The sequence below is a fragment of the Sceloporus occidentalis genome, unplaced genomic scaffold, assembly GCF_023333645.1.
Source record: "Sceloporus occidentalis isolate IW3139 unplaced genomic scaffold, rSceOcc1.0.p SCAF_2, whole genome shotgun sequence".
Lineage (NCBI taxonomy): Eukaryota > Metazoa > Chordata > Lepidosauria > Squamata > Phrynosomatidae > Sceloporus > Sceloporus occidentalis.
The window spans coordinates 194183527-194255615 of record NW_028316982.1 but is presented as its reverse complement, the minus strand read 5'-3'; the positions used below and the strand labels follow the sequence as shown (position 1 = coordinate 194255615).

At 41.8% G+C, this 72089-nt stretch overlaps 1 protein-coding gene across 2 annotated transcripts; it reads left to right on the top strand.

The window, feature by feature from the left end:
• The first annotated feature begins 43229 nt into the window (after positions 1–43229).
• On the top strand, positions 43230–66935 carry LOC149319504 (uncharacterized). 2 transcript variants are annotated; one of them, XR_016280208.1, is made up of 4 exons: positions 43230–43992; positions 44849–45040; positions 57211–57437; positions 65907–66935. XR_016280208.1 is itself a non-coding variant. In XM_089511840.1 (3 exons), the coding sequence occupies exons 1-3, from the start codon at positions 43900–43902 to the stop codon at positions 65916–65918; spliced, it is 297 nt and encodes a 98-aa protein (XP_089367966.1). In that variant the 5' UTR covers positions 43230–43899; the 3' UTR covers positions 65919–66935. The 2 variants fall into 2 exon arrangements, 1 of the variants encoding a protein (XP_089367966.1); XM_089511840.1 differs by lacking the exon at positions 57211–57437.
• Positions 66936–72089: the final 5154 nt, after the last annotated feature.

Here is a 72089-nt window from a genome sequence, read left to right as displayed (position 1 = left end):
ATTTCTGCGCCTCTCTGTGTTAGAACCCCTCTAATCCCTGCCTTGCTTGTGTCCCAAATCACTTTATGTAGTGTCTCTTTCCTGGAATTTTCATTGAAAAAATTCTTCAAAGTTTGTTTTGTTTATTTAGAAAGCTTTGTAGTAATGAATCATTTAATTTCCATGAAAAATTTTTAACTTTAAATTGTAATTGTATAGATATTAAATTGTGATCTGATATCAATCTTGGTGAGATTGTCATTTCCTTTAAACTTGGTAGCAGTAAACTAGAAATCCAGAACATATCTATCCGAGAGGTTGATTTGTGCGATTCTGACAAGAAAATATGACCATCTAAGGAAGGATTAATTTTTCTCCATACATCTGTCAAGTCAAATTCATTTGTCAGTTCAAAAAAGGAGGTGGGAAGTTTACCTTGATGTTTCTTTATTGTTTTCTTAGAGGCTCTATTTCTGCTTGGGTCGACTACTCCATTGAAATCTCCTACAATTATAAATTTTCATATTCAAGTTCTCTTAATTTTTCACCAATTTTTTTGAAAAAAATTTGTTTTCCATCCAAGGGCGCGTAGACACCCAATAGCAGAATTTTTTCCCTTTCAACCTGTAGTTCAATTGCTAAAAAATGGCCTTCTTCATCTTGTCTTTGAAGTTCAGAGGAACCTGCTTCTATTGTTAATCAATTTGTCCGTCTCTATGGCTTTCATCAACTTAACCATCCATTCTTCGATGATTGGTACTTCTGCTGTTTTCCATTTCTGCACCAGCAGAAGTCTAGCTGTGGAAACCATGTATAGGATAATTCTTAAATATTTGTTTCTGTCTTTTATATGTATTACGTCAATCATGTTAAGTAGATACCTCTCAGGAGTAAATTCATAATGACTATTAAGAATTTGTTGTATTATGTTATATAGACTTCTCCAGAATTGCTCAAATACTGGGCATGTCCACCACATATGAAATCAAGAGAAGAACCTCTTCTCTGAAAAGGATTACTATCTCTTTTTGGGAACGAGATGACAGAACTGGGCAAGGCCAAAGCTACCTTCTCCCTCTCTCCTTCTCTATATTCTCTCCTTCTATATATTCTGTCTGTCACCCAGATCTTCTTTGATTAAGTTGTTCCCCCAAATTAATACCCTAATTAACCCTGGAGCCTTTATTCTCCAGTGCTCCCGAAATAATATAAAAACAAATTTCAAGTCTTTACTATATTCTCATAAACTATACCTTCCCAGTGGGTTTCTATGGTCTAGCTTGCCTGGTGCTTTTGGGGGCCATTTTAGAGCATAATAAATAAAGGCAGACTAGTACATGCAAATTGACAATGGCATTTCAGCTCCTTATGTGTTGCATTCCAACCAAAATGATCTACTGAAGAAACACTCTCTCTAGCTGAGGAATCACACTCACTGTTGTCCTGAAGCTCCCTGAAGAGACTACACATATCTATTCAGTTGTATTGATTTTTATCTGTCAGAGCTTGGAAATGCTGCTTTTTTTTTACATCTCCCATAGCTGGATGGGGGATTATAGGAGCTGTAGTCCACAACTTTTCCAAGTTCTAATTCCCTCTCTCTCTCCCCTTCTCTCCAGTACATACTGTATCAGGATCAACTAACACACAAAGAAAATAAAATCCAGTGTCCTTGGTTGGAAGCTGGACTTTAGGTGGAAAGATCTGGGTTCCTGTCTTTGATACAACTTAGCGCTCCTTTTCTTGGCCCGTTCAGGACCGCAGTAGCAGGTGCCCTTGGGACCATGGCATCTGGTTGCTGCAATTTTGCAGCAGTTCAGCGACTGGGGTGGGAGCTACTCCGTCTGCTTCACCCCCGAGTTAATTGCACCCCTGCTGTTTAACTGCTCAAATTCGTACTGAGGCCATAAAACCATTCAGAACAAATTTCAAATTGATATTCTTGCCAGTTAGTTCATTTATAAATGAACCATCTGAAAATTTTCACACCTGACTCAAAAAAGTGGCAAATTTCTCAGTTCATAAATAAAAATTTAAAGCGGTGTGGTGGAGAAAACCAAAGTCGATATGTTTACAAAACTGCAATGAATGTACATCTCTACTCTACCTAATGAATAATCTCAACATCAAAATGTCTCCACATTTAGAGGTTCCATTCTGGGATTATTTGAGTGAAATCTTTAACTGAAGTGAAATGATTTTTGAAAGATGACAAAATGTTGAAACACAAATTACAATGTTATAAATGCCTACGTTTTGCATTTGGATATCAGTCCTAAGGGAGAGTTCCTTTTAAAAAATTTTTTTTTCCTTAAATATTAAGAGAAATATTTTGTATCAGAACTTCTTTACACTTTATTGTGCTTGTTTAGTGTATAACTGAGAAGTGGAAGGGAGATTCAGATTTGGAGAATTTGTAAAAAAAACAAACCACCTTATGCTGGAGAATTTTCCTGCTGAAATCCATTTCTCCTTTTGCATTGCTCTTTTGAATACACCATTTCTGTATACAATGGATACTTTGTCATGGCAATCAACATCATGTCAGAGTTTACCCCTGAATGACAGTGGCATGGGGGGAGGGAGGGAGAAACCACATCAGTAAGGAGGAAGATTACATTATGTATGATATGAGTGTGGAAGGGCAGATTACATCATAGAAGCTATAGCGATCTGAATTCTCCAAGTGACAGTCTTTATGTAGACAGAATGGCATCATTCATGCATAAGAGGGAGATATTAACAGGCTTGGGGGAACAAAAATGCTTTAGGAAAAAAAACAATATGGACCTGGAAACAGTTTCATGAGAATTGAGTATTTTTTCTGAGTATCTCAGTATCTGAGAAAATGCAAAATGCAGTATCTTGGAAACACATGAGTACTGGCTGGCCAGCTAGAATCCTTCACAGTAGCCCTCTACACTGAAATATTTTATTACAGAGCTTACTTGTCATTTGGCATTTACTGGTGAATGCCAAAAGGAAATTATTGCCATGTCTCGTTTATAAGTACTATGTTTACAACTACATCAGATATCCACCAGTAATAGTGACTGGTAAACCTGTGACATTAAAATAAACAGAAAAAGTTAATTTTGATGAGCATAAAAATGGGAGCCAAGACTGAACACCTGGAAATGAAGAAAATATAGTGTGCCTCCCCTAACCCCAAGCTTGCCACTCATGGATTTGTGCATCTGTGCCATCAAGTCCCATTGATTTCAATGGTCATACGGGTATGCAGCCCTGGTGGAGCGACTGTGCACAGATACGCCTCCATTGAATACTGCAGGATGTGAGGTCCTGTGGTTTTTGCCAACCGCAGGGAGGGCCCACTGTAATCTAAATAAAAGCTAAATGGAAACCAAACCAAAATCTGTGCAATTAGTTCTGTGTTCTCCAAGGGCCCTCCCAAGAAACAGCAAATTGTTTTTGAAATTAGCGTAACATTCCCTACAGAAAGGGTTTTGTTAAGTCAAAAATACTGCTATACGCAAACCTAAAAGAGCTCTTTCAATCTTGGCCAATGTAAACATTACAAAACACAGTTCATATATAATTTGTATGCATCAGTCAATGCATCTCCATTTACTTTTTTATTATCTTTTTTTTTTTTTTTTTTTGGCTTGTTGTCACTTGTTCACCTGGATGGATCTTCCATTATGAGGCACTGTTTATACTTTATAGTGATATCTGAACTGTTGACCAAAGTTTGGCTAAAGATAGTTTAAATTATGAATCACGATTTTGTTCCTTTCTGATTCTCTCATGATTACCATATATGGGTGACTGGAGGGGAAACTTTAGCAGTAAGGCCTTTTGCCAAATCAGCCATCATTAGCTAAAACAACCAAAATTCTCCAGGCTCATTTGCACATGGGACTGGGAATGACTTGCACACTTCTGTCTCTATTATGCAAGCCTGAAGATTAATTGAGATTAATATAATATAGATTTGGATGATCCATGGAAAGCAGAAGGTGGTTGTTGGAACAGCTAGATAGAATGTGCAGTTTTTCTTGAGAGAGTACAACTGTTCAGTAGCATTCAAAAGCAAGTGAAAACCACTGTGAATAACAGAAAAGACTATATAACGACATTCATAAACCTGGGAGGTCCACTTCTGTCAAAAGAAACTGAATGCTGCTGAGAGCTTTGTGTATTTCTTAAATGGACAAAAAGAAGGCAGTGAATATAACTCATTACAAGTTCTTCAGTGACAATTATCAATTGATTGACAAAAATGAACCCTAAAAAAGAACAGACAGAACTTCGATGCCACTATACAGCACCATACAATTAGCAGAGTGTATAGGCTGTGTACACTCTGTGTACAGAGTGTGTAGGCTGTGTAAATTTCACTGCTGCTGAAAAATGCATGCAAATCATGAACATTATTGCCAGAGGACAATGGTTGACCCTTTAAGAGGATGGACATGGCTTACATATGAAACTATGCCTCCAGTTCTCAAATTAATAATTAGTAAATAGTTAACCAACTGAATATGAAAATAGTGACTGGAATATTGATACAGTGATTTATTTAGCATGTCAGATGATAATGATGTCAGAGTTAGCAATCTTTGTGTGCCTATATTAATGAGCTGGTAGTTTTCATTATCACTCTAGTTGCTAGTTTTCAAATTACTTTATGGTTCCATCCTGTTTTTTGGTTTACCACCCCCTTTCTGACCCTGCATCCCTCTAGCCCAAAGGCCTTACTAGGGTTGGTATCATCCAGTACAGTAACTCATTGTGTCATTCCTCATTGGCTTCCTCCCATACCACATCATACAGAATCCTTGATAATGTTTTTGCACTAAAATTGCTCATAAATCTTAATTCCTGTAAATCACTGAATGTAATGACAATAATTGTGTTATAAATAACTAGCAAAATTAAAATTATACATTGGTTACAAGATCATAAACACAGTCTAAATGTATTTACATGTACATTTGCATGTGGTTAAACTGAAAATTTGATAAGATGTGATGTTTTTAAAGAAAATTTTAAAATAATATTTTTTAAAAATTTTCCAAAAAAAATTCTGAGGCTTCTCTCTCCCTTTTCTAACCTGCAACCATTTTCTCTTTTCTTTCTCTCCTTAATTGCATCACGTATTTAAACATGCACATTTTTTTAAAAAAAGTAAAGCTACTTTTGTATCTCTTACAAAGAAGATTAAGTTCTTTTTTCACTGGTAGAAACTGTGTGTGTGGCCATGAGACTGGTTGTTGTTCAGCCTTTGTCTTGCCAATTTCATTACTTTGCTTGTGAGATCCGCATTTTCAAACAAGTAAGTAGTGGACAAAGAAAGAAAAAAAGTTTTATTAGTGGTATCAAGACAAGCCTTTGATTCTTACAACAACAACAACAATAACAGCAATGACAACAATGATAATAATAATTTATAAAAATTATTTATATAGTGCTGTAAAATTTTATACAGCGGTTTAGGACCAGGAGATAAAAAAACATAAAACCTATCAGCATACCGTCTAGAAATCAAAGAATGTTTAGAATTTCATTACATATTTATAAAATTAGATTTTATTTTATTATACTGATGCAACAAAATATATGGACATTTTATTGAAAGTTCTCACTTTCACTGTATAAACGCATTTTCTGGAAAAGCAGATAAGCTTGTGTGACTCTGGCCCGGTACATACCTTCCCATTCAGGCTGGGCTGCAGGCATCCAGTTTGCCTGTGGAGGGACACTGCAGATGCCAAACTACGCGGTGTCCCTCTGCCCCAAAAAGAACCCAGAAAAAACGGGTTCTTCTTGGGACGCTGCACACATGTCATGAGTGCGCAAATGTAAGTGACATGCAGCAACGTCTATATGTTCAGCATCGCTTACGTCAAAATGGCGGTCCCCTCTACTTTACTTTATTATTGAATAAAAAACCATGGGATTAGGTTGTGAGTTTCACTGACATAGCAAAGGTGAAAATGGACTCAAACATAAAGGTTTTTCTGTTGATGTCTCTCATATTTTGTATTTTCTATATTTGCAGTGGGCCCACCATATTTGCCAAGGTGTAGCCAAGGGTCTGATTTGGGGAATTTATTATTATTGTTATTAGCTCAATATTGCAAGAGGGGGCTTGCTACGACGGCCCTGCAGAATCTCCTCTCATTGTGTATTCCGAGAAGACCAGGAAACCTCAATAAATGGAGCTGAGACAGATATAATAACTGATGTTCAATTTATTGAAATAGGGGAAAACACACTCAATGCACTTACACACACACACATACAAGGCTCAGGAAAATCAGGGATTAGTGTGGAATACGATTTCAGGCTTCACTAGGGTGATACTTACCAGAATGTAGACTCCCTCCGGGAATCGAATGGGATGCATGGTAGTGGGGCAATTCTGTTCCGCAACGTGGTTTGAACAGAGCTGCCAGCATCCAAAGCAGAGGTCTGACTGGCGTGAAGTATAGAGACCTTCCAAATGGTGCACCGACTAGCAAAAGTCAGGGCTTTTTATAGGGCAAAATCTTGCCTCTGGCAAAGGTGTTTAATTACTTTCTTTTCACCTGGATGTCCCTGTCTGATTGTCTTAGTGGTCTTAAGTTGCTCGGACAACAGACCCAGGGAGGGGGTAAGAATCTCAGGGAAGGCAAACATTGCTCCTCTTGGGCAATATGATAATCCCATTTGCGACTACCTAGACTATCTAGAATGACAATGGGTGTGCCTTTAGGAGTGGTGTGTACATGTCCCCTCGCTTTGCTCTTAATGGCGGACAGGTAACTAGAGTTCATCTAGGGGTCATAAGGGCTATCATTTATACCCAAATTTATATGAAGCAGCATGGGTGACAAAGGTTAGGGGTGCAGGACCCTCATGAAAGTGGGGGGGGGGGGGAAGCAAATAAAAATAAGTATTTTTTTACCTGCAAGAACACCTCTCATGGAATCTCTAGATTCTCTAGAGCAACCCTATGGTCAATTTCCATCAGATGTTGACCGTAGAATTGTGCTTGATGACCTAAAAATGTCTAGAAAAGTGTTCTCTCTATGAATCTCTAGGTCCTCCAGCAGGACTTTATGGTGGACGTTGACATATAATCTCTTTGTGGGAACTAGAGATTCTTAGATAGAACATATTAATCAAATCCATGAACAATCAAATCTGCAAAAGTCAAAGCTGCAAATGTGAAGAGTAGACTGTATTCAATTTTCATGTCACCAAACCTATAAAAAGTCCCACAGGCTGAGGAACAGAGTCCTACTTGGAACTGCTGCAGGATCCCAAACATCTTAATGTAGCTTCGATCTGGTTCTGTTAAGAAAGAACACTTAAGTCAACATATTGGGCTGGTTTTGAACAGGGAGAACTGGTCTGATTCTGAGCAGATTATTGAGGCAATTGTCACATTTTACAGACTGACTTGTAACTTTTCTTGAGTGGTGACTGGTACATTTATAATCTCTGATATCTCATTACTGAAAGATCTTTTAGTGTATTCATTCCTTTGATTGTAAACCTCTTTGATCTATTGGAAAAGCGGTCTATAAATAAACAATTTATTATACTAATTACTACCTACTTCCTTATATTTCCTTCCGTCTTTATTGCTAATTTTATTCTATTTTTTTTAAAAAAAACAACACACAGATTAACCCTTAACATTTTATAACTCTTAACTACTGACTCTATTCTGTACACAATTTTATATAGGTTCATATAACTTGGATTTCACAACAGTTTGAAAAAATTGCTGCATTCTATTTTATTATAACATCTTTTCCCAACCTGAACATCAGAGGGCGTGTCTTCTTAGAAGCCTACGCTCTTCCCAAGAGATTTGTTGGGAGTGTCAATTAGAAAATGGAAGGAAAGATTATATTATTGTATGAAGCCTCTTCTTTCAGATGGTTGAAGTTAAAGTAGTGTTAAGAGTGCAAATGTGTTAACTTAATTAAACTTTTTGCCTAAGGTAATTTTGCAGTTTCATGCCTGTGCCTGTAAATCTGAAAGATGATTCAACACTCATCATGCTCATTTGCATGGGACTGTGTCTCTTGAGGAAGGTATTCAGTCATTCAGTAAGCAATACTGAGTAATAAAATCACTGTGTACACCCACCTACAGAAGGGAAACCAAAATGTGATTTTTCACAAGATCTGACATGAAATATGCAACTACAAACAATGCAACAGAGTCCTAGGAATAATCCACACTTGTAAAATAGTAAAGGTCTAGTTTGCAATATTGTGCCCTGGCTTCATTCTGTTAGTGCCACACCTACTCACAATACACCAGATTCAAATTGTATGAATAGCCACACATTTCTCTTGCACAAATTCAAATTGATACAAAGTAGCAGCATTTTATTTCTCATTCACAGCATGTATAAACCTTATCAACCAATAGCCTATGTTGTTTTTCTATCAATGTAATCGCCTAACTTACTATCATTGGATGGCTGCCTCCATGTAATCTCCTTCCCTACTTTGCATCCCAGAAAGTGATCTTGAAAAACCAAGGGAAATTTAAATGCACAAACACACACACATGTATACGTCAAAGGGACCATAACTAAATGAACTCCCTTAACAATTCAACACATATTAAGCCATCATTCACCCACTTACACCAAGAAAGAAGTGGGTATGGGCGTGGAGAAAGGTGGAAGAGAGGAGAGAGGGTGAAGGGAAACATCACACTTCATCTGGGTCACAAACCCTTTTCTAAAAGTGCACTTTGCCTTTTCTTCTCCCTCACTTTCTTCCCTCTTTTCTCTTTAGGGATTTAGTTGCTAGGGCTGATGGGGAAGGAAGCCCCTTTCAACAAAGAGACAGCATATTGATCTCCCACCACTACAGATATTGATCTCCCACCACTACAGAGTCCACCCTCATTGGTATTATTATCACTGGCTAAAACTTAAGAGAAGAAATAATTTCACTCTGGGGTTCAGTCCTTCCATCCCTACAAAACTTAGTACCGAAAGTGGGTGTTTAGACCCTTCAAATCTAACTAGAATTCTCCCAAACCACAGGTTAGATAGCAACCTCCTCCAGGGTTCAGTAAGAGCAGAACCTCTTCATCCAACAAGCAAAGTAGGAGAGCAAACTAATAATTCTGACTTGGAGCAGCTCTCAGTGGGGCACATCTCCAACACTTCTGTGCATCACTGGGAGTAGACATTTCCCAATGATTGGGTGTGCAAAACTGTGAGAGATAGGCCCATTACAGACGGGCCTAAAAGTGCACACTCCGCGCATGCTAGGGTTACAAAGGAGCATCCTTTCTGGATGCCCCCAACCCTAGGATGCGCGGAGCACGCACAAAATGGCGGCAGCCGTTCCACACGGCCACCGCCATTACTACATCACAACCACGCCGCCTCTAAATGGGGCGGCGCGGTTGTGACATAGTGGGGCCGCGCGGGGGCGCCTAGTGCGCCCTTTCCGCGGCCCCGGAAGGAGCTCCGTTTCGGAGCTCCTTCCAGGTTTGCGTTGCTGGACGCAGCCTTTAGATGGCTGCACCCAGCAACACAGAAGAGAAAGGGGACAAGCGGCCCCTTTCTCCTCCTCTCCGCCGCTGCGGAGTGTCCTTGGGGCTTGAAGCCCCAAGGACACCCCTTTCCAAGCCTCGGGGAAGTGGCCTTTTGCCGCTTCCCCGTGGCCTGGAAAGCAGCGGATCGGGGCCTCAGTGGCTGCCGCTCTAGCCACTGAGGCCCTGATCCGGTGGGGAAAGGGTCGGGTGCAGGCCGTCGCTTTTCGGCGGTCTGTAACATGCCACAGTTACAACATATACTTCATTCAAAAGCCTTGTATTTCTTTGTTCAGTCTCAAAGACCCAGTTCTCAGCAGAAGTACCAGCAGATGCTTTGGGCCATAGACCAGCTAGTCCAAATAAGAGCTATAGAGCCAGTGTCTACTCACCAGAGATTTTGGGATCATACCCCATGGTCTTCTTGGCTCCAAAAAACAAAAACAAAACAGAACAAAACAAAAAATCAAGGACTGTAGGGCTATTCTGAACCTTCACAGGGTCAATCAGTTTATACAGAAGTGGTAGTTCCTCATGAAAACTCTCCAGTCTATTTTGTAAGAGGTCCAAGAAGGGAATTATTTGGCATCTCTCAATCTCCAGGAGGCAGATCTGCATGTCCTAATATACCCACAGGAAGTACTTTAGGTTTGCTTACATTTAGGACCTACCATTTGGTCTGTTGGCTTCCCCTCAGATATTTATGAAAGTGTTGGTTGCCTTGCTAGTGCATCTGAAGGTTTGTGGGATGCATCTTTACCGGTACCTGGATGACCTATTCACCCTCCCTGGAAATAGTAGAGAGGATGTGCAGGCCACTATGGATTGTTTGGAGTTTCATGGATTTTTTATTAACAAAGAAAAGAGTTATCTGGCTCCAGTTCAGAAGACCCAGCACCTGAGAGCCATCTTACAACAGAGTGACTCAGCACAGAGTTTTTCTTCCAGAAAAAAGGAGGGAAAACTCCAGTCCTTTATCAGGGTACTGTTGAATCATCCAACTCAGAACTGACGTCAGTCAAATTTCTGGGGTTGATGGTGGACTGCATAGACTCAATCCCTTATGCCAGATTCCATTTGAGGGAGTTACAGTGCTCCCTTCTGCCCTTTCAGGACAAGATCGCAGAGAGGCATTTAGTGAGTCTAAAACTTCCTCCAGCAGTAAAGTATTCTCTGGTTTGGTCCAAGGCTCTCAGGGTGGGGATGTCCCTCTGGGAGCTAAGAAGAGTAATGGTTACCACCGATGCCAACCTCAGGGATGTGGGGGGGGGTGCACTGTAATGGTCAGATGGCACAGGGCTTGTGGTTACCCAGTGATAGGATACACAGGGTCAACTGACTGGAACAATGGGCAGTGCGTCTAACACTCCTCAGACTGCAGTCAGAAGTCCTGGGCACCTATGTGTTGGTCTGGACAGACAACACGTCTACCAAAGTCCACATAAATGAATAAGGCGGACTCAATCTTGACCCCTCATGAATGAGGTGACTTGCAGTTGGAGGGAGCTTTGCCTTCAGATTAAAGGCAACAGGAGAATGTTGTTTGCTCCCAGGGAAGTTACTATATAACCAAATTCCAATTGTTACATGACACTATAACTTTACTGTATTCAATATATAGGTCATAAAGAGAAGGGATCATGAAGAATTAAAAAGCCCCAAAATAACACCATTGTAACACCAGATCAAGAGTTGAGACTGACATGAAAAAAATGTGAAAGCCAACCAAGTTAGTTGTGTTTTCCAAGGAACTTCATATTCCTCAAAAGCCCACTTTTTACATTAAAAAATTGAACATTATGGAAATGAAACATCTCATTAGTTGTGTCCCTTCTTAATTTATATTTTAAAAATTTCTCAGAGGATGCTTTCAAAATGTTGGCCCACGCACTCATCTTTTGCATCTCACAAGGGATGGCAAATGCAACCTTAGTTTGCCTATTAACATACCATCAGCAATATTTACTATGATTTTGCCTTCAGGAAGACAAAATGGATTATTTGCATTTTTCATTTGCATAGGGCAGGGATGGGAATAATATAACCCTTCAGATGTTTTGGGACTACAACTTCCAGAATTCCTCACCACTGTCTATGTTAGATAATGAAACAGTCATTGTGAAGTCGAAGGCTTTCACGGCCAGCATCCATAGTTTTTTTGTGGGTTTTTCTCTGAAGATGCCAGTCACAGATGCAGACGAAACGTCAGGAATAAATTCTTCCAGAACACTGCCAAATAGCTTGAAAAAACCACAAAAAACTATGAAACAAGCATTGTTTTCCAGCCTTATCTTGTTAGACCTGGGACAGAGGATTCTATGCCATTTGTCAGCTATTCTTTATCTGTTTGGAGTTCCCAGTTGTCAACCTCTGGTCTTCTAGGCTCCCAACGCATGATTGATGGTATAGTTCAGACTGACAGAATTAACATCAATACTCCACTTAAGCACTCTTAAGTGTTAGAATCTCAGCATATTTAATATGGGAGAATGAATGGGCTCTGTATTATTCTTTTAGTCTATTTTAATAAACATAGCAATAAATATACAAATACACACTGCTCTCAGGGAGGAACATCACCTTTTCATTGTGTAGGCACAATACTTATCAGTTGACTTTATATTGCATGTAAGGCATTACACATCCTACATCATATTAGCATCTCATATATTGTGTTGTCTTCTAATCTGCATTTGGTAAGGAAGGCTTCATCAGATTCTTTCATATTCGTCTCAGCCCCATTCACTAGGAGGCATTATATTTTAGTCTCACACTTGTAAGGAATTGAACAATTATATCCTCTGCTTACTTCCTAGCACACATCTCTACTTAAGTGTAACATCTATGGAGGAACATGAGAGATAATATCCCTGGGCAGTGCTATGTTAATTTTTAAAGAGAAACAGCTGGGTTGAATTATATTCATAAATTTTAATCTATTAGCACAGTATGAACAAAGACAATGGTTTCATGGCACACTACATGTATTAATAAAATAATCCTCATTACTGAACATCTAACAAATGGAATCTTCTCAGAGTGAGTTTTGAACCTGGGGAAGCTGACTTTTGGAAAGCAGATTTATTGCTTCCACACATCAACACTAACTGACCATTGTGAAAACCTGAAAGACCTATATCATCTCACCTAGATCTTTGAAAATTTAGAGCAAGAGCCATGATTTCCATCTTTCTAGATCCTGTTACATTCTGTCCCATTTCCACAGCTGTATAAATATGCTTTATGTTTGAGGCCTTAATACCACTTGGTACTGCATCTGAAGAAGTGAGTTTATACCCATGAAGGCTCATGTTGAAATAAAATAAAGTTTATTTTAACACATTTTTCATACAACCAGAATGAAGGCTACACACATGATCACCAACACAAAAACCAAATCGATTGTGTAACCAGAAGTAAAAGATGTGAAGCTCCATACTGGTGGCCAAGACTAAATCAGGCACCAACAGTGGCACAGACCACAAATTACTCATATCAAAAATACTGTAAGAATAAAATACAAGAAGAAAACAAAACCAGCCATCATACCAAAATATGATTCAAACAATATCTCAACAGAATTTTATTGACAATATAATGAACAGATTTGTGCTAAAAAGCATAATAGACCAAGAATCAGATGAATTATGATCTGAAGCCAAAGCCATAATAAAAGAAGAATGCAGACAGACACTTTCAATAGATGGGAAAAAAGAGAAATCATAGATGACAGATAAAATACTACAAGCAATAAAGGAAAGAAGAGGGATATAGGAAGAAACTGAGAACCATGAACGCAACAGTACAATGGCTAATACATAAAGATAAAGAAAACTATTACAGCAACCAGTGCAGAGAAATAGAAGACAACTACAAAAAGGGAAGAACAAGAGAAAGGAATAATCTAAGATATGCGGATGACACCATAATACTAGCAGAAAACCTCAAAGACCTGGAACAACTATGAAGGAAGATCAAGAAAGTGCAAAGGCAGCCTTACTGTTGAACATAAAGAAAACAAAAATAATGACCATGGAGAACCTACACAAATTCAACCTATACATTGAGGAAATAGAAATAGTAAAAGAATTCTCATACCTTGGATCAAACATCGACAGGAACAAGGACTGCAGCCAGGAAATCAGAAAAAGATTAACAATGGGGAGGGTGGCTATGAAAGAACTAGAAAAGATCCTAAAATGCAATTTTTATATCTTTGTATAAAAGGCATACAAAGTTAGAATCATACAAGCCATTGTAATCCCTATTATCATGTATGGATGTAAGAGCTGGACAGTTAAGAAAGAAGATAGGAAGAAAATCAATTCACTAAGACATGGCACTGGAGAAGAGTGCTGAGAGTTCTGTGGACAGTAAAAAAAAAAAGAAAAAGAAAAAGACAAACAAATGGGTCCTAGAACAGATCAAGCCAGAAATCTCCATGAAAACCAAAATGATGAAACTTATGCTGTCATATTTTAGATATATCTTAAGAAGAGAGGACTCATTAGAACAAAAAACAATGCTGAGAAAGGTGGAGGAAAGTAGAAAGAGAGGAAGGCTGCATGTTAGATGGATGGGCTCTATTAAGGAGGTCACGGGTTTGAGGAACTGCAGGAACTAAGCAGAGCAGTTGAGGACAGGGAGTCTTGGAGATGTTTCATCTACAGGGTCACCATGGGCTGAGATTGACTCAAGGGCAGTTGACAACAACAAAAAACATTTTCCCGTCTCTCCTTTCCTCCATTTTACACACCCTATGAATGTGCTATTAAAAATAAATATTGTTAAAATTATTACTGAAAAATTAACAAATTGTGAATTATTTCTAAACTCTCTTTCAAAGCAGGTACTGAGTACAAACTGTACTGATTGGTCCAGACCTTTTATAAGAACGTACTTGAGAATATGCTATTAATTTACAACTGACAGGTTTGTTGTGAGAAATGTCTGTGCATTCAGGAAGGGAATTTGGGGCAGAGGTCTGGAGGCCCATTCAGCAAAATGGGCAGAAGGGGCCCCAGAGACTGCAGGTTTCACTTAATACATTTCAAAGTGAAACAATACACATTGCCACCTAAACTGGGACTCCAGAATTTAATGCTACCTAGTAACCTAACAGTCTTGAGCAACATCTATGATCATGAAGAGAGTGTGTGTTCTGTAATGTAGAGAACTATCCTCAACGAACTATGCTTGGCTTAAAGGTCTTCCCAGTACAAAGTTTTGGGACCAGCCTCAATACAAAGCTTAATACCAGCCTTTCCATTCATCCCCACCTCACGGGTGTTGTCCAATGATATCAGTGTTATCACAGTGCGAAGTATCTCCTGACATCCCTCAACAATGTGATGCTCCTAAGGGATTGTGTGTACCAGGCAGATGAAGAACCCTGGAAGCATGTGCATGGAGATGAAGGATGCTGCCAAATTATGTGAAGCCTTTCTCACCATTTTTTTAGGTGACTTTAAGCAGCTCTCAGCCTGATTAATAACAGAATGATGCTCATCTGGGAAATATTTTAAATTGGTGAGTGCTGTCTTAGCCCTCTGTTGAAAGCATAGAAACAGGGTCCTTAATGAAGAAAGAGAGAGTCAGGGGAAAGATTGGGAGGCAAAGAACAACTCATCTCTGCTTTCAAATTTTCATCTGTAATAAATCTTACTTAAATTTTTTCCTGGATTGTTTGGCTTCAAGGAACAGAGGCAGAAAGGAGTGTGTGAGAGAGCTTTTAAAGTATCTTAATTGCTAAAATTTCTTTTGTTCTTCTAATTGCCAACCGCAGCTTCAGGGTCTGAATTACAAACAATCAGAGTTTTAAGATTTTTCAACATTGATTTATTTTCTAGAAGTGATAGATATCTAATTGCTTTTAGCTCCTTTTCATGGTTATTCATTATTATTTATTACTTTATACAGCATCCTAAAGAAGGCTGATTTTTATACAGAAAGAACAAAGGCAAGCAGATGGCAAACTAGATTTGATAGACCAGCCTGTTGCAGGAAATGGGATCACTACTGGAAAGGAAGTGAAGAATGAATGTTATTGGCAGCAAAACATCCTTTTTACAGTTATTGGAAAGACTTCCTCTTTGTCACCCAGGAGCTATGTGCCCACTCTATTGCTGCAGAATCTGTATAAGAAAATCAAAATATAAGACAGGATTTGCTGGTTCTTCTAGTCTGACAGCAAAAACAACCATACAGATATTCTTGGAAAACTCAAAAATAGCATCATACAGTGGAATCTGCCAGCTCTGATTCCTAACCATCAGCATCAGGTAATGAACATACTCTTTTTAAGACAGAGTTCCATTCTTATTAAAAATCAGAAGGCTAGACTAACCCAGTCTTTGTAAACAGCAATATCAACTGACCTGATCTGCACTTCCTGGATTAATGTGTGCATTCAGACTTAAGTGAGCCTACTGCTTTGACACTTCACCACCCTGAATTTTTCTTTATATAAAGAACTTGGAGGAAAATATATCAGTTATCACAGGTAATTCTATCCATGTCTTTGTGCTTCTCTGGATCACTACCTCTGACGTGTTTCAGGAGAGTCCAGGTTTTGATTTGGGTTTTGATTTTGAGTTCTCCCACCTTGATCTGGGGAATCCTAAATCTTTCTGAATTAACCAATTTTTAGTTCTAGTTCTTTTTAGGCTGAATGCTTCCAAACAGAGATGTTGAAGGATTCATATTCAACCCTTTGGCTATTTTCCTGCAAAGGTTCTCAGGGCTCTATTTTATCCTCTTTTCATCTTTAAACTCTACAACTGAAAAGAGATGGCATGTAGGTCTTTGGAAGAAAAGTAGAGTATTATTTGAAAAGCTTGTTTGAAAACAAACAGCTGTATCATCTGCCACAAAGATGTAAGTATAGTGTGTCCTTGGGTCCTGAAAGATGTGTGTCAATATGTTTAAGAATATCAGAAATAGTAGTGTATGTGGTACAGATCCCATATCTGTGGGACCAGTACCAACAGTTTCATCTACCCGCATCTGAAAAAAAATTATCTCTAGGTATTTTCTAGTTCCTCCAGAGCAGTTCTATGGTAGGCTTCCAACAGAAGTTGACTATAGATTCACACTGGACTACCTAGAAATGCCTGAGAGGTGTTCTTTCAAAGAACATCTAAGTCTTCCAGTACATCTCTGTTATCAAATTCCACCAGAACCCATTCATTTCAATAGAGTTCATTATTATTTGCAGTTTTTTGTTTCCACGGTAAGTCCAGGAATGTATCCTCCATGACTGGGGTAGTGGTGGTAATACTGTAATTTCAAAGAGTAAAAATAAAGGGAAATTGGAAGTAAATTGGAAAGGTAAGGCAAAAGATGGGCAATTTTGTGCCTTTCTGGCTTTTTTTTTATTGTTTGCTTCTTCTTGATACAGACATACTTCACTTAGGTCCTGTCTGCACAAGCTAACAGGTCATTTCCCCCTGTTCTGGAGTTGTCCTATTTGGACAATGCAGGTTCCAAATCCTGATTCTGATGTGAGAAATCTAGATGACATCCAACATGTTCTGCACCAGAACCAGGTTATAACACCCTTAAAATGGTTTATAAACACTTACCTGTTACTCCGGATCTTCCAGAAAGATCCAGACTCCTCTGTTCCTCTGCTACAGGTGCTGTCTGCATAGGCCTCCCACTGAGTCACCCAGTTCATCCACAGCCACAGTGGGTCACATGATCTCAGGTAAGAATGAGGTACCGAGCCCCCATTGATCATCACTGGGTGCCTCATTCTGACTTCAGAAGTGAGCAATCCATGTTGGTGGTGGATGCAGTGGGTGGCTCAGTGGGACACCCATGCAGACAGCCACTGCAACATGGGAATGGAGGGCCAGGTAATGGGGATAAGTTGGGGCAACTGTGCGGCTAGCATACTCTGGTCTGTCCCCAGAGTATCCTGGCCCATGCAGACTGATCCTATGTGAAGCCTTAGATAACTTTTACAAAACTTTTTTTGGCACACATGAAGAAGATTCTTCTCACTCATCTCATTTAACAGAAGCGAAAAGCTTTTCAGTATTACTAACTCACTTACTAGATTTGAAGCTTTAGTGATGAAGCAGCTCCCTGTGTGTAGCAATGAATAGGACAGGCAATTTAAACCCTGTCTGCTTGGGCCAGGATATTCCAGGGGCAGCCAGAGTATCCTGGCCTCAGAGCTACCCTGACCTTCTCCCATTACCTGCCCTCCCATTTCTGCACCATAGTGATTGTTTTTTATGGATATGTCACTGGGTTGCCCAGAGTGCCCACTGCTACCATGGCTATCTCATGATCATATGGCTGGGTGCCTTGTTCCGATCTCAGCGTAAGAGACCCATGATGGCAGTGGGTGCTCTGGACAGCTCAGCAGGACACCCATGCACATTGCCACCCTGGTACAGAACTAGAGGCTTCTGGATCCTTCTGAAAAAGATATGCTTTTAAAATTAGGTTTAAGGTTGTAATACCCTGGTTCTGGTGCTGAATGTATGTCATCCAGACTGCTTGTATCATAACCAGGGTTCAGGCCATGTGCCATCCAAACAGAACAATATCAGAACAGAATGAAATGGGCCTTTTGTCCCTTGCAGACAGGCCCTTACTCTTTAAGTTGTTAACATAGGTTTACTAGAACTAAAACTCATGTACGTATTTGCAGTATAAAGCCGTTTAGTTCTGCCCATGGAGGGGGGAGGAGTGGATGTAGGGAATTTCCAAAGACTCTTCCCAAATCAATAGAGTTTAGCAATATGTGTTGAGTGACTCAACCTGAATCATTCACAAATAGATTCAGAGAACTGAGGTAATGTAAATTGCTAATTTAAATTGAGAAAGTACATGATAGAAGAAAAAAAGGCAAAGAGCCATCCTTGCATCTTAGAAGATGTCTTCAAGTGGTCTATAGAAGGTTCAAAATGTTTACTTTTGCCAGAAAAAGGTTCAAGATGTGGGTTGCTCCATTTCATATGTGCATATTTTTATTTTTTGAATTTTATTCCTTTTTGTGCTGTAGAAACCTATTCTTATTCCATCCATGCTATCTCTGTCCCTCATATAATATTTTCTTTTAATCCAGGAACAAATATACTTTCTTCACTGAGACAGACCTGTATTCTGCTCTTCCTTTCTCTGCCTTTATAACTCATATTCTATATTCAGATGTTCTTGGCTCTGCTTTTTTTCAAATTGTGAGCAAAAACTCATGGATCTTACAGTAGTCAATCTGTCTGCAGATTATGATAGAACTCATATTTTCTGGTCCAAGGATTCAGCTACTGCTGCTGAAACTAAACGGACCATTATCTTTTATCCATGCATCCTTGTTAGGTGTCATTGATAAATCACCCATTTTTTAAAGCTCTCCTGCATAACAACACCAAATTCTATCTCTCTCTCTCTCTTTTTTTTTTTTTTTTTGTGGGAAGGAGTATGTTAGAGCCATAAAAGAAAAAGTAGGTGGCAGCATAATGATTATTCATGATAGAGGAGACCAATATACAGACAGGGAACATACTTTTTAAATAATAATAATAATAATAATAATAATAATAATAATAATAATTGAGAATATAAAAAATCTTTGTGCATATGCATGGCTGCTTCCTCATTTCCCCTCTTCTTCTCCCTATTAGTTAGGTCAAAGAGAGGAAGTGGGGAAGTCGGGTAGTCACACTTTCTGGTCCTAGCCCTTGCAGCAGCAAAGTTTGAGTTAATGCATTCCTATTCCTGATCTCTGCATGAAGCAATGATATCACTGTGAACAGGCAGCTGTGGGATGAATTATACGAAAAGAAATGTTGCTCAAAATGGCAAACTTGCCAATTGTCCCAATTTGGTAGGTACAGTGTCAATTAATCCTCTGCCCTCTCACTTTTTCAGCTAGTATTAAAATGTCCTAGTGCCTCTTTTCTCCTCCCACTTTCCCTCTTGTTAATAGCTAACTTCCAATGCTCTGAACAGAATTCAAAGTGCAAAAGTAATTTGCATTCAGTTAACTCAATGTGTGGAAGAGCGGAAGTGAGAGGTCTGAATCTTGCCCTTCCCAGTAGACTCAGGCAAAAGCAAACTGCTGCAGCCTCTCCTAGCTTGTATGTTCTTCCTCATTAGTAACTTTTGTCATATTAACCACACTCTAATGTTGCTTAGCCATGTGTCCTGGTTTTCATATATAAACTGTTGGAGAATATAAACTAGTAATCTCTGGAATTATGCAGATCTGCTAGGCACTGTTTCCTTGAAATAAAGAAATAATTGTACAGGTCCTTAGAACCTTAGAGATAATTTTTTTTGTCTGTTCTCCACATTAGATAGCCTGAGAATCACTAGCTTGGAGAGTATATCAAGCCTTCTGTTGCTTTCTGGTTTATTTTCCACCAGTTTTCAATTCGATAACCTAATAAATTTAAGTAGCCCCCTTAAAGCTCATTGTAAATTACCACAGATTCTTTATGGTACTTTGTCAGTGAAAGTTTGCAAATGTGTGGTAGCAGCAAGTAAAGCATAGAGAAGTCTTCAACAACCCATCTTCTCATTTTCATGCTCATTGAGAGGGTGAGAGTGTAGCAGGAATGTAGCCATTCATTAAAAGGTGTGTGTGTGCGTGCCCTTTCTCACAAATGCCCAATGGTAGGTATCCCCAGTGGAGAAGTCAGTGTGGCAGGGAATGAGTTCTCACTTCTCCTTGGCATCCCAGTATGGCAGGGGTAGGCAACCTGCGGCCCGTGGGCCAGATGCGGCCCAGTGAGGCCTTGGGACCAGCCCCAGCCTGGTCCTGCCGCCGATTGCCGCCGGGGCCTTTGGCGTCTCGCGCGCAGGGGCAAGGAGGGCAATTGTCTAAAGAAGCCTCAGAAACATGCATTTATATTAACATTTTTTAAAAAATCAGCAAATTTTTTCGCATGTCCTCCATTTTTCATTTAAAAAGTGCCCTCCATTTGAAAATTTTGTCCTACATTTGTCCTGGTTTATGTATTTATTTAATTTTTAAACAATTATTTAATTATTTATTTTTTGGCTTCGGCCCCCCAGTTGTCTGAGGGACAGCAACCCGGCCTCCGGCTCAAAAGGGTTGCCTACCCCTGCAGTATGGGGTTTCTCAACCAGGGTTCCATGCGAGGTTGCTAAGGGATTTTTTCAGGAGATCATGATTGAGAGGATTTGGGGGTGGGGGGGTGGGGGGCGGGTTGGGCTGTATATATGATGGCCAGAATCCTTTATGTACAACTTTGCTACATGACCATGTTAGTTATGTAGCTATGTAGTAAATCCCAACCCAAGCCCCCCAAATCCTACTTACAATCAGCAGTCTGTTTTCTTGTTGATCAAAAAGTACCTGCCTAACATTCCCATGCCTGCATGGGATAGGCAGAAACAGGGTCCCTGTCATAACTCCCCTTTGTGAAATTTATCGCCTACACAAGGAGGGTGAGAACGTCAGTCAGCCACCTCATGAGCAAAAGGGGAACATGCTCCCATTGATCACAGCAGCTGCTGATCAGTAAATGGGGAATGGGAGAATCTCATGTTCCCTATGTATCCCATAATTAAAGGGATATATAGGCCCGGTACATACCTTCCATGTTGTCCAGGCTGGCAGCAGTCTTTTTTTCTTCTGCAGGGAAGCTGCATCCACCAAACCGCACAGCTTCCCTGCGGAGGAAAAAGAACCCGCAAAAAGCGGGTTCTTTTAAAGCCGCAGGGGTGGCGTAACCAGTGTGCAACTGGCACCCTAGTTACATAAGCGCCATGTGGCAACGTGTGGACATCATGTTGTGCTTATGTAACAATGGCAGCACCCGTGTATAAAGGGCGCCACCATTGTTACGGTGCTGCGCTGTACTAGGGTTAGGGACCGTGTGGTTGCTGCATGGTCCCTTAACCCTAGTACGGCGCCAGCACAGCACATTAGCGCCTGTCATTGAGATCGTGAATATGAAGCAGTCACGAATATGTAATACTTGGTTGTGCACTTGTAACTTTATCCAATACGATTCTGAGCAAAAATTTATTGAGACCTGAAAATTATTTCAAGGCAAAAAGACTGAGAAATTTTGCTCAAATGAATGCACAAGGGAGCTTAAAAAACAAAGAAACAAACCACGTATACTATACACATAAAACCTAGCAACACACCAAAAAAATGTTCAAATGTTTGTAAAGGCTCTAATTTCAAATAAGGTTTTTGCTGATTTTCCAGAGAGAAGTGGAAGAACAGAATGAACATTAACAATTTGTTCTTTGGCTTTTGTTAATTCATGTAAATATATGGCTATTTTCTCTTGTTCATGGAAATTGGAAAACAGATGAGAATGGGGGGAGAGGGAGTTTGGCCAGTTGTCTGCTCTAGTTTTAATTAATTAGCATTCATGCTTGATATGATAACCTCTGAAGGCTACATTAATTCATTCCCAGGTATACGGCTATAGGCATCACAAGCTTCTGTTTTCTAAACACTTTAAAAATCCTTCCAATTTGGAATGATCTGTGCAGCCTCAGTGCTTTTTAACTTCTCACATTTGCCAGTTGTCTGTACCTTAGTGGTATAGTAAGGTAGTTTGAAGCAAAACTCCCAGGCGTGGTGATTATTTATCTTATGTGTCTGTAGGTTTGCTATGTTGAAAATGAGCTTCTACTTGTGGAATTCCACACAGAGGAAGCTCAGAAAGGTGAGTGAGAAAGGTTAGGTCCGATGAGAAAACAATCTTTTACAGCTGGGAAAGGCTGCAACCCTCAGAAGGCTGCCAAGCACAAAAGTTTTGCTACAGCAGAAAGAAAAGCAGCTTTCATTATACTGGAACAGGGTCTTTTTGATTCTTAAAAAAAGCAGAAGGCAAGGTGTTTTTTTGTTTTTTGAGGGCCAAGCTAGACACGATGAAGGAGCTTTGTAGATGAGATCTCTTGGATGTCTTTAACTTTTTCTTTTTTAAAATAAATTAAATTTAATGTAGTTCAAATTTTGATCAAAAGGCTATCAAAAGCTTTCATTACATCGATACAAGAGACCAATGCATTGTTTCAGAGAAGGCAGAAGGGCCATACACTCCAACATTTGAGGGATGAAAATCACAACCAAGCAATATCAGAGCATGGTTAAGAGATGGCAAGGGTTATTAATGAGGAAGAACAGACAAGCTAGGAGAAGCTGCAGTAATTTGATATTGCTTAAACACACAAGGAAGGACAACATTTCCCCCTCCTCTCCTCTCCCCACTACTGAGTTACAGTAATTGAGTAGAAACTACTTTTGCACTTTAAACTCGATTTGCACAAAGAGAAGTAAGCCAAGTACAAAGGGGGAAAATTGGGAGGAAGAGAGAAAAACTTAGGAGTTTATCACACGCGGGAAATCCCATGTAAAATGGGGATTTAAATTGGAAAGAAACCTACAAAAGCGGGTTGATTTTCACATGATGGACACTATGCCTGACTCCACTCCCAAACTGATTACTCTGATGATAGTGCAGTATTTGCAAATGTTTTTTGAAAAGATTTTACAAAACTAGCGGCTGGAGTTTTCTATGATAGTTAGGAATGCATAACCAAGAGTTACACACTTGTGAATGGTATGTATTCATGATACCTACAATGGCCCCTAGTTTAGGGACACATAGGGACCATCAAAGTCCTACAATCTTCACTTACTGTGTAGCAGCCACTGTGATCAATGGGAGTCTGTTCCCCTCTTGATCAAGAAACAGCTGATTAATGGTCCCACCCACCCTTTCATAAGCAATATCTGGAATAAGGGGGAATTATGATAAGGTTCCTGCTTCTTTCTGTCACACTGGAGATCACTCATGGTAGGGGAGCAGCATCCACATTGATTGCAATGGCTGCCTCCCAGTAAGTGGGGATTTGGGATGTCGAGTCAGGCCAGATTCACTGCATAGAACCATAACTATGGTGCTTACGCATATGGATCTCCCATACAGGATTCTAGCCATTGTGTTGTAGCAATTAATTTCTACTCCTGTTTTTTCCAAAATGATTTTATTCTGTAGTATGTTGTAGTTTTAGAAAATGTTTTAATTATTATGTTAGCATGCAAACCACCTTCAGATAGTTTTATGGTCCTTAAAGATGATGCATAAAAACTTTAAATAAGGAAGGAAATAAATCCAGTTGAAAGTCCTAGACAGAACAGACCTACTGGGATAATTGCTGAATGATAAATTAACAGTTATATAAATCTCATTGGCCAGACAAGTTTACTCTAGTTGGGACTAGCAGTTAGATTTGAGAGAGGGATGGAGATCACATGGCTCTTCAAGTATTGCTGCTCTGCAGCTCCCATCATTCCTCATACTCAGGATACTAGGACTTATAGTCTAACATCATGACTGCATGATTTCTATTTCTGATTCAGGCCAAGGAAGTGAACAAATCTACATCACCTTTGAGAGCACATTCAGTTTCTTTGAAGGACCTTTACTTCAATCAGCCAAGAAAATGTGGGCAACTGTTACCCAGAGGACTTTTTTTCATGCACATGCACACCCCGGAAATACACCCATCTCTCTACATTCACTGTGGTTAGAGATACAGGACCCCCATGAATGTGGAAAAACTGCAAATAACAAAACACTATGTTTTTACTTGAGAGAACATCTCTCAAGGAATCTCTAAATCCTCCAGTGCAACTCTGTGGTCAACATCTGCCAGACACTGACCATAGAATTGCATTGGAGGAACTACAAATGTCTAGTGGAGTGTTCTCTCTAGGAATCTCTAGGTCCTTCAGTGCAACATTTGGTAAAAGTTGACCATAGAGTTGCACTGGAGGATCTAGATATTCCTAGAGAGAACCCATTAATAATCAAATCCACAAAAGTCAAAGCTAAAAATATGGAAGGACGAGTGTACTGTGGAATGACCTGTTGGAAAATATTAAAGAATTGGATAAGCTGTCTGTGCTTAATACAGCACTAAAGACCTGCCTGTTCCTGCAAGTTTATCCAGATGATTTTCAAATTATGAATTGATTGTGTTTTTTTAAAAAACAAACAAACATATATTGGTATTATGAGTTCTTTTAACTGTGTTGTGCGTTTAATTTGTTGTTGTTCCCTGCCTGAATCCATAGGGAGAAGCAGATAAGAAATGGATGGATGGATGAAGATGCCTCCATGGGCCTGGTCCTAGACTGAAAACCTTGCTTACTTGGACCCCATACAGACAGGCCAAAATAAAGCTGCTTCGGGTCACTTTGTAGGTATGCTGTTTAAATGATGCATGCATACTAAGAGTCCAGAAGTTGCGCCAAAGCTGCGCTCCAGTCCTTAGGACTGGATCGTGGCTTTAGCACGGCTTCCGGACTCTTAGTACGCATGCATCATTTAAACAGCATACCTCCAAAGTGACCTGAAGCAGCTTTATTTTGGCCTGTCTGTATGGGGCCTTTGTCACTTCCTCTTTCCTTTCCATTCTTTCTTAAGGAAGACATCCCTCCTCTCTAGATAATTACCGGGGCTGTTGGGGAATGTAGTTGCAAGGTTCCTTAGACCCATCATTGAGAAACTGGAGCGTGTCCAAAGGAGGGCGACAAAAATGGTGAAAGGTCTAGAAACCATGCCCTATGAGGAACGACTTAGGGAGCTGGGAATGTTTAGCCTGGAGAAAGGAAGGTTAAGAGGTGATATGATAGCCCTGTTTAAATATTTGAAAGGATGTCATGTTGAAGAGGGAGCAAGCTTGTTTTCTGCTGCTCCAGAGAACAGGACCCGGAACAATGGATGCAAGCTACAGGAAAAGAGATTCCACCTCAACATTAGGAGGAACTTCCTGACAGTAAGGGCTGTTCGACAGTGGAATGCACTCCCTCGGAGGGTGATAGAGTCTCCTTCCTTGGAGGTCTTTAAACAGAGGCTGGATGGACATCTGTCAGGGATGCTTTGATTTGGATTTCCTGCATGGCAGGGGATTGGACTGGATGGCCCTGGTGGTCTCTTCCAACTCTACGATTCTATGATTCTATGATCATGTAGGGAAGAAGACATTAATTTTTATTTCCCCCCTCCCTCAGAATTTTCCTGTTTGAAATAGCAAACATACAAGCTATTATTTCCCCTATAGAGATAGCCTAATAAGATACTTATATGAACAGGAAAACATAGCTATCATAGAAGAATATATAGCTGTCATAAGGTCTTGTAAGGACAGAGGAAATGACTCTGACATTTTAACTTCAAAAGGGTGAAGTAAGAGGCTGTTGTGGTATGCCTCTAAGAATTATGATAATAATAATAATGATAGCTTTACATGAGATTAAGGAGGGAACATCATGTGTTATATAAAGGACATACAGGACCTTTAAATAAAGTAGAAATGTTTAATAGTAACATTTTCCTGCTCCCTCTCCTTTTGTTTATGGAAGCCAAAACCTTGGGACATATCTGTATGTGACATAGCCTGTTGAAAAGCAAACTGCTATACTATGTGTATAGTTATATAAATCTTGTAATTGATGTATGTATTATCTTATACTATATTATAGAAATGATATAAATATTACAAAGACACTGCAAAAACCACATATAGATGAAGGGTAAGCATTTATTTATACCAGTAAAAGAAGATATACAGAAAAAGATAGTAAATTTATGAATCAATAAGTAGGGGTCTTCAGAAGTCTTTTTAGATTTAGTCTTTACGTTGTCTAACTGTTATAATTTGTCTTAACTATATGTGTTTAATGTATTTTTGTATTTTATTTGTATTGATTGATTGTCCTTTAAAAATGTAATAAAAATATTTTTTAAAAAAAGAAAAAAGTAAAGAAAAGCAAACAGCAATAGCAAAGGGATCATAGATAGAGCAGGAGAAACAGCCCAAGAGGTATAATAAGACACCAATGAGTGACACTTTACTGAAACCAGTGCCACCCTTGCCCATGTCCTACACTATCTGACAAACTGTTCTTTCTCCTCATGTCCTCACTGGCCTTTTAAAAAATAAAACTCTCTGGTAAGAGGCTCATATCTACCTGTCACAGGTAGTGATACCATGTTTTTGTTGCCTGGCAACATCACATGCACCACATCCCATTGATCACTTGGCAACTAAAACAGCTTACTTTCCCACCCATCTCTCACTGTGGCTTGTCCAAATACTGGCAGAGGAAGAAGATGAGGAAACAGGAAGCTGCCTGCCTGCTGGCTGACTTAATGTCTGACTGACAGACCAGCCTGTGCCACAACTACATGTCATCCCACAGTAGGGTTGTCACATCAGGAGGAACACAAACTGCCCATCTGAAGATGCCAGCCACAGATGCTGGTGAAATGTCAGGAATAAACTCTTCTAGAACATGGCCACATAGCTCCCAAAACCCACAAAAAACTATGGATGCTGGCCATGAAAGCCTAAAGCTTGGTAAAGTTTTTTTTTAATTATTATTATTATTATTATTATTATTATTATTATTATTATTATTTATAGAAGTCACTCCAGCCAGCATGGTCAGTGGGCATGCTGGTTGGGGTATCTCTGGGAATTTTAATCCCAAAGAATAATACTTCCAAGCTGGTAGTATTCAAAGATAGGTGCACAGAGGAAAAAGAGATTTGCACTACAGTTGTATGTACTCACTTGAATTTATTCCTGTATGTTGTCCTTGATTCATGGCAACCCTCTGAATGAGACTTCTCCAAGACTCGCCCACTCTGGCAGGTCCTGCAGGCTCAGACCTGTAGCATCCCTGATTGGGTCCATCCATCCATCTGGCATGATGTTTTACTCTCTTTCCACTACCTTCTAACATTCCTAGCATTATTGTTTTTTCTAATGAATCATGCCTTCTCATGATGTGGCCAAAGTACAACAGCCTCATTTTCGTTATCTTGACTTCCAGTGAGAGTTCAGGCTTGATCTGTTCAAGGACCCATTTGTTTGTATTTTCTCTGTCCATGGTATTCTCAGAACTCTACTCCACATCTGAAGAGCTGGTTTTCTTTTTTAAGCGCTTTCTTCACTGCCTAGCTCTCACATCCATACATGTTGACAGCGACTACAGTGGCTTGGACTATTCTAACTTTAGTGCTCAGTTGTATATCTTTGCACTTTAGGATCTTCTGTAGTTTTGTCATGGCTGCCCTTCCCATTCCTAGTTTTCTTCTGATTCTTCTTGACTGCAGTCTCCTTTCTGATCAATGTTTGATCAGAAATATGGGGAATCTTCAATCATTATAGGAGCTTATCCCATTAACAAATAAGCTCCCCAACTTTGAAAAAGCGCTGGCTGAGTGAGGCTTCGATACGGGATGCATCCAGGGGGCAGCATCCCAGCTAGATAGGTGGCGATTTGGGTATGATAACATCTGGGGGCATCCTGGATCCTGAATTCAAGCCGGAAGAGGTAAGGCAGTTTATTTGTTAATGGGATAAGCTCAGTTTCTTCATTATCTAGGTTGAATGCATGTAGATCCTCCATGGTCATTATTTTTGTTTTCTTTATGTTCAGCAGCAAACCTGCCTTTGTACTTTCTTTCTTGATCTTTCTTATAAGGTTTTAGCCTGAGGAGGGAAACTAAGGGTCTGGAGTTACTATTCTTCTGAAATAAATAATTTAAACCCACTGTTTTTATGTTCAGGAATCCTGAGTACCATAACTTAGGAATCCGGTGCCATTTTCTGTTCTGCTGCCAGCAGCAAAATGTCTTGAGTCATTCCCTTTAATAAGACTCTTTCTCCTCCCCAAATGGATGATTCAAAAATACCATGTACCTTAACTGAGGAAGCAGGTACCACATGCTACTCTGTATCAGGCAGCAAAATGTCTTAAGTCACTTTTCATATTTTTTTTTCTCTCTCTCTCAAATGGGTGTTCATGTAAGTAGTAAGTTTGCCAACTCTCAGGGCAGTTGCTGAAGTTTCAAAGAAATTCTATTTTTCTCTGTGTCTCTGGACAGGGAGACAAAACTCAGATCAAGTGGTACTGCAGAAGAAGAAGGAAGCTTGATTTTGTGGGTCTGTGGGCTTGTTTATACCAGCTCATTTACACCAGCCAAAGGTGGAGTATTCTGGTCCCAGAGTGGCCATGGATTTCCCCCATTACCTCTGCACTCTGTACTGATGCCAGGCAACGTCTACACACAAGTCCCCAATATGCTGTTCGGCACCACCACTGCTAGTGTGTGTTGCTGCCTCTGAGGTCAGAAATGAGTTGACCAGTGTCGATCACATGGCTCAGCACCTTGTTGTGACTTCAGAGAGAGCAATTCATACCACCACAACCACCACCACCACCAGGCAACACAGTAGGATGCATGTGTAAACAACTTGCCGACATTGCTACAGAGTGCTGGATTCTCCTGCAAAATCCAGAGCAAAAGGTAAATTATTTTATGCTGGTTTAAAAAAAGAAAAGGGCAGATTTGTTGTGAAACTGGACTTACATTGTAAGGACTTGAATTGGGGACAGGTTGCAGTGAGAGCAGAAGGAAACAACTTCATTTGACCTATGTAGACATGTCCTTAATGTGAGGAGGCTTTAAAGCCTGAGAACCCATCTCCACCCATTCCTAACTGGCGCCAGAGCTGTCTGGCTCAGTGCCATGGTGTTTCTGTGTGTTGCCAGGAGCTTATGCAAAGAGAGAGGTGGTGGATGGGTCCATTGTGTCACTTGGAGCAAGGCAGGGAATACAGCATTTGCAACACAATTTACAGGCTTTTTTGTTGTATACATCCAAGCAAGACATGTGCAGGGCTTGTGAGGAAAGAAAATCTGAGGGTTGGTGGAAATCCCTGGGAGTAGCACCACAGGGCCTGGAGAAACTCCTCACATGTCAAGTGAGCTGCAGATAAGGTCATATGTCATGAGTGCCCTTGCAGTAATGCTAGCCATTGCTCAAGCTACTAGATACATTTTGCCACCTACCTAGTAATCAAAAAGCTCTTTTCCCACCTCCAGCACTGGGTTGCTATATTACCAAATTAGCCCTCATGCCTGTTTCAACAATCTGTTGATCCAGAAGCATTTCCTTTCTGCTTCATGACCTTTGCCTGTTTCATGTCAGTGACATCTCAAGGTCTCAGGGTTTGATCATGAAATCTCAGGGAATGGGATGATGCCAACTAGACAACCCTAGAAATAGAGCAGTATGCTTTTTACATTTGGGATCCAATACACTGAATCTCCTGAATGGCCATAGTAGTGTTGTTTCAAAAGTGTTCAACATGGTGACCTGGCTTTTTGGTTGATCAAGAGATTGGTACTACTATTGTACCATCTCCATTGTGCAGAGGAGATTATTTTAAAAGAATGATGTGTGCGTACACACAGGTTGTTCATGTGTTATTCTCCTTTCTGTTAAATTCAGCTTTCCCAGATGTGGATTTTGAATGCATTTTTCCAGAACTTCATCTGCAATTAGAAACAGTTCCACAGGGAGAGAGGTGCAGGCTGCATTCATAGATATTCCTTTGCTGTTGAAAATAAACATGAAGCTTTGCAAATATTTCCCCTGCCAAAACAATTTAAGCATTTCACTGTCACACAGCAGGCAATCCAGAGGGAGAGAATGCACTGAAAGGGATAGCCCATAGGGACTCAGAAGGTTTCCCCACCCCCAGTGCACCAGGCAATTAATTCATTTCCTTTTGCCGTGATAAAAAATGTAGTTCAAGGTATTACATTTTCATAAACTGAGATTTTTATTTATTATAAATGAGCTTATCCCTTTGCAACTACATAGTAATTAGATTGCCTGTGGTGCTGATGAATGGCCAAGATAGATTCAGTGGAAGCATGCAACAGTAAACTATGTGGAAAATGTGGAGCTGTGTGCACTCTGGCAAAACAATCCAAGTGGGGATGCATTTCCTCCTTTAAAAAAGAGAATTAGTCAAGCTGTGTCATCTGGAGAGAAATAAACTGATCTAGATTCTGTTTTAAATGCATGGGGTCCATACGTAAGACCTTTTCTTTTAAACTCATAAATAAATGCGCAAGGGTCATTCTTGATAGGCTCTATCATATATGAAGAAGAAAACGTCAAAACTTCTCCTAACTGTTTTTTTAAAATCCCTCCCCCACTGGTTGGATTAACAAATAAGAGAGAAACGGCTTGTCCACACAGACCAAAAGGCCCATTTCTTCTTTGTTCTGGTGTCATCCTGTTTGGACGATTCACATTTCAAACTCTAGTTCTGGTGCAAAGAGTCTGGATGACTTCCGGCATGTTCCAAAAAGAACTGGTGTAAAATTGTTTCAAAACACATTAAAATAATTATTCCATTCTCATGCTTCCACAGTTAATTTCATGGACATCCTGCAAAGCCACCAGCGTGTCCACCATAACCATGGGTCAGTTTTCTGACCTCAGAAGTGAGCAACCTACGGCAGCAGTGTCTGCTCCCAGAGTATCCTAGCCAGAACAGACAAGGCCAGAGATAGCGAACCCCATTGGCAGAGCACTAACAATTTCACATATAAGACTGCTCCATTTGTTTTTTGTAGGCTTTTCAGGCTATGTGGCCGTGTTCTGGAAGAATTTATTCCTGACGTTTCACCTGCATCTGTGGCTGGCATCTTCAGAGAATGGTAACATGGAAGTGTGTGGAGTATTTATACTGTGTGACTCTTGGTTGAGAGGAAGTGATTTACATGTTAATCCGTGTGTTGGTCTGTTATTGAATGGCAAGGCCTCAGGGTAGGAGAATATGGGATGAGGATTTGTGTCTATTAGTGATCCATTGTCTGCTGGGACAATCCCTAACCCTGGGTGATAGTCATTTGCATGTGCTGAGTCTTGATTTTGATGTTTTTCAGGATGCCAGCCACAGATACAGGTGAAACATCAGGAATAAATTCTTCCAGAACAGGGGTAGGCAACCTTTTTGAGCCGGGGGCCGGGTTGCTGTTGTGTGTATTTGGGTCATTACAGATTATGGCAACCCTAAAACGACCCCATGGTTTTCTTGACAAGATTGGTTCCAAGGAGATTTGCCATTGTTTTCCCTCCTTGCGACCCCTGAAGCACACACATACATCTGTAGCAAAAGCATTCACATACTGTATCAATTTGCCAAATTGAAAGGGAAACATTTGTATCATTCGCATTGTAGCATTTGCATACACAAATAATAATAATAATAATAATAATAATAATAATAATAATAATAGTCTCTTGCAAAGTGAGGTGCCGTGCTGGCAGCAAGCAGAAAGGGAAATGTATCACTTGCAGACACATTCTATCAAAATGTATCACTCTGTAGAAAAAAGCATTTGCATAGTCTGTCAGAAATAAAAATACAAAAAAAGGGAGAGAAAAAGCTGCCTGCAAGAGGGAGGCTTGTTCCGTTCTCTGCTCTCCTCTGACCTAATCCCTTTCCTGAACTTGACCCTTCTTCCTGCTCCTTCATCCTCCTCCTCCTCCTTCAGCCCGATGAAGGGGAGGCATGTTCCGCCCTCTACCCTCCTCTGACCTAATCCCTCCCCTGAACTTGAACTGATCATGACCAGGGCAAAATTCATATTTGCTGGACATGGTTTTTCTGAAAAGATAGAGCTTAAAGTCCGCTTTCAAAAGACCCACGCCAAGGGGCATTTTCCCCTGAATGGGTGTGGAAGCCTTGATTTCTCTTGTGGAAGAATTGGAGCTAATATGAACTTCCCATGGTTAATCCGGTTTCTGAACCAGAGTAAAAGGTAATCTGAATGGCCCTTTAAATGTGATTCATGAAATGTAAATAATTGTACACTGATACAACTACCTGTATCACCTGAAGACATTTAGCAGTATCCTGAGTATAGAAGTGAAGATACCGACCAATATCTAGCACAATATCCTTTCCTGCTGTCTTTCCACTAGCAGGTGAAAAACTTTTTATTCCAGCAACCCTTTGAGTTTTAAATTATACAGTATTAATTATATAAAGTGTTTTATTTTATTTTATTTTATCAATCTTTATTAGCAGTTATGTTTCACATGTATTTTAACTGTTTTCAGGTATTGTTTGTAATAATATTGTTATTCTTTTTTAAAAAAAACTTTGTAAAATAAGATTTTAATTTAATCTTGTTTTACATTTCTCTAACCTGCCTTGGATCCCATCTTGGGAGAAAAACAGGATAGGAATTCAATAAATAAAATAAATAAAATTTACATGTTGTGCATTCAGATACAGGGGGAGGGAAAGAAAACCCAAGTTCCACTAGTGGTGGGTACTGAAGGACACCACTCTTATCTTCTTCTCTATATTTCAGTGAGTGGCTAAGATGTAGGGTTACCAAGGCAGTATCCAGACCGGTGCTTTGCGCTGGCCTGGAAACGTGCTAGGGTTGCCTCGGGGCGTCCTTTACAGACGTCCCACAACCCTAGCACGTAACTGCGGTGTGGTAATGGTGGCACCCTGTCTACATGGGCGCCGCCATTACAACGTCACATCCGCACCACAGCCATGCTGTGCGCATGCCGCTGCAGGGCGCTTGTGGCGCCCTTTCAGCAGTGCTGGAAGGAGCTCCAAAATGGAGCTCCTTTTGCCGCAGGAATCGCTGGCGCAGCCTTTACACGGCTGTGCCAGCAATACAGAAGAGAAAAGGGCTGAGCAGGCCCTTTCTCTCTTTCCCCACCGCTGTCGGGTTCTCCTTGGGGCATGAAGCCCCAAGGACACCCCTTTCCAGGCCACGAGGAAGCAGCGTTTTGCCGCTTCCCCGAAGCCTGGAAAAGCAGTGGATCGGGGCCTCTGGGGCTTCCGCTGTGGCGGCCACTGTGGCTGCTGAAGCCCCGATTCATCGGGGAAAGGGGCAGGTGCAGGCCGCCCCAAAGGGGCAGTCTGTATCCCGCCCAAGTGAAACAAATGGCAAAGCTCCAGTCCCTTTAATGGTGGTGGTAAGAAAGAATTTCAGCAGGCTGTGTTTGTCATGCATGCTTCACCTGCTGAAATTCCCCCTCCTACACAAACATTAGAGGGACTGCAAGCTTGTGTCTCCTTCCTTAACCCTAATAATGTGTTATTAATATATTAAAACATAACATAATAATGGCTCACAAATTCCTCTGCTCAGTTTATCTCCCAGCTTTAAAACAATAATAACAAGAAAGTTCTAGTGTGTGTATATAACTGCTTGTAGATTAATTAAAATACAGTAGGTGAATCTATTAGGGGTTACACAGGTGATTTGTTGTAATATGCTGCCCATGAGACTCGGACTAGAGTTGGGTGGATAAGGGCTGCTGCAGTTTTTCACTTTAATGCAAGGAAGAGGAAGAGAAAGCTTCGGAAGGATTTACAGCACATTCAGGGAACTACAGGTCCATGACTCCCCCATCAGGCAGAGCTTGGGAAAGATCCTTTTTGGGGGGTGGGAACAGCAGCTCCTAGCCAGTGTGGTGTAGTGGTTTGAATGCTGGACTAGGACACTGGGACACCAGGATTCAAATCCCAGCTTCACCATGTAAACCTCCTGGGTGACCTTTGGCAAGTCATAGGCTATCAACTTCAGGAGAAGGAAATGGCAAAACTCCTCTGAAGAAATTTGCCAAGAAATCCCCATGATAGTTATGTCTTAGGGTCACCATAAGTCAGAAGGGACTTGAAGGCACACAGCACCAAAGCAGCTTCTAGAACTCACCAGCCTCCATGACACTTAGTCCAGGGCAGTTGTGTCACCAGCATTGGTGTCACCTGGTGCAAGTGCCAGGAAGGGGACTGTGAGGGGTGGGTATGGCCTGCCCTGCCTTACCCCCTCTTGTTATTTCCCTTGCCTGCCCTCCTTCCCGGGCTGTCTGCCACCCATCCTGATGCCCACCCAGGTCTGCCAGGGGCCAAGCAGGTGGCCAGACAAGTGAGACAGCATTTGAGAGAGCCACGGCACCAGAGGAGACAGGAGAGGCAGTAGGAGGGCCCATCCAATGGTCACCCCTCCTCTGAGGTGTCACCCAGTGTGGACTGCACCCCCTAGTGATGCCATTGTTCCAGAGGCTCCTGGAGAGTGTGTTCAAAAATGCAAACTTTCCAACACTGTGCGAGATGAATTTCATGTCCTTCTCGTAAAGATTCATTGCTGCTGCTAAACACCCTTGTGAGATAAGGCTTCTACCCACTGTCACATATACAAAAGGTGCAGCTGGACCAAAGGCACTTAGAAGAGGGAGTGCAGTTTTGTGAACCCTTTTGCTAGGGGTGTAGTAGTTTAAATGCTGGACTTGGGCACTGGGGGACCAGGCCAGGAATCCCTGCTTGGCCATGGAAACCCATTGGGTGATCTTGACCAAGTCACACTCTCTTGGCCTAAGGGGGAGGCCAGGGCAAACCTCTCTGAATCAATTTTGCTGAGAAAACACCACAGGAGAGTCACCTTAAGGTCACTTTGAGTCACAAATGCCTTAAAGGCACATAGCAAGAAAAGCTGCAGTTCTTTTTGCAAGGAAGACTGGTTGCTTTGAAAAGGCAAGCCTGAATAGATTTTGCTTGTCCTCTCTAATGCTGACAAAGTCTTTGCAAACCGTTAATTGGCCTTGATAATTCTAACAATATAATGAGGGAGCAGGGAGGGTATCAAATCAGATAAGGGACAGAAAGGGCAGCAAAGAGGATCAAGTAAAGATCACGGTGCCATATGTCAAAGTATTGAAAGGAGAAACATTTCTGTACTGATCCAAGCCCTGCACTGTGTTTTTTTATGCCATCCTTGAAATGGGTGCATCTTTTGGCACAGACTTGCCATGCTGACATATGCAAGCATTCGCCCAATACCCAGTTGCTTATCACAGCCAGGCAATTGTGGCTTTTCAACATTTCCGCGAGTAGCAAAGCACACTGCAAAAGCAGTCAAGGCCTCCAGAGGCAGCTGGATCTTTGTACTGCCAGCCTGATTAGCATTTTCTATTGCAGCTTCCCTCCTCAGCCCCCCTGCCCCCCACTTATGCCAACGCAACAGGCTCTGGAAGCAGAAGAAAGGAAGATTAAAAGCATGACTCGGCAGCCTGGCTCCATGCTGCTTCCCGCTGCAGGAGAGAGGCACCGTGATTGAATCAGCACTGATCAGGCCACAGTGGGCCAGGAGCTTAAGCACGCCTGTGTTTTCATTTTGCTTTGCCTGTGTTTTTGCATGGGGAGAAGAAAAGAAAAAGGAAAGGGGAGGCCGGGTCCTTTGGAATTATTTGCCAGGGCAATGCCCTCGGGAAGGCAACTCCGTTCATCTTCTTCATGCAGAGATGTTTCGTTGCATTGCATAGCTTAAAGAAGCAAGTTGGAAAGATTTTGTTTTCTAAATGTCCCAGAAGGTAGTAGGCATTGGCCAAGTGAACACTCTCCCTGTGGGAAAAGAGGAGGTGAAAGTTGGGGGGGGGGTTGCAGGGGGCAAGGAGAAAGAGGAAGGGGAGGAATTGCTAAGAAGCCTTGGAACATGTTGGGGGGGGGGTTGCAGGGGGCAAGGAGAAGGAGGAAGGGGAGGAATTGCTAAGAAGCCTTGGAACATGTAGTTTGCCAGCTCAAGGGGCTACGTGTCTATCTTGGCTCAAATGCTAAGGATTCCTGGACTTGTGCTGTTGTGTGTGTTTTGGAATTTGGGGGGGGGGGGGGGGTTGATCAGAAAGGGAAGTACATTTCTGCTATCTGTCTAGGAATAATGCCAAAATGTCCTCCATGCCTAAGAAACATGCATTTATATCAATATTTTCGTGTGTCCTCCATTTTAAAAATGTGTCCTACATTTGGGGCTAAATTTTGTCCTACATTGTCCTACATTTTCCCCATTTGTCCCGGTTTGGAGGTTGACAGTTATGGCAACCCTACCTTCTCTCCATGTTGGTAAAAGCGATTCCAAAAGGCAGAGAGCAATATTAGACAATTCAGGATCCTTTCGAAACCCCTTCTCTTAAAAACCTCCAGTAAGAAATCTCTGCCAGGAATGTAAAAGGGTTTTGACTACTGATGGAAAGATAGGAAAGTCTCTAGTAATGGTGGGGGACCGAGAGAAAAGGGGACTTTACTGAGGCTCTCATGGTCCAGGCAGGCTCCTACAATGTTGCCCAGATAGTCAAATCCCAAGCCGTACGGGCCTCTTTTGGTCAGAACCAGCACTTCTGTTGCTCCAGGGCAGCCACTGAGAAGTCCCCATCCTACGTTCCCAGAGACTGTGGCTGTGAAGATGGTGGGAATGAAGGAAGGAATTCTCCTGGGGATCTCAAGGCAGGATTACTTTGGGGATGCAATCGGCAAGGCAGACCGAAGCTAAGCCATGCAGAGATTTCCTTATCCTCATAAAAGCTCTGAGTTGGTTCTTTTAATTAGACCTGGTTTCGAAGTCGCCGCCATGTTGGTATATTTTATATCCTGGAGCTCTTTGATATTTGGGCCGCATTCCCACTTACAAATACATTGCTTTGCGATCCAAATCGATGGATCAGTTTGGCAGCGGAGCACGGTTCATGCCACATTTGCTCCGAATGCAAGGCCCATGGGATTGCATTTTCTTGCTGCAAAATAAAATAAAATAACCCACTTGCAGTTCGCATTGACGAATGAATCTATTTGAAATGGACCCGCTCCAGCCCCCTTTTGAACACATCTTGCCCCATGTTAGGGTCACCATAAATCAGAAATAACTTGACGGCACACAACAACAACAAGTATGACTTAGATAACATGCATCGAATGCCTAGTTAGCATTAGATAGATCGCACAACTATTTGGCATGTGCAAAATGCTGTATTTTTAACTGATTTGCTTTTGAATCGGGCCAAGAATCCTGATATGAGAACTGCCAGGATGAAACCAAGCCAAGTGGGAACATAATATGCCTAAAATTAATGTAATACCCGCAATAGTTGGCCATGAAAGCCATCATCTTACAAGTAGCTGGGCTGGTTTAACAGAAACAGATGAAGGCAAAAGTCCCAAGCACTTGTACTTCTCCAAATCTTGCCTGCACCTGAGCCCTGCCTTCAAACCCTATGAAAGCTGTTGAGATCCCCTCTTTTGCAGAAAGGACATGATTTCTGGATCTCAAAAACGGGACACTCCTTAAAAGAAGGGACACTGCATCAATAATATATGAATCCTGTAGAAATATTGCAGATAGATGGTCACCAAACTCCCAGCCCTCATTGTTTTGCCTGAGGACTATATGCCCACTTGTGTAGATTGTAAAAACTGAAGGTAAGCAATAAACTCAGAGGAGGCCATGGCATGCTGCAGGAAAGCTTTATTGCTAAAGAGGAACGCAGAGAAAATGGTCTTGGACCAAGAATTTCAAAGTGGAGGAAGCAAGAAAGGAGAAAGAGAGATCAGCGGAGAGAGGTCCCTCCCAGTCTAACTGGGATTATGGAACTGGGGAAAGGTGCAAATAGTAGGAAAGGACAGAGGGAACCTCCCAAGGAACTGGGGCAGTGGATGAGGGGATGTTCAGTCTCTAGGATATTCAGGTCTGGGGGAGCTTTAGCCATAGAAGTGTAGCAAGAGGTCAGTGGCCGGTGGCTGCAGTCGGAGAGGAGGCCTTCTGCTTTCTTGTGGAAAGAGAGATCCTGGGTGGCATCAGGAGAGTCAAGGCAAGTTGGGTCTCCTCCTGTCAAGAGGATCTGACTAATCTCTCTGTTCAAATACACCTGGGAGATGAAAAACTAAGGGCGGCTGGTGGATGATTACTTCATTTTCCAGACCAGCTCTCAGCCCCATCACTCCAGGGTTGGTGAAGCTGGGGGACATGGACGACATCTGGCCCAGACCTTCAACCGAGGATCCAGCTGGGTTTCCAGAGTAACCTGGGATGCACATTCGGATGTTGCAAGATATGACACCGATTGGCATGGAGCTCATATTGGAGAGATGGAGAAGAGTCTGGAACGAGAAGTGATGGTTATGACCCAGGAAGCCCTGAAGGGCTGAATTACAAGCCCACTGGCCAATGGCATCCCCAAAATAAGCCTGCCTTGGCATGATGATGATGATGATGATGATGACGATGACGACGACGATGATGATGATGATGATGATTTTTTTTTATATCCCCCCCTTTTCCCCACAGTTGGGACACAAATCGGACCATTCCTTGCTGCCTTTCCATCAATAGTCAAAGGCCTTTTTGATTCCTGGCAAGGTTTCAGTGCAGCCTTGGGTCTCATCTTGGGAGAAAGGCAGCATTAACATAAAGTAAATCAAGAAATGAAAACAAATCCGTACTGGAGGTTGTTAAGGGAAGGGCTTGCAACAGGATCCTGTGTTATTTCTAATTGTTCTCTGCTTAAACTCTTCTAAAAGCATGGTAAGACACCTCTGGCAGTTTCGACGCACCTATTGCAGCACATTCAGGTACTGGAAAAAGGCTGGATGTGTCCCCTGCTTTCCAGCCCCATGGAAAGGTGCATGGGCTTCTTCCAAGGAGAGTGTTTGGGGACCAGCCAAGAAGACAGAGTTTTGGGGTGTGTTGCAACCCAGGACTTGCTGCCTGAGAAATACTGAAATAGTCTTGTTCTTGTTGTTCTTATAGTCTTACTCTGCCTTTGCTAGCCCTTTGAATTGTGCCTGGAAACACAGTGGAGCTGTCGCAACAAGGGAGTTGCATGCTCCCAGTAGCCAGCACCCATTATCCAGGGCTCTTTCCCTACGAACTGTCCATCCAGGAAGAAACTCTTCTAGAACATGGCCACATAGCCTGAAAAACCCACAAAAAACTATGGATGCTGGCCATGAAAGCCTTCGACTTCACACTCATTTAATTGTTCAGTGTTTCCAAAAGTTGGAACTAGCTCTTCTCAGTGCACCTTATTTGTCTGTCATTTCTACTATTCTGGCTGTTTTTTTAAATATATAAAGCTGTCTCCAGACTAAGAGAGAAGCAGGATATAAATAAAGGGATGATGATTGGATGGATGGATGGATGGATGGATGGATGGATGGATGGATGTGTGCCTTGAAGTCATTTTCAACTTATGGGGACCTTAAGGTGGACCTATCCTAGTGTTTTCTTGGCAAGATTTGCTTAGAGGTGGGTGGTCACAGCTTTCCCTTAAGGCTGAGAGATTGTGACTTGACCAAGGTCCCATTTTAGTGGGCCTTCCTTAGATCACCATTGGGCCAGGCTGAAGGAAGGTTGGGCGCCACATCCATGCCAATCGGGGAGAAGGTCCAGGTTTGGTGGTCCCCCAGGCACACCAAGCCTGAGAGGAACCAAGAGACCCACACAATGATGGAAGCAGACCAAGATGAAGGCCCAAAACATGTAAGTATCTGGCCGATCTTCAAGGACAGCCCCAGAAACAACATGTTCCCATCTTCCATAGAGAAGCAGGCCCTTCGTTGGTGGAGAGGCAAGGAAGGGGTGGTTTGTTCCCAAAGATACGTTATAATGAGTACTGTATATACTCATGTCTAAGTCTACCTCTTTGACCTAGATTGAAACATCTCTCTCCTCTTTCACTTTGATAGTATTGTTTTTTAATTGTTATCTGTTTTTATAGTCTATTGTACCATATTGCTGTTTTTATTGTTGTGATTTGTAGTTGTATATTGTATGTTGTAGTGGGTTGTAATCCCGCCTTGATCCACCTGGGAGAGGCAGGAAAATACAAATAAAAAATTATTATTATTATTAGAAATTTAGGTTTAAAAATTGACCCCCAAAACCCGAGTCGACTTATCCATGGGTCAATCTAAGTATTGCATTTTAACTCATATATATATATATATATATATATATATATATGGTGAAAGGAAAGAGTTTAATCTGCCCTAGAAGCACTGAAACCCTTCTACTCTCTCATCCATCCAGCCTTTACTATGTGCACAAACAGTTATGCCTGCTGGGATTTTAAAGTTATTTGGCATTGTATTGCTTTGCTTCATCCTTTACATCCTTCATTACCTGCCCCAAGTTTTACCCTTGACTTATCCACGGGTCAGATCAAAATCCAGAATTTTGGTCCCAAAACCTGCCCTTGACTTATATATGAGGTTGACTTATAGTCAAGTATATACTGTATATAACAGTGTTGGCTACCCGGTAAGCTCTAAACCAGTGATGGCAAACCTATGGCATGTGTGCCAGAGGTGGCACTCAGAGCCCTCTCTGTGGGCACATGTGCCATCGCCCTAGCTCAGAGTTTGCCAGAGTTTGTTACTAGAAAGCCAGAGGGACATGTCGCTTTGTAATAAATAAGTGGGTTCTGGGTTGCAGTTTGGGCACTCAGCCTCTAAATGGTGCTGGTTGTGCCCTATAAAGCACTATCCAGCTTAGGTCCAGACTATCTGAAAGACCAGACCTCCCTCTAGAAACCAACCAGAGTCTTAAGATCCATAGGGCATGGCTTTGTATGCAGTCCTGCCACCATTATTGGTGAGGACACAAGAGAGGGCTTTCTTGGTGGCTGCTCCCATGCCTGGAAATAACTACCATGGGAGGTCAGGATGGACCGTCACTGTTCCTCTTTTCATTTCCTATAAGTAGCCTCAAGGAGGCATCTTTGGGGATGGGAGAGAATGCTTTATTTTAAACTCTTCATTTGCCTTTGAATGCTTGTAGACTGTTTCAATGCGAAGATTTTTATTTGCCTTTACATTAATCCTGAGACTGAGGCTGACTCTCACTCCATCAGAAAGGTGGCACAGCAACAAAATGAATAAAGCTCAAAGAGCAAATCCCTTCACGGCTTCCCATGTTGAATTCCAAGTTCAGTTTTGAGAAGAAAGACATTGTTTTAGATAATTGACTTAATGACGGCTGCTCCAGATGTGCAGGCAGCGAAACTCGCTGTTCTGTAGGAATGCTGACTCTTGGAATGGATAATGCCGCCTCTTCGTTTTGAAGCAAGCATCCTTCCGTAGAGAGTCACTACTAGTTTTCCCTCGATGTAAAGGCAAAATGCAAATCCTGCCCCATTGGCCACTTTGCAAAATGGGAGATCCAAAAACCACTCCCTTCTGGACCAAATGCAGGCCTTCCATTTTCTATCACGAAGCTTCTCGTAGGTTTCCAAAGGTATAAAATACCTCCAAGGTATAAAATACTTGCATGGTGATGATCTCAGAATTAGGACTCATGAAAGGAACCAAGCCAATGTTTTTGCAAGAACATTGAGAACTGTCAAGAAGAAACCAAAGCTGGGGTGGAACATCATGCACCAAATATCAAAGTAATCACTGTAATATCTGGCCATGAAAACTATAATTTTACAACTAGATGGACTGGATTAAGAGGAGCGAAGATGGCAGAAGCCTCAAGCTGAATCCCGGATGCCACCCACATCTGTATCACTATTCCATGACAACAAGAAACTAGGGAGGAACACTGAACCCCTTGAGATTCCTATATGGGGTCTCTTAGTAGGTCAAGCTCAGCTGTATATTTCACAATACAAGACCTGGACGTCTAGATTTCCTGGTGGAAGAAGCAATCCAACCCACTTTAGAAGGAACCCTTCCAAAAACATGCCAGGGATGCAGTTGAGAAACAAACTGGCTAGCTCATTCATGCAAATAAGGAGCATTGAGAAGAGCTAGTTCCAGCATATGTAACTTTTGGAATCACTGAACAATTAAATGAATGTGAAGTCAAAGGCTTTCATGGGTTTTTCAGGCTCTGTGGCCATTTCCTAAAAGAGTTTATTCCTGACATTTCGCCAGCATCTGTGGCTTTGGCATCTTTGGAGAATTAAATAAGTGCTTCTGTTGGAGTTGGGATCCCCAGTGGGGTTCAAGCCAGTGGCAATGATAAACCTTCTTCCTAGAAGCTACTTGCCCCCAACCCCAAGGTCTGCCCTTTTTGTGGGCTATGGCCCGTTACAGACAGGCAAAATGTGGCATGGCAGTGACGGTACTAGGGTTAGGGAGCGCGCACCATGCAGACGCTCCCTAACCCTAGTACGTATTCCATACCTCAAAATGGCAGTGCCCTGTACACATGGGCACCAACCATTTTGACATGACGGACGCTTAGCATCTGCATGTCATGGCACACTTGTGATGTCGCGAGTGCGCCAGAAAAAGAACCCGCCATTTTTACAGGTTCCTGTTTTGCCAGCGGTAAAACTTTAAACTGTATATTTCTGTATCAACTGTACTTTCCATTTTAATGAGATAACATTAAAAAAAGAGAGAGAGATCCTCAGAGTTCGTATTAATCTCAGCAATCACTCAATCACTTATGTATCTGCTTTCCTCCCAATACATCTAAACTCTATTCCTTTAATAAAAAAGAAGACAAGGAGAGGGTTTTCCTTTTTTCCCTTTCAAATCACACCCCGAGATTATTTTCTATTATTATTTCCAATGTAATATTTCTGTACATATCTATTACTTAAGCAATATTACAATGTTGACATTTACTTCATCTGAACCATCTTACATAAATCTTCGCACGAATAACCACAAGCTCAATTCCATCTCTTTCATCCTTTTGTTCATACATTCGATAATCAAAACCTATATCTTTTCTACTCGTTCAGTGGGTCATTTTCAGGTTTTTCCCATCTAGGTACTTTTAAAACACTCAGCCAGTCCTTCTCCCATTTATCTCCTTTCCCATTTCTTAATGAAATTGTTAGTTTGTCCAATGAGACCATATCATATAGTTTCAAATACCAATCTACTATATTTAAAGCTTCCTTGTTCTTCCAGTTTCTTGCTATAATCATTCTAGCCGCTGTAGTCATATAAAAAAAATTGTTCCTAAACTTCCTTTCCAACTCTGTTTCTTTATCCATCATTGCTAACAACAGTAAGGTTGGCTCGGATTTTACTTTGACATTTAATATAGATTCAATTTCTTTATGAATTTGGCTCCAAAATTTTTTAATCTTTTCACATTCACATTTCTATCTGAAATAGTTTCATATCCGTTATATATCTTTCCAAAATTTGTCTATATAAGTACCAATTACATTTGAGTCCTCCTGCTAACAATTCTTCCATGGTTTTAATTTTAATAATCCCTTTTTGTATGTTCAGTATATTGCTATACATGACCCACTCAGTATCTTTCATCCTTTCTCGCCTGAAGAAGGAGGCTTCATTTGTGGATGTCCATAATGGAATTTTTGGGACAAAAAAGGTTTATACTTCTGCCATACTCTTAATAATGATTTCCTTTATGGGCAGTCTGTAACCCACCATAATTCCTTGGCATCTCAGCAAGAGTGATACTATGGACTTTCATGTGAGACGCAGGTGCCTTGGAGTTGGGTGCAAATCATGCATCAAGAGGTGACTTATGTTGCCAAGCTGCCCCTTTGAATTAGGGTTCATCAGCAAAACCACTGGGATGTTAAGGGAAGGAACACAGAGAAGAGCCCAAGTATATGCCAGGTACACCTCCAACCCCTTTTGGAACATGAAGTTCAGTGACTGGAAATAACTAGCGAAACTGGGCAGGAGGGAAATGTAGAAAAATATTCAGGTGAGCTGTACTTTATGGAATTGATGCCTGTATGCATCTAAGCCAGGCTTTCATGCCCTGAAATGAACTGTATAAAAGGCTATGGCAATGCCACCTTTTCCAGCAGCATCTTCCGGCTTCCTTGGCTTTCTGAAGCTGAGCATCTTCTGCTGCCGGTAAGTTCTTTTGAGCTCCATCTCTTGTCAGATCTGGGAAAGAAGGACTTCTTTTTGAATCCAGGAGCAGAGATACTGGGGACATTAGACTAGCAGGAAAACTAATGTTTACCGGCATGAAGTCGAAAGCTTTCACAGCCAGCATCCATTGCTTTTTGGGATTGTTTTGGGACATGTGGCCGTGTTTTGGAAGAGTTTATTCCTGACGTTTCGCTCTCATCTGTGGCTGGCATCTTCAGAGATGCTGGTGGCATGGAAGAGAGTGGGGTATATGTGTGTGTGTGTATATACATATATATATGTATATGTGTGTATGTGTGTGTGTGTGTGTGTGTGTGTGTGTGTATATATATATATATATATATATATATAGTGCCCCTCTTTTTTTAAAAATCTGTAAGCTCCTTTGTGTCACAAATGTGGGGAAAAAGTGGGATATAAATAAAGAGACAGTGGTATCTGCTAGGGTTTAGTTCCGGGATATGAAAATCTGTGGATGCTCAAATCACAATTAAAATCAATGGCATAGTCCCTTTTATAATGATGTTTCTTAAATAAAATGACAAAAATCAAGGTTGGCTTTTTAGAATGTGTATTTTTTTTCCAAACTGTGGATGGTTTAATCCATGGATAAAGAATCTGTGGATATGGAGGGCTGGTTGTGATGATGATGATGATGATGATGATGATGATGATGATGATGATGATCATGATGATGATGATCATCATCATCATAATTTTCTTTTGAGCATATAAAGGCAGGCTCATTTTGGGGTGCCTTTGGCCAGCAGGCTTGGAACGCAGCCATTCAGGGCTTGCTGGGTCATGACCATTACTTCCGTTCTTGTCGTTCCAGACCCTTCTCCATCTCTCCAAGATGAGCTCCATGCCAATCGGTGTCAGACCCTTCAAGTCAGTTGGATCCTCAGCTGATGTTCTGGGCTTGATGTCTCCTCATGGGCCTGGATTCATCGACAGTGAAGTGATGGAGGCTGGCATCAGTGGGACCCTTGCGGGCAGTGGTTTCAGCCTGGGCCCAGGGACTCAGGTCAGAATAGTCATCCGATTTCCAATATTTCATATTACTATGCAATCTAGAATTGGAATGAGAGATTGGTAAAAGCCACTTGATGGGAGATGATTCACCTTGTGTTGGCTCTGCTGATGCCACCCTGGCATCTCACTGTCCAGGAAAAAGCAGAAGGCCTCCTCCCCGACTGCAACCCCCTGTTATGCATCTGTGACTGAAGCTCCACCAGACCTGGGCTTCCTAGAGGTTGAGCATCCCCTCATCCACTCCCCCAGTTCCATAGAAGGTTTCCTCTGGCTTTTCCTATCATCTGCACCTGCACCCAGTTTTCCAGCATCCATAATCCCAGTTAGACTGGGAGGGACCCTCTTTCTGCTGATATCTCTTCCTTCTTTCTTGCTTCCTCCGCTTTGAAATTGCTTGTCCAAGACCATTTTTCTTGCGTTCCTCTTTGGCAATAAAGCTTCCCTGCAGCATGCCATGGCCTTCTCTGACTTTATTTGGACAACAGACTGCCAAAATAAAGCTGCTTCATGTCTCTTTGGAGGTATGCTGTTTAAATGATGCATGCTTCCTAAGAATCTGGAAGCTGCACCAAAGCCACACTCCATTCCTAAGCACTGTAGTGCAGCTTTGGTGCAGCTTCCAGATTCTTAGGAAGCATGCATCATTTAAACAGCATACCTCCAAAGAGACCCGAAGCAGCTTTATTTTGGCAGTCTGTAACAGGCCTTAGTTTTTACAATCCATACCATGGGCATGTTCTTGGAGATGAAGGGTGGTTGGTGGTGGTTGGTGACCATTTACCCATGCAGCTATGCGTGTCTGATGTTGCACACAAGCAAACATGGAAAGGTCCAAGCGCATGAGACTGAGAGGGCGGTATATCTGGATCAGTGATAAAAACCTGGTGCCCTGCAGATAGGGTTGCCATGTCCCGCCTGGCGGCGGGACATTCACGATTTTTAACAGGTCTGTCCATTCCTGTCCTGTTTTTCAACTTGGCCCACGTCGTTGGCTGCCCCTGCGGTGGGTGCTCCTGCGAGCGGCTGCTCCGTGCATTTTTGCGCATCACGCTGCATGCTCCGCCATGCTAACCACTGATGTGGTCCTTGCACGCATGTGCCGCCTCCAGCAGCCCTTGTGCGCGGCCACTTCCAGCCACTAGCAAGCACCAGAGGAGCGGCCATGTGCCCCGGCCCCAGGAGTGGTCGCTTGCAAGGGCCAGAGGAGCGGCCACTCGCCCAGGCCCCAGGAGCGGCCACTTGCCTGGGGCTGGGTCGTGCGGCTGCAACTCCAGCCCTCATGCGCAGCCGCTCCTGGGCCCGGGGTGCGAATGCGCCGCCTCCAGCGGCCCTTGTGCACAGCCGCTCCTGGGGCCAGGGTGCGCATGCGCTGCCTCCAGCAGCGCTTGCAAGCAGCCACTCCAGCTGGAGGCGGGGCATGCGCAAATGGCCACAGCAGTGGCCGCTCGCCCAGGCCCCAGTAGCAGCCTCTCGTGACCTCCAAACCAGGACAAATGTGAAATGGAGGACAAAATTTTACCCCAAAGGTAGGTCATATTTTTAAAATGTTGTTTTTTGCATGTCCTCCATTTAAAAAAATGTCCTACATTTGGGGTGAAAATTTGTCCTACATTTGTCCTACACTTTTGACACTTGTCCCCGTTTGGAGGTTGCCAGTTATGGCAGCCCTAGGTGTAGTAGGCTGAGTGATGGACTACAACTCTGGAGACCATGGTTTGAGTCCCAGCCTGGGCATGGAAACCCACTGGGTGACTTTGAGCAAGTCACATGCTCTCAATCTCAGGGGAATGCAATGCCAAACCTCTTCTGAACAAATCTTGCCAAGAAAGCCCCATGTTAGGATCACCTTAGGGTCACCATAAGTCGGAAATGACTTGAAGGTCCTTCAAAAACAGGGTTTTGGACTACAAATCCCAGAATCCTGTAGGAGTTGTAATCCAATTTTTTTTCAGGCTCTGCAATAAAGCCTAAATACTCTAAAGGCACCAGTCCCATCAGATCTTGGAAGTTAAGCAGGGTCAGCCCTGGTTAGTACTTGGAGAGACAGCCAACAAATAACCAGGGGCTGTAGGCTAAATATCAGAGGAAGGAACTGGCAAAACTACTCTCTGAGTAGAAAACATAAGAAACCCTTTGAAGGCACATACACACACAAAATAAAGTGATGGTCTTCTGCACTGGAGCAGGAACAGATTGTGCTGAACTTTATCAGTGGTATTTCTTTCCCCAGATGCCAACAAAGATGCTGCAGTCTGACACAGACTTGTGATTTTGGGCTTGGAAGTCTTCCTCAGCTCTCCAAAAGAAAAGCACTCAAATTATTTTCACCATTATTTGAAGCCAAGCTCTTAATAGAGTCAAGAATGGCATTCCAACTGGCACAAATGAAATGCACTCAGCTGTCACTAGCATGGTAGTAGTTTTATGAGAAAGACATTTTTAGGAGGTGATTTGGCAGGAGTCAGGTAACATGTTGGATTGCAACTGCCATTATTCATCACTATTCACTAGGGCTGATGAGAGTTGCAGTCCAGCAACCTTTGGAGGGCCACACATTACTCGATCTCTGATACAGGCTGGGATGACAGAATCCCCCTATCCTTCTGTGAGGTCTCCCCATTGCTGCTTTTCCATCCTCTCAGTGTTACTATGTGTCTTATCTCTCAGTTGGCAACTTAAGGGGGAAAGTGGTACTTCTTTGGAGGAAAAGTTCAGCCTGGGGTCTCTAGTCATAATGTGTGATATTTAAATACTTTGGTTTGGTGTCATTTATAAGTTGTAGTAACAGCAGGGCTTAGGAAAGTTACTCTTTTTTTTTTTTTTTGGACTTAAATTCTCAGAATCTCCCAGCACGGCAGGTAGCTGCCTGGGGGATTATGGGAATTGAAATACAACAAAACAAAACAAAAAACCCTTATCATCAGCTCTGCTGTAAATAGTACTATAGTTCTTCCCAGCCTCCATAGATTTAGCCACTTCTTGGAAATCCTAGTTCAGAGTGACCTTATGTATATGTTCTGTTTAGGTTGCCTTTTCCAACAGAACTGAGGCAAAAACTTTCTTTTTTTATACTGGTGTAGTATTGTTCCTTTTTTTGAACAGGAAGATCAGCTAGGCTAGAAACAGCTAATTGTGAATTGTTCTTACTTGACTGTAGCATTTACCTCTGAATTTTCACAGAGGGTAAGATGTATTAATTTCAGTAGGATTTGCTCCTAAGAAAGAGTACAGAAGATTAAGTCCTTCCTTATTAATTTGTAGGTAAATACTGTGTTAAGAGAACTGGTGTGGGGTAGTTGTCTGAGTGTTAGAACAGAGCTCCAGAAGACTAGGGTTTGGATCCCACTTCAACCATGAAAACCTACAGGGTGAACTTGGGCAATTCATACTCTCCCTGCCCTAGAGGGAAACACATTGCAAACCTCCTCTCAATAAATCTTGTCCAGAAAACTCAAGAGTACATTCCCATAAGTCAAAGTCAGCTTGAAGGCACATAACAAATACCATGCTAAATACGAAAATTTTCACACCAGCTCAGAAGTGCTGGTAAAACGTTGCTGGAGCATTGAGGAAGCGCACATGTGTGCTTCCTCATTGTCAGGGAATTATCGGCTCTCCTCTAATATCAGTGAAACGTGCCAGGAGAGGAAATTTCCTTTGAACACAAAGTTTCCGTTCAGAGGAAATACTCTCTCCTGGAGCAATTCACTGATGCTAGAGGGAGCTGACGATTCCCTGACGATAAGAAAATGTGCCAGGTTTTCACACACACATCATTCCTCAACAATGTTTAGCAATATTATGGTTATAATACTTAAGTATGGATGGGTGAACCCATTCTACTTAAACAGACGGTCAAAGGGATTTGTCCTTCCCAAATACACCACTGAGCTGGAACTAGCCACACATCTGCCACAGCTTTCTGACTCTTCTTACAGGGCAATACTTTTTAAGCTATCAGCAACACTCCACCCCCCACCCCCCGTGTAAAGGACTGGCACTATATTTCTGCCAACTGTTTGTTTTTTTCCTTGAAATTCTCCAGGAACTAGCAGCCAATGGTTTAAGGCCTCATATCAGTGTAGGGTCCACCATTCTGAGTAGCAAAATGTTGTCATGGTTGTTGTTGTTGTTGTGTGCCTCAGAACTTTAAAGCATGAGGAAAGAGAATACAGAGGAATTGAGCATGAAGGAGCAGGAAGCACATAGTGTGAACATAAAATCAGGGGAGTGAAGGCTTTGTGGTAATAAATGGCTTTGACTGTCAGACTACCTCTTTGAAATAGTGAACGTTTATATCCTCCTAGCAATAGTGAATGTTTATGCTTATTAGAGCATTAAATAAACAATGAACCAATTGGCATTCTACTGCATAAGACTTATTTCAGGAAAGCTCTCCATTCCCACAGATTTTGTGGTGCTAGTAAGAACTGAGAGAGATAAGACAAGGCAGGGCCAAACAGTATGAGGAAAGGAGGAGCCATGGGGCGGACTGATTATGTAAGGCCATCATTGTGAAATCAGCATGGGCTCATTCTGCACACCTCCCTGAAGTGCTCAATATAATTCTGTATGTTCATGTGCTGGTGCTTTTCCCCTTGCAGCTTCCTTCCTTAGGCACTGTCTGCACTAGCATAAAGTGGAGAATAAGGCATGAGCACAATTCTAATCCTCAAGTGTGCATGGGATGTAACACTTCCAATTGCTGTTATGATTCAAATTATTAATTAATGTATTAATTAACAAAGTGCTTTTTATTACTGGAAATATTTTATAGGCCTGGTACACACCACCAGGAAGCAGTGTCCTGGCGGCAATAGTAGGACTAGGGTGCACGCACCAACTGCATGCTCCGGAGTCCTACTACGTGCAGGCGGCACCACTATTGTGCAGCGCCACTCACACAGGGGGCATGTTGATGACGTGTGGGCGTCTTAGCGCCCACACATCTATTCCAGGAAGCGGCATCGTAAGGGCTGCAACACAACTCTTACGACGTTGCAAAAAGGAGCCACTCTAGGCGGCTTCTTTTTTGCTGCACAGCGGTGCCTCGCCATTTGGTTGTTGTGGCAACGCTATGCAGCAAAAAGGGGTGGCGTTTTCCTGTCTGTCTGTACTGCCCCATAGTGTCTTTAAATGTAAAAAAAATCTCAAGGAGATAACATAAAATATAAACAGTACTGTATAAGGAACACTAAAAGAACAGCTTTAAAATACTCTGATGCAGTTAAGTAAAAATAACAGTGAGAGGTTTAAACCATAACTTTTTGTATTTTTTTAACCAATGGCAACTTTTAATTTTATCTGTTTTAATGTTTGAAAGCCAACATGAATCTCAGGATTTGGGGAAAAAGCAGAATCAATGGTAGATAGAATAATAAACATAATGACTGAACATAAACAATGAGATACAGCCAGCATGATGTAGTGCTTTGAGTTTCTGGGAGACCAGGGTTCAAATCCACACTCAGCCATGGAAACCAACTGGGTGACCTTGAGCAAACCACACTCTTTCAGCCTCAGAGGTGGACAATGGCAAACTCCCCTCTGAACCAGTCTAGCCAAGAAAACTTCATGATAGGTTTTCCTTCGGTTCACCATAAGTCAGAAATGACTTGAAGCCATATACCATATTTTCTGGTGTATAAGACGACTGGGCGTATAAGACGATCCCCAACTTTTCCAGTTAAAATATAGAGTTTGGGATATACTTGCCGTATAAGACCACCCCTCTTCCAATGCACATCAAATAAAAATTTAAAAAACATCACTGCATTTACCCCAACTCGTTCTCTAATCTTGGCTTGCTTGCTTGCCTGCTTGCTTATCTCTCTCTCTCTCTCATCTATCTATCTATCTATCTATCTATCTATCTATCTATCTATCTATCTATCCATCCATCCCTCTCTCTCTCTCTCTCTATCTATATCTATCTATCTATCTATCTATCTATCTATCTATCTATCTATCTATCTATCATCTATCTATTTCTCTCTATATATATATATATCTCATCTATCTATCTATCTACTTATCTCTATCTATCTATCTCTATCTATTTCTCTCTCTCTATCTCCCTCTCTCTCTCTCCCTCTCTCTCTATCTCCCTCTCTCTCTATTTCTCTCTCTCATCTATCTATCTATCTATCTATCTATCTATCTATCTATCTATCTGTCTCCCTCTCTCTGTCTATCTCCCTCCCTCTCTCTATTTCTCTCTCTCTCTCTCATCTATCTATCTATCTATCTATCTATCTATCTATCTATCTATCTATCTCTATCTCCCTATCTCTCTCTCTCTATCTATCTATTTCTCTCTCTCTCTGTCTCTCTCTCTCTCTCTCTCTATATATATATATATATATATAAAATCTATCTACTTATCTCTATCTATTTATCTCTCTCTCTCTTTCCCTCTCTATCTCCCTCTCTCTCTTTCTCATCTATCTATCTATCTATCTATCTATCTATCTATCTATCTATCTATCTATCTATTTCTCTCTCTCTCTCTGTCTATCTCCCTCTCTCTCTCCCTCTCTGTCTATCTTCCTCTCTCTCTCTCTCTGTCTATCTCCCTCTCTCTCTCCCCCTCTCTCTATCTCCCTCCCTCCCTCCCTCCCTCCCTCCCTCCCTCCCTCCCTCCCTCTCTATTTCTCTATCTATCTATCTATCTATCTATCTATCTATCTATCTATTTCTCTCTCTCTCGGCATCTATCTGTCTGTCTGTCTATCTATCTATCTATCTATCTATCTATCTATCTATCTATCTATTTCTCTCTCTCTCCCTCCCCCCTCTCTCTATTTCTCTCTCTCTCTATCTCCCTCTATCTCCCTCCCTCCCTCTCTCTCTCTCCCCCCCCCTCTCTCTATCTCCCTCTCTCTCTCTCTCTCTCATTTTTTATTTTTAGTTTTATTTACCTCAGGCCTTTGCTGAGGCCTTCAAAGCCTGCCTTGCCTACTATAGGCCAAGTTTAGGGGGACTGATGCCCACAAACGCCGGCTTCCAAAGGCCTCCGGAGGGCTTTGGAAGCCAGCAGCCAGGGAGACACCCCCGCGCCGGCTTCCAAAGGGCTCCGGAGCCTTTGGAAGCTGGCAGGACAACCAGGTAAGTGCTCTTACCGGCGTACAAGACGCCCCCCCCAACTTTTGACCCTGTTTTAGAGGGTCAGAAAGTAGTCTTGTACGCCAGAAAATACGGTAACAACAACAAACTAGGAAATGCAGGCCAGGATCAATTTGTAACACACTAAAATCTACATATCTTTAATGTCTATTGTAAAAACAGACAAAGAGCAAGAAAGATAGGTGTTGAATGGGGCTGTAGCCCCATGCCTTTGGTTCAGACTGACATCTGAAAATGATTGCTCCATATTGCCGTGGCCCCCAGATTACATAAAGTTTTTGTGTCACCAGAAATTATAGAATATTATAGATGTGGAGAGGGTACACTGCATGATTTTACCAAAAAAGCTAGGGATATACTTCTTCTGTATATTCCTCCAAATATACAATGATAGCATATTTGGAGGAATTTATTAGTTCAGCAGGGGAGCCTGCAAGAGGATCATTTTCACCTATGTATAGCAGTTCTAACTGCAGGAGGACTCCAAGTTAATGAATAAAGAAGGTTTTATTTAGGAATATGCAAGAGAGCATACAAATACACAGTAACAATTCACTCTAAGACACCATGCAAAATCGAACACAGTAGAGGTATGAAAGTTGGATAGTGGAGGCTTAGAGTTGTAGAGAGGCTAATGTTTACCAGTCCTGCAGAGGAATCAATGGGAAGCAGGGAGTGGCTCAGACAGCAACTGAGAGCAATTGAATGAGTGAAAGAGACCCTCTGTGCACACACAAGGCTAGAGTGGGGGCTGATATTTATATTTGATTTCCTAGTCTTGAGGGGTACTTGGTGCCAACCTGCAGTATAATAAGCTTGATTGTCTTTCCAGAGAATCAACAATGGGGTTCCAGAACAACCAATGGCTTTAACTTCAGAGTAACAGAAACATTGATGGGATTTAGGACAACCTCCAATATGGATGGATAGGGAAGTTGGTTGGGAACAAGGCAAGGGGTATGTAGGATATATGGTCTTATTTGCCTTTTATCACATTAGCTTTGCTGCTGGGATAGACCCGCAATGTAACTTTCTTAGGGCAGATCTTATAGTATTCACCCATCGCCAGGCAGTATGCAGCCCGTATGCAACCCAGGCTTCTCTGGACTTGCCCCACATCTTTTGAAGAACAGGAAAAGCCCATTGTTGAAAAGCTGCGAGAGAAGCCCGTGTTGCATATGGGCTGCATACTGCCCAAAGATGGGTGAATGCGATAAGATCCGCCTTAAGAAAGTTACACCCCGGGTCTTACCCTGGCAGTGAAGCTAATGCAACAATCTCCATAGATCCTCTTCAAGTAAATATGCCTTTCCCATGGGAAACTTCCTAGTGTTTCAAAGGTCATTGTGACCTCTTAAAACATGTCTGGCTCTAGATATTAAAATATGGTTGGCCCTCTGTATCCACAGATTCTTTATCCATGGATTCAAGCATCCACAGCTTGAAAATATTTTTAAAATTATATATTTTAAAATAACTCCAAAAGGCAAACATTACTTTTTGCGATTTTATATAAGGACACCATTTTTACTATCCCATTGTATCTAATAGGACTTGAGAATCCCCAGATTTTGGTATCCACAGGGGTCCTGGAACCAAACCCCAGTGGATACCAAGTCCCCACTGTCAGAAAATATGGAACCCCATATACAGCATGGAGGTGTCCGGTGTGCTAACAACAGGACATGGGAGGGCAGTAGGATTGAAAGAGAGAGAGGGAGGGAGGGAGGGAGGGAGGGAGAGAGAGAGAGAGAGAGAGAGAGAGAGAATCTTGGGGCCCTTTCACAGCACACAATGAAGATTCCACAGGACATTGCTTTGACAGTTAAGTGGAATGATAGGTACTATTTTTTATTTTTATTTTTCACTGTGAAAGTATCATAAAACAACAGCCACCAGTACTGCCACAATGCAGCTACATCTGTACTCTGGGGAAACTGTACAGAATAAGACATGCTCCCATATAAGGATATCCTATATAAGGATAACTGATCCCATATAAGGGCAGCTATTTCTTTGGGTGGAAACAGAATGAGTCTCAATAGAGTGAAAAGTGGAAAGTCCCCCCCCCCCCCCATACACCTCTTCAATGGTATTTTGAAGTTGCACATGGTGAAATTCTTCTGCTACCAACAGGGTTAGTTCTGGAAAGCCATATCAGGTGACTTCTCTTCAGCCGCATTGCTATTATGATGTGGGATGCTACAGGATTCCAGCCAATCTCCCATTCTGCATAATGTGCCAAAGTGCTTCATGCCTATGTTAAATACCATTTAGATTACTGACACATGCTGTATCTTGGGCTGCCATTGAAAAGTGCTCAGAAACTTCTGTTGGCTCAAAAAGCTGCAGCCAGATTATGACTGGTACTGTTTACCGGGAGCCCGCATCTTCCTTGGTGCAGCTGCTCCATTGACTGCTGGATTCCAAGCAGAATTCAAAATCTTGGTTACAGTGCATTATGGCTTGGATCCAGGCCGTAGCAACCTATATGAGTCATAGAATCATAGAATCGTAGAGTTGGAAGAGACGACAAGGGCCATCCAGTCCAACCCCCTGCCATGCAGGAAATCTAAATCAAAGCATCCCCAACAGATGGCTATCCAGCCTCTGCTTAAAGACCTCCAAAGTAGGAGACTCCACCACACTCCGAGGGAGTGTGTTCCACTGTTGAACAGCCTTTACTATTTCTTTGAATTCATTTTTCATGATTTCCCCCTTTTTCCATTTCTTATACATGGTCCGTTTAAAACTTAGCTCAGTTGAAAGTTCCTTAGTCATCCATCCTGGTTTCTTGAGACACCTCCTATTTTTCTTTCTCACTGGAACTTTCTGAAATTGTGCCTTTGGTATCTCCCTTTTGAGAAACTCCCATTCATCCTGAACTCCCTTATCTCTTAGTATTTCTGACCACAGGATCACCCTCAATACTTCTCCAAGTTTACTGAAATCCACTCTCCTAAAGTCTAGAATGTGTGTCTGATTATGCCTGGCTTCTCCTTTCCACTGTATAACAAACTCCAGGAGAACATGGTCATTTCCACCTAATGATCCCACCACTTGCACCCCATTAACTAAGGCGCATTACAGACTGCCCCTTTGGGGCAGCCTGTAGGCGCTCCTTTCCCTGGTGTATCGGGGCCTCAGCTGCCAGACCAGCAGCCCCCAAGGCCCCGATCCACTGTTTTCCAGGCCGGAGGGAAGTGGCAAAAGGCTGCTTCCCTGCAGCCTGGAAAGCCTTGAAGCCCCAAGGACACCCGGCGGCGGCGGGGAGGAGAAAAGGGGCCACTTGGCCCCTTTCTCCTCTGCGTCGCTGGGCGCAGCCATGTAAAGGCTGCTCCCAGCAACGCAAACCTGGAAGGAGCTCCGAAACGGAGCTCCTTCCAGGGCCGCAGAAAGGGCGCTCTATGCGCCCTCTCGCGGCCCCACTACGTCACAACCGTGCCGCCCCGTTTAGATGCGGCGCAGTCGTGACGTACTAATGGCCGCCACCATTTTGTGCATGCTCCACGCGTGCTAGGGTTGGGGGCGTCCAGAAAGGACGCCCCTTTCTTATCCTAGCACGCGCAGAACATGCACTTTTAGGCCCGTCTGTAACGGGCCCAAGTCATCTTTGTTGGTCTAAAATAGTTGACCCCCTTGTTGCCTCTTCCACCTTTTGGTGTTTCTGTCAGAGCACTTAGATCTTCAAGAGGAGCCTTTCTCTTGATCTAAGCATGGATGCCCAGGTTTCAGGTGTGGCCAGGAGTGTAATTGCAAAGATAAAACTAGTGCACTAGCTGCACCCATTCCTTGAAAAGTCAGATCTGGCTATGGTGACACATGCCTTGATTACATCCCGTCTGGACTATTGTAACGTAATCTACAAGGGGCTGTCCTTAGAAACTGTTCGGAAACTGCAGCAGGTATAAAATGCTGTGGCCAGGCTGTTGACTGGGGCTGGCTACAGGAATCATGTCATTTCCCTGCTGAAACAGCTGCACTGGCTACAGGTCCATTTCCGGGCAGAATTCAAAATGACTGTTTTGACCTTTAAAGCCCTAAATGGCTTGGGTCCAGACTATCCTGAAGGGCCATATCTCCCTATACAAGCCAGCCCAAGTGCTAAGATTGGCAGGAGAGGGCTTTCTCTCAGTCCCACCACCTTTGCAAGTGTAGCTGGTGAGGACTCAGGAAAGACCTTTCTCCATGACTGCTCCTCGACAGTGGAACTCCCTTCCACTGGACATCAGGTCAGTCCCCTCCCTGCTCTTTTTCTGCTGGCAGCTGAAGACATTTTTATTTGGGCAAGCGTTTGGTGGCTGAATTTGAGTCCAAAACATCTGGAGAACCAAAATTTGGGAACCACTGTTCTAAGTTGTGGGCTTTAGTAAACAGTAAACTGAGCCCAGAAATCAACTGATGAACAGTACGGCTGGTATGGAATCAATGCTATGTCCACTTATCACCTAACTTCTCAAATAGTCAGCATTTTGCACCAGCTTCCAAGCTATCTTTTAAAGCAATCCCATGTAAAGTATATCATAGTAGTCTAGCCTAGATGAGGCAACAATGACATAGTTCTGTCCTCAGACCTTACTGTAACATTCATGGCTTCTTGTCCTTCTAACACTATAATTTATCCTGAGGGGAAACCCAGACATATCCGCAAGAAAGATGTCTGTAGACACCAAGTATCCCAAGGGGGAGTGGAAACAAAGTGCAACTCTAGCCTAGCTGGTACTGCAGTGGATGCTGATCCCAGTTAATGCTATCTGCAATAAAAATATAAAAACTTTGTTTTGTCAGTTAAAATTCAAATAAATTCAAAGACACAACAAGAGTTTATACTGGACCACCTCATATCCATTTTGGCAGAGATGCCAGTGAACAGAACTATACCTTTACAGAAGCAGGTCTTACTGGAACCTACAAACAGATGTCTGCATTCATAGATTTAGCATTTAGCATGTGAAGCAATTAATTTGCACCATCCACTTTTTATGCTAATCTTGTACATCTGGCAGAATGCACATGTTTTGTTTCCCACTTCTGTAGAACTCCACCTTTCCTTCAAGATAAATGAACAGACTCCATATTGATGGAAATTTCTCCATACTGCTTGGTTGCTGGTGACACTCCAAATGCCCTTCAGGCTTACTGAAGGATGGGAGGCTAAGGGAAGGAGGGCCACTCTTCTGCCAGCCTGCCAAGAATGTGGTGCATTTTAGCCCACTGAAAACCAAAAAGTACAGGACAATAAAACATTGGACTAGAACTGCCAGGTAAAAACTGATCATGAAATTTAATTGGTTTGCAGAGTTAACTAAACCTAACTGCTGAGGTGACTTGTTTGCATGCTCTTTATGATGTGCTCTCCACAATTTGTCTGACAAGGAATGCTGCATGACTGCTTCAGATAGATAAGGGAAGTGTTCCTGCAGTTTCATTTCTGGCTAGTCTGTCAATCTTGCCCCATTATTTCAGTCCCTGGGCTGACTTTCTCACTTAATTCTGTATCAAAGTGCATGGTTCCAGTTGTCAGTTTTAAAACCACAACTCCATAAGGTTGTCAGGAAGAGAGCCAGAATAATGAGACAGCTGCCTGCCGCGATGCTTCCTAGTTGGTTGGCAAATGACAGAGTTTCCAACCCCAAGAGGTTAAACGTCGAGTGGAAAAACTAAAGGAGGCTCATATAGCCAAATTCAGAAATCCTTTAAACAGCAGCAAAAGTGGCACATCACCCATAAGTGAATGAGAATGCAGCAGTTAAGTGGGTGGTGGGAAAGTCATTTCTCCCTTTGGCACTTTCTGAGTCAGGCTACATTAATAGCCTGGCTAAAGAAGTACTAGCGTAGGACATTTTGTAACATGTTTATCTGAAAACATCTTTTTATGGAGAACAGGCTTAGTTTTTCTCATGTGCCATGCTCTATTTGTCTCTCGCCATAGCTCAAGAAACAATGGCTTGTTTCTTTACAGTTTTCAAAGGTTTTGTTGTGATCCTACCAAGAAATTTAAAACATCTTTTATAATAATTATGGTTTCAAACTATGTCATCCTGTGCATTTTATTAGACTAAAATATTCCAATCATTTTGGAAAGAGAAGCATAGATCATTTGTACTTGGTTTTAACTATAAAATTGTCTCCATTCGCTTTGAACTTTTATAGTAGTTAGTCACAGCATCGTTCTTAACCAAGGCGGGATACAAACCGCCATATAGTACGTCTTCTATACGTACTAGGGTTAGGAAGGGGCGGTGCTTCCGCACCCCCTAACCCTAGTACGTATAGAATACATACAACATGGCGGCGCCCCTTCCACATGGGGGCCGCCATGTTTACGTACTGGGCGCATAGCATCCAGACGTGTCGCGGCACCTATGACGTCGCGAATGCGCCAGCGGCGCCTTGCAACGTCAGAAAGGCACCGCAAAAAGAAGCTCCGAAACGGAGCTTCTTTTTTGCTCCGTGTGGGAGCCGCGCGGTTTGGCTGCTGCGGCTCCCTCGCGGAGCAAATGGCACCGGCGGGAGACCGCCGCAAAGGTCTATATCCCGCCCAAGTCCTACAATAAATATGACAGTAGACCTTTTGTTTCTTGATGTGGAGAAATTGTGTGCAAAGAGGTGGTAGTGGGAACTGTCATTTTCATACATTGAGACACAGCAAAATGATGATATGCCCTGTACCAAAGGATAGGGTAATGCTTTTTTGTACTTATGTACTGTGTGTGGATAATATGTGCCTTCAAGTCATCTATCTATCTATCTATCTATCTATCTATCTATCTATCTATCTATCTATCTATCTATCTATCTATCTAATCTACTGGATCTATATCCTGCCTTTCTCCCAAAATGGAATTCAAGGCAGCTTATAACAATTTTTAAAAGATAGAAATAAAATGTTAATTATAAATGTTAAAAAAATTAAATTATATTAACATTAAAACATAGCATAAACACAGCATAGTTAAAACGTTTTTTTAAAAAAGTAAAAACATTAAAACATTAAAAGCAACACACCAATTATATGCACTTAGGTGAAACATCTGTTAATAATAATGGAAACAAAATACACAAAGCAAGAAATACCTATTTTATAACAGCACTAACATCAGCACTTTTTTTCCTGCTCTGTAAAATAACTGGCTGAAAATGCAGCCGAGGATTGAAACCTGTTGGTACTTCTAATGAGAGCAGATCCATGGAATCAGCTGTTAAATTGTGACTCACTCAACACTTATGCAAACCCCATGCCCACTTCATCTTTTTTTAAAAAAGAAAAAAATCTTTGAAGGGAGGAATCTTATTTTTCCTTCTCTTTCTTTCTCTCCCCCCCCCCCCCCCTCAAAGTATTTCCATCATTTTGATATGAATATTTGTATGGAATGTTTCATACTTATGGCATTATGTAGGTGATGGGTATATAATGATATGAAATCAAAGCAATGATGAACTCAAAACATCATATCATAATCAAATATTTAATAAGGAAGTGTACTCTGAGCTGTAAAAAAAATGATTCTATTGGTCTATTATGATGCGACTAACACCAGACTAGGAATCTTGTGGCCTTCCAGATGTTGTTGGATTGCAGTTCCCAGTATTGTTTAGCATTGTCTATGCTGATCAAACCTTTTGGACCCTGAAATCCAACATTATCTTGCAGGGTTTCATTATTATCACAGCTTATACTATTTGACAACAGCAGTGAGACCAAAATGTGAAGAAACTAGAAAATCTCCATAGAGTGCAGATGGTATGGGTTTGCGGAGACCCATTGATCCCCAACCACCTGGTGGTTAATCACAGCAATATCAAACCTGTGACTACAAGCAGATGTTCCCCAAGAAGTGTGAAGTAGCAAGGACATACACCAGAATTTTGGCATTATGGAGCTGCCCTCTAACTGTTAAGTTAGGCACCGAAGAGGAAAAATCTGAAATTAAATTAAAGTATCTCTGTGGTACCTCCCACAGACACCATATGACTACCTATTTTTATGTTTTTCTTCCTGTGCTTTCTTATGTTCATTGAGACATGGAAAGTGTTTTTAAATGTACAGAATAGATGTGTGGCAATCACATACATTTCATAGGGGTTTAGGGGGATGTAAAACAAATGAGTTCAATTGAAATGTGTAGAATTCAGGATCTGCTAAACATATTTTCTGATGAACAATTATTGCACTGATACTTAACCTATTTTGGCAACTTAGTGGCATTAGTGGTGAGGAAATGTATGCTAAGTTGCAAAATATTTTATGGCATGGCTATATTGAGCAACCAATTCTCCAGGTGCCAAAACCAACACAAAAATATGCTTAGTTCTCATTGCAACACTGAACAAAAGAATATGACAGATAGCTGCACCTCATTCCCTCTGTGACAAGAGCATTGGCTGTGATACATGCTAGAAAACCAGATGTAGGAGAATTTCTTTTTCTGAAGTATAATTCCCAGGATCCTCCAGCCAGTATTGTTGAATTGTAGTCCAAAAAGTAACTTTTACATGCTCTGTAATTGTTAACATGTGCCTTCAGAGTGACCCCAACATATATCAAACCTATACAAGGGGTTTGTTGGCAAACTTTATTCAGAGGAAGTCTGCCATTGCCTTCTTCTATGGCTGAAAGAGAGTGACCTCCCAAGGTCATCAAGTCTGGTCTTCCCGGGTCTTAGTCCAACACTCAAACCAGTATATCATGCTGGCTTTCATTCTGTATGGAGACTAGATGTGTATTATGTTCTTGTTTTTGCCTTCAAATTGTTTCCAACTTATGGTGACTCTGAGGTGAACCTCTCATGTAGGTTTCTGAGGCTGAGAGCGTGTGACTTGCCCAAGGTTTCCATGGCTGAGCAGAGAATCAAATTCTGGTCTCCAGAGACATAACCCAATGCTCAAACCACTGCATCATGCTGGTCCTTATAAGAGAGTTGGAGGTTTCTCTTTCAGGATGGGATAGGGGCTAGAAGTGGCAATACATTACTCTATAAAGGGAGAGGATGCACAGTTAGAAAAGTTGTATGGAGATCCTAGAGAATCTGTTGCTTATTGATGAGCGTAGGAGCTTGAAGGTTTCCCACTGGGTGAGCAAAGCTCTCATCATATACACATCACAGATACATACAGAGAGAATGGTGTCTGGAATAGAAGGGAGTCACATTAGCAAGAAGTGGCTTGGTCACTAATGAACGTGTGTAAACATACTTTCAAAGCTTCATTGGTTCTTTTTTTTCAAATTTGGAACAAACCCAAAATATTTTGGGGGGAAATCTAGCCCAATAGGTATTCTTATGTAACATCCATCTTCAACAGACATAGGAAGTTGCTTTGTATGTTTCAGATGATTGGAGTAACTAGTTCAGTATTGTCTATCCTGAGTGGCAGCAGCAATCTGGGGTCTCAGGCATAGAAGAGTCTTTCCCATTAACTGTTACATGGGGTATATCGATACCACACAGTTATATCAGTTTGATACCATTTGAACTGCCATGGGTTCCTCCTATGGACTCTTGGGATTTATAGTTAGGGGAGATACTTAGAACTCTCTGCTAGAGACCTCTAGTGCACTTTTCCTAAACTAAAGCACTAGAGCTTTCCAGTAGAGAATAGATAGAAACCATGCCAGTTAAAGTGGCTGTCAATCTGCTGTAGTGAAGTATGGATATATTCTGATCTCTTTAAGTGCAGAGAACAGGGATTGAACCTGAGACTGTACAAATATTTGCTCTGTCACTAAACTACAGTCTCTCTTCTGATCCATACAATTTAGGACCAAGACACACTGCAGAAATAATCCAGTTTGAGACTGCTTTAACTGCCCTGGCCCAGTGCTAGGGATTCCTGGGAACTGTAGTTTTGTGAGACATTTAGCCTTCTCTGTCAGCATTCAGGTGCCACAATACACTGCAATTTCCAAGATGTGCTAGCACCGAGCCAGGGCAGTTAAAGCAGTCTCAAACTGGATTATTTCTGCAGTGTGTTTTGGGCCCTAGTGAAGATTAAGCATGCTGGCCTTATACCTACAAGCCAAAATTTCTAATATTTATTGCATAAGAGTTGGGTGCCTCCAATAAAATTCAGCTTTCTGATCTATGGCCTTATCCTTAGGAATCCACTATACAAAGTGATGACACTGCATGTCTTGTCATGGCTAAGAGGATGTGAAATGTAAACCAGAAAATCTATATTTCAAACACTGACCTATCTTGCCAAGATAATGTCTAAGCACACATTAAATCAAGGACTTGCAGCACACCCAGTCTCTAGATTCTTTGAGGCCTCCAAATGCATTTTTAGGTCTTATAAGTTTCTCTAAGCAACACAACCAAATTAAAATATTTTTTTTAAAAAAAAGAAGATAAGGAGAAGTCAACTCCAAGAACTGCATTCCTCTCATAAAACAAATATCAAAGCTTCCATGCACCATGGTTTTCTTTACCAAACAGATTCTCCAGTGTGAGAGGTTATAACTTTTATTCACTTTCAGTTTTAATTTCCTGTGTTTCATGCTGTTGGGAGGTCTTAACATTGTGACCAAACATCAGGTTGGAAATTGGCACCCAGGCCTACCGAGGTTATCCATCCCTAATCTAAAAGCTAGTGGGCCCTGCTTGGTATCTGTTGGGGTTTGGTTCAAGGACCCAGCCACCCATGCCATGGACACCAAAATCAGTGGATGCTCAAGTGCTATTATGTGGTATAGTAAAATGGTGTCCCTTTTATAAAATTAGAAAATCAAGATTTGCTTTTTGGATTCCCCCACCCCCACCCCTTTGGAATATTTTCAAGCCATGAATGGTTGAATCTGTGGACGCAGAATCCATGGATATGGATGGCCAGCTTTATTATTCTGTGGTTTTCTCAAAATAGGCACCTAGATCAAGCTTGCACAGGAATAGATGTAGTTTGCTGGGTTCTGAGCGATTCCTGAATGTGTGGTCTCAGACCGTCAGTGATTATGAGAAGTGAACTGAGCCCATGGTAGGTCACTACAGTTGTTAAGTGAAACAGTTGTTAGGTGACAAATTCTCCTAAACATAATTGTTGTTGTTGTGTGCCTTCCAGTCATTTCCAACATTATGGTGACTCTATGACAAGCTATTTATTTATTTATTTCCCACTTTCCTCCCAAAATTGGGACACAAAGTAGCTTACAAATTAAAAAAATAATACAATTAAAAATATACAAAAGTGGGCATTAAATAGAATTAAACTGGGATAGTATTAAAATACATCACTCATTAAAAAATAAAATGTAATTTAAATGATAAAAATCATAGAATCATAGAAACGTAGATTTCGAAGAGACCACAAGGACCATCCAGTCCGACCCTCTGCCATGCAGGAAATCCAAATCAAAGTATCCCCGACAGATGGCCATCCAGCCTCTGTTTAAAGACCTCCAAAGAAGGAGACTCCACCACACTCCGAGGGAGTGTGTTCCACTGTCGAACAGCCCTTACTGTCAGTAAGTTCCTCCTAATGTTGAGGTGGAATCTCTTTTCCTGTAGCTTGCGTCCATTGTTCCGGGTCCTGTTCTCTGGAGCAGCAGAAAACAAAGTTGTTCCCTCCTCAATATGACATCCCTTCAAATATTTAAACAGGGCTATTATGTCACCTCTTAACCTTCTCTTCTCCAGGCTAAACATTCCCAGCTCCAGGGACGTAGCCAGGATTTTAGGAAGGGGGGGGGGGGGTCCAGACTAATGCCACCATTATAATGGGGTTTGGGCACAGCAGCGCAGCAGCACGCACCATTCATTTTTCTAATGGAAGGGGGGGTTCCGGACCCCAAGACCACCCCCCCCCCCCGGCTATGTCCCTGCCAACTCCCTAAGTCATTCCTCACAGGACATGGTTTCCAGACCCTTCACCATTTTAGTCGTCCTCCTTTGGACATGCTCCAGTTTCTCAATGTCCTTTTTGAATTGTAGTGCCCAGAACTGGATACATTATTCCAGGTGAGGCCTGTCCAGAGCAGAATACATTGGCACTATTACTTCTCTTGATCTAGACACTATACTTTTACTGATGCAGCCCAAAATTGCATTGGCCTTTTGCAAGTGCTTAAGATCAGTACATATTAAAACAGTTAAAATAATAAAATATTAAAACCATAAAATAAAACGATGTACAGACCCTTAAACCTTCAAATCCAGCACCACAGAGCATTAAGAATCCAAACTCAACTATTTATAAAGGTCTTGTGGCACGAAAATGTTTTAGCTTTCTTCTGGAAGGACAGAAGGGATGGGGCCGTTCTGGCAGGGATGGGGCCGTTCTGGCCTCTTTGGAGAGGGGGTTCCAAAGTCTGGGAGCAGCCATCAAGAAGGCATCCTCCTTTGTACCCACCAAATGAGCCTGAGAAGGTGGTGGGACAGAGAGGAGGGCCCCTCCAGATGATCGTAAAACCCAAATCGGCTCTTACAAGGAGATATGGTACTTCAAATAGCCTGGACCCAAATCATATGGAGCTTTAGAAGTTAAAACTAGCACTTTGAATTGTGCCCTGAAATGAACTAGCAGCTAGTGAAGTTGTTGTAACAAGGGGGTTGTGTGACTTGCCCATGGTCACTTAGTGGGTTTCTATGGCTGAGTGGGGATTTGAACCCTGGTCTCCAGAGTCATAGTCTAACGCTTAAGTCACTACACCAACCTGGTTCTCTGGTTCCAGATAACAATGATCATAAGATAAAAACAAAATAAAGGCTTCATCTATCAAGTTCAACAGTCCTGTAGGGTTATTGGGGATGCTGCTGGAGTTATTCTAACTATATGTAGAAATATCACTACAGCGCGCCCACGCCATACGCGGGCGTGCCATACGCAGCCTTGAGCACACGCGCTCAAGCCGCGGGGTGCACGGGGGGGCGGAAAGGGCGGCGCGCCCCACGTGCGCCCGTGCTGCCATGCCACCGCGCATGAGCCCCATTGTTTCCAATGGGGCTCGAGCGTAGGCGGAATTCGCCTTACGCGGAGGGATCCGGAACGGATCCCCCGCGTAAGGCGAGGATGGACTGTACATATCAGCATTTTCTTTCTCTTCTCTGACTATCACTCTTTTTGTCTCTTGAGGCTGTTCTTTGTGTGTCCTGTTATAGAATTTAGATACAGACAAATCTGGATACATGTGAGGGCTTTAGGCCTAAGAGGGAAAAGTGTAACTTTCACAGAATGTTGTTGCCTTGCCCATAAGGGCATCAGCCAAGCATGATGCATTCATGGCAGCTAACAAGGTTTGTAAATAGATCACATCTAGGAAGTCACTGGTGGTGTATGCTTCTTTCCCCATCACTGCACAGAAATTGTGCCATCAAGAGTCGTCCTTCAGCGCAGCTAAATAGCAAAAAATTGAGCTTCACAAAGAACAGTGTCTCAAAAGCAGGTAGCCAGTGTTGCCTTGCTGCTTTCAATAAACCAGGCAAGCTGTGCAATTGTGGATATTCAAAATGTGAATGTACCTGGCTTTAAATTTATTTTTAAAATCTGATCAGTTTCACCAAATCTTAACATCAGTTTTTTTTTTTTTTAAAAAAGAATACAGTATGAAAGGACTTTGTTCAGTTTGTTAGAAACCAGAGCTTTCAAAAAATTTGTGAAGGATGCATCTTATTTGTGCTCATGTTTTTAGATTTCTATGTGAGTGGTACAACTGTATACAGGATTATGACTGCACTGTAAACAACACTGTCAATAAACTGCAATCTGAAATGTTTAACATCTGGCATATTTTATCTCTTTAGATGACTGGTTGAGAAGAAACTCTTGGTGCTGATTTGTCATCACACTGGCTTCTCTTACTTTTATGAACATGTGGCCAGTGACTGCGAGGCAACGTCTCCTGGCACTTTGGGGCATAAAATTCTGTTGGCTTGTCTGTAAATTAAGATCAGGGTCCCCTCCCTCCTCACTTTCTACCTCTGTCAGAGATGAGGGAATAAGTGAGATATCCTATGTTAGTACTCCAGCTTTGGCTCTCTCTCCCCTAGCCATGTTTCAGGTTCATTGGTATGGATCTAGTCTCAAGTTGTCAGGGATCTGAAGGGTTAAAACACAGCACACAGGGAAATGCTTGATGTGTGTGTTTAGCCATGAGCATTCAGCAGAGTGGCAAGGCTGATCAGTACAGCTGAAGCTCGTTGGCTCAAGGACACTTCAGTGCCCAAGTGCACATAGCCATGGATGATGAAACCATGTGTCTGGATTGCACAGGAGACACATGACATGGTTACACACCTGAACTCACTGGGTTTGGGAGACCACATGGTCTGGAGACTACATAAACCCAGGGGTTGCAAGGGATAGCTTGTGGGTTTGAAGTAGGAGTTGGATTGGTATGTTTTGGAGTTTTAGAGATCTGGTTTTGTATTATAGCACTGTGAATAAAGAGCAATTTGGGGATTTTGTTTCTCTGGTGGTTTATCAGAAGAAGCTACAGCATTGGTTTGCTGTGTGTCCCCAGAGGTTCCTGCATTGCTGCAGTTCCTGGAAGACATCCAGTTGCTGTCATCCCAATTGGACCTTGGAGCCACGCTTCAGCTTCTGGAAATTGCCAGCTCTGCTACAAGGGTCTGATTTAACCCCAGAACTCGTTTGAGTTGCTGCCAGTGGTTGTTGGACCCCAGCAGTTGCGCTGACACAAGTTTCTTCCAGACTAGCCAAGAGCCTCAGGATTTGATGGGGGTTGGATGCTGTAGTTGCCATGGGAGGTGGATTCTAATATCATATAACATTCTTCCCATGCCAGTATTTTCTTGTGAATTCCTGATACAGGCCAGAATAAATGTGTATCTATTTTCTTGGTTCTTCTTGCTGAACTTTTGGATGGTTCCACTGATGACTTTTGGAATGAGGTATGTGATATTTTCCACTGACCTTCATTCCCTCTTTATATTTCAGATTACCAAACTGAACATTTCTTATTATTACAGTGCTAATGTGGGAGAAATGATAGGGAAAGAGTATACTAGGGAAGGAACATAGGACTACTAGGAGCATTTGGCACAGTGGTTAAATGCCTGTACTGCAGCCACTCACTCACAAACCATTAGGTTGCAAGTTCAATACCAGCAAAAGGGCTCAAGCTTGCATCCTTTCAAGGTCACTAAAATGAGTACACAGATTGTTGGGGTAAACCACTTAGGGAGTGCTTAACTGCACTGATAAGCGGTATAAAAATGTACTTGCTATTGCCATTTGTGGAGCTCAAAAAGAACCTTCAAGAGATTATTTAAATAACCTTAACTAAGTAGCTGATATAACATTCTAGACTTCATTTTTTTAAAATTACATTTGGCCAAACTTTCTTAAGATTTTTTTTTTTAGAAAAATATTTCTTTCTGACTTTTGCTTTATATTTTTGTATTGGAATCCAGCAACTTTGTGTTGAACAGTGGAGTATTAAATGCTGGTATAAATTTTTAAAAATCTCAGATTGAATCTGAAAGAAATGAGTCCAAGACTCAGGTTTCAGATTCTGACCTACTTCACATGAGAATATATTAAGTACATACTAATCTCTGGGCTAGTGTGGAGTAGCGTAGTGAATGTTGGCCTTCAACTCTGGAGGCCAGGGTTCAATTCCCAGCTTGGCCACAAAGCCCACTGGTGACCTTGGGCAAGTCACATGCTCTCAGCCTCAGGGGAAGGCATTGGCAAACCTCCTCTGAACCAATATTTCCAAGAAAACACCATTATATGGTCACCTTAGGGTCACCATAAGTTGGAAACGACTTGAAGACATACAACAACAACAACAACAACAACAACAACAAAGAGCTTATTGCACGGGGCTTGGGGAATGCAAATGGAGTGGAACAGAAGGGAGCGAGAAGGGGAAATCACGCATATTACCACATGGAAGAATGCCACCAATGCTGCCAGAAGTCTCCAATCTTTTCCCCACCTGTACCACAGCAGGCGATTTTCAAGAAATCTTCTGAACAGTTCTTGAAAATCGGCTGCTGTGGGAGGATGGGGAACAGTTTGGGGACTTCTGGCTGCATAGACAGCATTCTCCCCATGTGGTAATATGCGTACTTTCCCCATTCCCTTCCCTCCCCACTCCCTTCCGTTCCTCTCCATTTGCTTTCCCCAATCCCCATGCAATAAGCTCCAAAATCTCAATGCAGAACATGGTCTACTTTAAACAGGAGAAAACACTGAAACAATTCACAAGAGTTTATCACACAGGCCCTAAAACAGGCCCGCTGTGTCCTAAAACACGTGCGCACACAGGCATGCACAGACTGGGATGGGGCTAAGAACCCCATTTTACTGCACGAGGGAATGCCGCAGCTGCTGCTGAGCGTTCCAATTGCATCCTCCCTCCGTTCCAGAGGGTGCAATTTCTGAGAATGATTTAGAATGCAGCTGCGGCATTCCCTCATGCAGTAAAATGGGGTTCTTAGCCTCATCCCGTTCTGTGCACACCTGTGCGCGCACACGTTTTAGGACACAACGGGCCCATTTTAGGGCCCGTGCAATAAACTTCACAGTTTAAATTAAAGTGTTCTTGGACTACCCTGGCACTTTTTCTAGTCACATCACAAATTTAGAAATATTATTCCTCCTAGGTGCTTTCAGCATTAAAACTCCCCGTTTCAAATCAGCAAGTTCTGTCTACTTTCTTCATGTTTATGAACAATCATTATCATATATAGATACCTTTGCTCTTTCTTCTTTACTGCCAAACTGCCACAGTGACCCCTGTTTGGAGGAGAGGAGGGTGGGAAAAACATCTAGGAGTGTAGAAAGCAAAGGGAAAAGTGAATTGAAGGAGGGAAAACATCAAGGAGTGTAAAAAGGAAAGGGAAAAGAAAATTGAGGGAGGGAAGAAGGGAATAACAGGCATAAATATAGGAACAGCTACTGGCCTGTAGTAGTAGTGGTGGGTGACACTGAAGTCAGCTCTCACAGAGAGAACAGTAGTGTCACCAAAGCTGACACTTGTCAGCACTGCATGAAAGGAGGCAAAAGGAGTCCCTCCTTGCGAGACCATTTCACCAAGAAAACCCTTTACATGAGACAGCTCAATAACCAACAACTAGAGAGGGGGAGGCCAGACAGAAAACATGTCCAATAAAACAAGCATAGTTAGAAGCAACACTACACATGTAATTGGAACATGGAATGTGAGAAGCATGAGCCACGGAAAACTAGACATAGTAAAGAAGGAAATGAAATGCACGAATATAGCAATACTAGGAGTGAATGAGGTAAAATGGACAGGAATGGGTCATTTTGACTCAGATAACTATACAGTGATCTATTCAGGAAATGAAAAAACAAGAAAAAATGGGTTGGCTTTCATACTAAGGAAAGATATAGATAGAACACTCAAAGGATACAACTCAAAATCAGGTTGTATATTATCAATAAAGCTTCAGGGTAAACCTATAAACATGACAATGATTCAGGTTTATGCACCAACCACAGATGCAGATGAAGAGGAAATTGAGAGATTCTGTGATGCAGTCCAGGAAGAAATTGACAACATGCCATCACAAAATTTCCAACTTATCACTGGAGACTTGAATGCTAAAGTTGACAACAAAGAAGACACAAAAACACTAGGAAGATTTGGATTAGGAACCAGAAACAAAGCAGGAGAGCATGATAGAATTCTATAAGGCCAACAATCTACTCATTGCAAATACCTGCTTCATACAACCAGATAAGAAATTATGCACCTGGACATCACCAGATGGTAAACACAAAACCAGATAGACTACATAATTGGAAGTAGAAGACAGAGAAGCTCTATCCTTGTGGCCAAAATCAGACCAGGAGCTGACTGGCACAGACCATGAACTGCTTATAACAAAAAGCAGAGTTAAGCTGAAGAAAGCAAAAAACATCATTATACCAAAATATGATCTGAATAACATTTCAGATGAATTCAAGGACAATGTAAGAAACAAATTTGAACTATTGAGTGTAATCAACTGGGAACCTGAAGAACTGTGGACAGAAGTCAAAGACATAATTAAGGATGAATGCAAGAATATCCAACTGTAAAGGAAGACAAAATTGAAGAATACTGTAATCTAGTATCATATGTAAATAAGTATGTCTTGTCTGTTTCTTTTTTGTTAAGTGTAAATGGTTAAGTATTGTATGTCCTTTGTTACTTTCTGCTATTTTCTTTTACTTGTTATATGTTTTCTAAATAAATTAAAAAAAAAAAAGGATGAATGCAAGAAAACACTAACAGTGGCCAAAAGGAAAGATAAGGAACAATGGATGACAGGTGAAACACTTCATGCAGTAAAAGAAAGAAGAAAAGCAAAAGCAAAGGGAGTTAGGAACAAAGCCAGAAGTATGAACACAACTGTCCACGCAGGGATACAGAGAACTATTACAATGACCAATGCAGAGAAACAGAAGAAAACAATAAAAAGGGAAGAAAGAGAGACCTCTATCAAAAAATCAGAGAAATTAAAGCCAAGTTCAAACTGAGGCAGGGATGCTCTATCGAGAAAAAAAGAGCATAACACAGGAACAAGAAGAATTAAAAATATGCTGGAGGCAATAGACTGAAGAGTTATAAATAGCAGTGAGGGAATTAATGATATTTGGCATGAGAACCATATGAAGATGAACCCCAACTTCTAAGAAGTGAAGTGGAATTTGCAATTAAGGAAATGGGAAAAAATAAATCACCAGGAACAGATGATATCCTAATTGAACTGCTACAGTGCCTAGAGACAGGTGCAATTTTAGTGCTAACTGAAATATGCCAACAAATATGGAAAACAAAGCGATGGCTAACAGACTGGAAATGCTCGATATACATACCAATCCACAAGAAAGGAGATACAAAAGACTGCAGCAACTATAGGACAACAGCACTAATCTCACATGCAAGCAAAAGAATGCTCAAAATTCTGCATCATAGACTCTATATATACATGGAGAGAGAAATTCCAGAGGTGCAAGCATGATTCAGAAAAGGAAAGGGCACTAAGGACCACATTGCAAACATGCAACGGCTAATGGACTGCACCAAAGAATTCCAACAAAGAATCAGCATGTGTTTTATATACTACAGCAAAGCATTTGATTGTATAGATCATGAAAAGCTATGGAATGCATTTAAAGACCTGGGTGTGCCACTACATCTGATAGTGATGAGGAATTTGTACCAAGGACAAGAGGCCACCATCAGAACAGAATTTGGGGAAACAGAGTGGTTCCCAATAGGAAAAGGGGTCAGGCAAGGCTGCATCCTATAACACTACTTCTTGAACTTATAAGTTGAAAACATCATAAGAAAAGCAGAATTAGAATCAGAAAAAGGAGGAGTGAAGAGAGGAAGAAGCAACATTAACAGCCTAAGATATGCAAATGACACCATATTAGCAGAAGACATTCATGAATTGGAACAGTTAATAAGGAAGGTCTGATGCTTACATAAAGAAAACAAAAATAGTGGCCATAGAAGAAATACACAAATTCAATCTAGATAACAAGGAAATTGAAATAATTAAAGAATCTCCATATCTAGGATCAAACATAGACCAAAATGGAGACTGCAGTCAAGAAATAAGAAGAAGATTAAGAATGGGAAGGGCAGCTATGAAAGAACTGGAAAGATACTGAAGAGGAAAGATACACAACTGAGTACTAAACTCAGAATCATTCAGGCCATTCTATTCCCAGTGACCATGCAAGAGTTTGGACAGTGAAGGAAGCAGACAGAAAGAACATCAACTCATTTGAAATGTGGTGCTGGAGAAGAGTACACAGGATACCAAGAAGAAAAACAAATGGATTCTTGAACAAATCAGACAAGGATTCTCCTTGGAAGCAAAAATGATCAAGTTGAGACTATTGTACTTTGGCCAGATAATGAGAAGGCATAGATTACTAGAAAAAAACAATAATGCTGGAAAAGGTAGAGAATAGAAGAAAGAGAGGAAAAC

Bases quoted from the DNA above. Each gene is read 5' to 3' on its own strand.
- LOC149319504 (XM_089511840.1), top strand. From the start codon at position 43,900: ATGAACTGTATAAAAGGCTATGGCAATGCCACCTTTTCCAGCAGCATC. The intron at 43,993-44,848 runs GTAAGTTCTTTT...TTGTCGTTCCAG, and splicing joins CTGAGCATCTTCTGCTGCCG to ACCCTTCTCCATCTCTCCAA.